This window comes from Triticum dicoccoides, chromosome 1A (assembly GCF_002162155.2).
Source record: "Triticum dicoccoides isolate Atlit2015 ecotype Zavitan chromosome 1A, WEW_v2.0, whole genome shotgun sequence".
NCBI classification, from domain to species: Eukaryota; Viridiplantae; Streptophyta; class Magnoliopsida; order Poales; family Poaceae; genus Triticum; species Triticum dicoccoides.
Genome location: NC_041380.1, coordinates 233,286,564 through 233,358,652, shown reverse-complemented (window position 1 = coordinate 233,358,652; position 72,089 = coordinate 233,286,564). Strand labels below are relative to the sequence as shown.

The 72,089-nt window shown below is 46.6% G+C and overlaps 1 protein-coding gene and 1 long non-coding RNA gene across 2 annotated transcripts; both read left to right on the top strand.

The window, feature by feature from the left end:
* Positions 1-1,075: 1,075 nt before the first annotated feature.
* On the top strand, positions 1,076-4,143 carry LOC119267296. The gene is made up of 2 exons (XR_005132361.1): positions 1,076-3,583; positions 3,696-4,143. It is a non-coding gene; the product is annotated as an uncharacterized LOC119267296 (long non-coding RNA).
* Positions 4,144-15,713: 11,570 nt separating this feature from the next.
* Positions 15,714-38,357, top strand: LOC119267287 (RING finger and transmembrane domain-containing protein 2-like). Its single transcript, XM_037548658.1, has 8 exons — positions 15,714-16,390; positions 18,284-18,360; positions 19,024-19,192; positions 34,463-34,551; positions 36,308-36,472; positions 36,594-36,671; positions 37,232-37,335; positions 37,728-38,357. The coding sequence occupies exons 1-8, from the start codon at positions 15,817-15,819 to the stop codon at positions 37,831-37,833; spliced, it is 1,362 nt and encodes a 453-aa protein (XP_037404555.1). The 5' UTR covers positions 15,714-15,816; the 3' UTR covers positions 37,834-38,357.
* Positions 38,358-72,089: the final 33,732 nt, after the last annotated feature.

Genomic DNA, 72,089 nt, shown 5'->3' with positions numbered 1-72,089 from the left:
AGTTAAAACGAATCATTATTTTCGTATTTTACAGAAAAGTCCCTGTCTTTTTTTGAAATCAACCCGCCGTCCGGATTTAAGTCACACCCGAAGCGTTATTTTACATTTTTTGAAAATCTCCCTGATGTTTTAGGTAATTCATCCAGGATCATATTTAAGTCAAACAAATGTTTTTTAAAATCATCCATATCTTTTAAACCGTAACTTCGATTTGAACATGTTATATATAAAATTTGATTAGAAAAATATGTAGAATATGAATATTAGATTATTTTTACCTTTTAAGTATCTTTAAATATTATTTTGGAATATATTTGAGTCAAATCAAATGATTTTCTAAATTATCTGTATCTTTTAAACCGTAACTTTGGTTTTAACATATTATATATGAAATTTTATTAGAAAAATGTGTGGAATCTAAATATGATGTTAATTTTACCTGTTAAATATTTTTAAAATATTGTTATGGAAGCAAACTTATAATTTATAGCGCAAGATCCGTTTTTTCATACCGGCGGCGATCCCGATTGCAAATAAACACTCCACTATAACCATATACGGAAAAGAAAACATCGATAACTACACGTGCATACCTCTGAAAAATGTCGCAAGGGAAAACAACAGATTTCTCATCGCCAGAGAGAGAGAGAGAGAGAGGGAGACGGAGAGAGAGAGGGAGAGGGAGGAGAGAGGGAGAGAGAGACGCCTTAGGATTAACCATATTCAACACACGTTGTTTGTTGTTTTGTGCGAACACCGAGGCCATCGCCGGCGAGGGTGAGAAAGAGGATAAGCGGCAACACAAATATGATGCCTCATAAAAATAAAGAAGATGGACCTATTGTGGTCTTGAGTGATGGTTGTTGAGTTAAGAGTGTGTGTTATGTTTTCTCTCCCGTTGCAACGCACGGGCTCTTTTGCTAGTGCTACAATAAAACCACGGATTGCTGCTGGTCGTACGTCACGGCAGTTTTGCAGAAAAGCCTTTGTGTTTTTAGATATTCAAGCCGCAGTCCTGACGAGAAGTCCCGAACCGGTACGAGCGAGAGAGAAAAAAAACGTACCCGCACAACCCACAACCCAACCTCCCAATCCCATCTCCACCTCCAGCGCTCCTCCACCCCCGCCGCCGCCACCGGCCCCTGCCGCGCGCCGCCGACCCCCTCCTTGCGGCCTATTCCGCCGGGGCGCTACCCCTACCCCAAGTGCCCCACCCCGCGGCCTTCCACCGCCGACGACACACGACGCCGCGCCGTTGCCGGCTCCCCCTCCCCTGCTACCACGGTGCTCCGGGACTCCTCCCCGTTGCTTCGACCTCGGCGTTGGTTCCCCCAAACCCGCCGGTTTCGCCACCGGCCACAACTTCCCGGCGCACTCCACCAACCGACGGACCAGTTCGCCCGCCTCCCATGGCTAACATCGCTGCTACCCCAGTGTCGCTTCCCACCCCAGGGGCTCATCTCCTCCACCTGCGCGCCACTCCCCGACCTTCCCTTTTCGCGCCGTATGCTCCCTCCCGCTTCACTGCCTGGCATGTGCCAGGTCCAATCTGGACGAGCAGGACAACGTAGCCAGCCATATGCGCCCCTCCAATCTGAACGGCTTGCTCTGCATGATGCCGCTTGCTTGCTGTGTGTGGGGTATATTTTTGTTGTACTCTTAATTTGCTGTTGATGTCATATGCTACAGATTCACGTTTTTTATGAGATACTTGGAATACGTGAGAGTACTGATATAGTAGAAACAAAGCATGTACAGTTAGCAACACAGAAGCCCCAGAATGTTTAAGGGGAGTTGAATGTCAAAAACCACAACCCTGCTACTCTGATAGTTTTCAGGCTCACATTTTATGGGAAATTATTCAGTTTGTCACTCTGTTATGGGATATAATGTCTAACATATCATAATGTTTTGGTGGAAACGGTGGTAGTTTCTGACCTTCAGAGTTTAAACTATTTTCCTGATGACTGAATGAAGTTGAAACTTTGACAACGGATGTAGCAGGGTTAGCAGAAAACATGATGCACGATTGAATTAAACATGCAGGGTTCAATACGCATCTCTGATTATTCTTATGTTTATTATTTTTAATAATCTACCACTTCTGGCATCCTGTCGGTGAGTCTTCTTTTGGTCTGCAAACCATAGTCATTGTAGCTTTGCTCCAGTTTGCCAATGTATAGCTGAATATGAGCCATCTACTTGCTGGAAGTGGTCACATATGGGGTAACTTTTAGTGGCAGGGTGAAGTAATGGTACTGGCATTTGTATTACTGAAAGTACAGTATATACTTTGTGTTATTTTGCATGCTCTCTATGTGTTCTCGTCTTGGCAGGGGATGCTTGGTGATAACTCCTTAAATGCTCTGAGTAATAATTGAGAATACATAGACAATGTCAAATTGAAGTGTGATATTTGTATGTCATATTTACTCCACAATAACTTTTTATGTGTTTTTCTCATTCTTTTTACATAGACGTAATGATTTCTTTATGCCGCAATGTTACTTATGCCATTTGGATTTGGACAACATGCCGCAGTGTTACTTCGATCTCTGGATGGTTGGTGGCCACCTTAATTAGAATCGTTAGGGGTAATGTAGTTGCAATGCAGTATCTATGCGTGGGCTACCGGATGGAGTTGCAACAGCTGTTGTCAAAAGCCGGATGTTTTGGAGATGCCATGTTTAATTAATTAATTAATCATCTTTTGTGGTGCCATTAGTTCTGATCCTGGGCTAGGAGGATTTAATATTCTTAATCATGTTTTCATGCAAATTGACCCAGTTCGTCCGTTGATTGATTACTGGACTCCGAGTTGCATTGCTTATTTTGGTAAGTGAGAACGTATGACTGTAATTCTGCATACATCATCATGCTATTTCCTCCTAATTTATATATGAAGATTAAGTGTCCTTTTTTACCTAAAATTTACTTGAATATTTAACTGAGAATTACTTCATTGTGTGTCATGCCTATCTTATTCCATCCACATGATCTATGGACCACAGATATAGTTCTCAATCCAAGGAGAGTCCGAAAACTAATAATTTGTGTCTTGAATAACGAATGTACTTTTTTTGTTCTAATCTTGAAACCTTGGCTAATGTAATAATATTGGTGTCACGGTGGTCTTCATAGCTGTAGTGAGTACAATCTAACAGAAGCAAAAGTCTCTATTGATTGTTGTAGGAGATCCAGAAAGCGGAGCATTGGGGCACTCTGATTTTTAAGAAGCTCCATGCACGTATTAAGGCCAGTAAATTCAATTTGTTTTTCATCTGCTTCTCTATGGTCTGTTGTCCTTATTCGATGTGTTATTCAGGTATGTGTTGTTAACGCTCCTAATTTTGGGAGAATCAGAAAAAAATAAGTTTTGCAAGTTACGTCATATTTCCATGTTTTAGTATGAGATTTAGATATATTGTTTCTCCGGTTCCATATTCATTATATGTTTTTCTCCTATAATTGGCCTACTTGTTTACACAAGTCTGAATTCCTAAAGGTTCAGGAGTATTTCAATGTTGCTAAAGAAAGATACAAGGATCAGTGCCGTAACATTGTTGAAAGACAATCAGACACAGTATGCTTTTAACTTGCCATTTCCTTACTGACTAAACCTGAGTACATGACTATTTTCAGTTTTCTAATTCGTTGGAGCTGTGCTAATCTCCTCACTCCTCGCCCTGATGTAGGACACCATGCAGCAGCACTGCACCCTGCAGTTCATGCTCTGCTCACCATGACCTGTCTCCTCATCATCAGACATACTCATGTGTACTAGGATCTCCTCACCATCGAAGTTCATGTGTCCTCTAGATCAAGCCTATGCATGTGAGCTGAAGAATTGTTTGCCTGTTCACAATTGGTGATTGAAGGGTGGCCGGTGACTTCCATAATTTTCTTGTAGTTGTTTGTTGGATAATCTTTAAAATTAGGATTGTAGAGAACTTTACATTACTGTAAAACTTCATCTTCTTGGTGTTGCTGCTTACATATTCCATTATGCTAACTCAGCAACACTTTTAGCAGAAATTGGTTGTTTATGCAGACACGCGGTGTAGTAAAATTGAAGATTTAGCTCCCGCATTGCATACTTATGCTATGTTGTAGTAATGTTCTATCCATGAATTATACTCCCTCCGTCCCAAAATTCTTGTCTTAAATTTGTCTAGATACGGATGTATCTAATACTAAAACGTGACTTGATGCATCCATATCTAGACAATTCTAAGACAAGAATTTTAGGGCAGAGGGAGTATATAGCAGACTGTATGTTCAGCCTCCATGTTCATTTCTTTGATCTCCTCAGGTTTCGCAGAGGCTTTAGTTGTACATATGTGCCAATATACCTATGTGAGCCTCCCTGAATTATGTCGATATCTATGAAACTTTGTTGTTCTTCCTCGCCAAGATGTCTATTATAATTTTGGTATATAGTTCATATATACGGTGTGATCTATGCTTGGAAATAAGGGTAAACGGTCAACAGATCAAAGCCTGAGTCCAAATTATGCTACTTTCTCTAATCTATATTACTTGTGTTCTCTAATAAAGGAATTCTGCAATGCATTGCGCTGGAGTTAATAAGCTAATAAAAGGCAATCAACCCCATTTAGTACTGATATTTTTCATGTCGCATAAACTTTTTAGCTTCTCATTATTTTTGTTCAATTTTTCCTTCAAAAAATGTTTGCGATTTTGTACAAATATTTGCTTACTCAAAAAATGTTCACATTTTTTAAACCAAATGTTCGGGAAATAAAAAAATGTTCATGATTCTTTAAAAAGTTTGTGTATTCAAAAATGTTCATGAAATTGAACAAAAATTTGCCAACTAAAAAAATGTTCATGAATGTAAAAATATCCTACAAATGAAAAAACTGTTCATGACTTACAAAATAGTTTATTCATTCGTAAAATGTTCGCGGATTCAAAAAATAATCATGCATTTAAAAAATGTTCATTAAATCAAAAAAATGTTCGTAAATTTAAAAAATTCGTCCACCAATTGGGCCAAAAATGTTCGTCGGTTCTAGAAATGTGCGCCGATTCAAGTAAAATCTTTAAAAAGATGTTCACAATTTTTAAAAAATGTTTGCAAATAGTATAAACTGTTCATGAATTCAAAAAATGTTCAAAAATTTGAAAAAAACTCATGAATTTAAAAAATGTCCACGATTTCAAATATATGCACAAGTTTTAAAAAAGGTTCATGATTTTGAAAATTGTTCATAATTTCATGAAATTGAGAGTGATAGTATATCACGGTGATGCCGCAAAATGTGGTCACAGCCGTTGAATATTATGATTTTTTTCTTCCCGTTGCAACGCATGGGCCCTTTTGCTAGTCATAGATAACATTTTTTATTTACAAAAAATTTGTAAGTGATCACACATAAGCCAACTGTATCACATACGTCATGACAACTTACTCTCTATGAACAACATTGATAACCATACATGTAAAAAGAACACATCACTATTATGATATGATCATTTTATTACCAGGAATTGTCGGGGCCAGAGTGCCGAAGAGGGGCAATCTTGGATCTCTCTGCTCAACTTAATCAATCTTCTACTTCATCCGCCTTCCCTGTTTAATTAAAACCCTATTAGAAGATCGACGGATAATGGCACAAAGAGATCGACCAATGGACTGCTCCTGGAAGTATAGATCGAAATTTCTCTAAAGAGAATCAATGCACAAATTATGAATGGAATGCGGCAGAGCAGATGATTCAATCGTAATACGGGATGGTTAATTGATTATTAATTCAAGGTTAAGTGGAATACATAATAACGCTCACCTTCAGACTCGACAATGTAAAAGCGATTAAGAAAACAGTCACGCATTTATACCTTACAACATCAATATCCTAACAAAGTTCAGTTTGAATATTGCAATAAAATCCCACAAAAACATCAGGTGGCGGTGGCGTAATTGATGTTGAGAGGACAAACTTAAGATATAGAAAAGTAAGTTTGATAGAGGACAAACTGGAAAGACCGTTGGATCTTGGGTCGCTCGGTCAGTGATAGAGGCTAAGGTGTCCCGATGTTTCGATGAGATGGTGGCTATCATTTTCTGTGGGAGTCGACCTTGACGATCCAACTACGAACGTGCGAGACGTCGCGCCTTAGCAAACGCTAAACCAACTTCCGAGGGTTATTGACCACGCCGGAGCACGATCAACCTGACCACGAGGGTCTGTTTCCTGCGAGCAAACGAAGAACAAGCAAGAAACTGAGATTGCAATCGGGATATTGCGAATATAAGATGAAAGCTTTATTGATCAAGGTGGGGTTCTGTGACGTCTTGGTCTGATCGTTGGACACAAACGAAGTACGCGAAGTTGCAGCTATGGCGAACTTTTAATCTAAACAAAACCCAAAGTCTAAACGATGCCCTAAGGGCTGTATATATGGAGGAAGAGGGGGGAATTTCGTGGCCCTTGAGGGTGGGGTCCGAAACCAACCCTAACTCTTGTTTCCCCACACATACGGACTCTAAAAATAGCCTATACTTAAGTATTTCGAAATTACATGGGCCTGGCCCATTAATAAGGTGACGCCCCACCTAGAATAGCCTATGGACGAATATTATGAAGTGACATCTTGTATATTTCGTCCAAGGCTTCATGCACTCCTTATGGCGGCTTCAAAGTCCTGAAATCATCACTTGTAACTCCGTTCTTGATCCCCTTGCGCATGTCATCAACTCCATGCGTGTTCTTGCTCCAATGTTCATCCTTCTCCAAGCTAGGCCCTTCATTTGTAAGCAAAACAAATGTATCCAATTTAGGCAGCATCATAATCTCATGAACATTAGAATCATTACCAAGAAACGAAAGTACCTGGTAATTTAATTGGCGTGCGCGAGCTCTAGTAATTGGTCCAGTATATGTAACAGTAGGGATTGTGGGTGTAACAATGGTATTGATGTCCTCATCATCCTCCCCTTCTTGAAATGAAGTCGTCCTCGACGGAAGCGCATCTTCCTCACCCAAATAAGGCTTCAAATCTGCAATGTTAAAAGTGGGACTAACCCCAAAATCTACAAGTAGCTCAAGTTTATATGCATTATCATTTATTTTCTCTAACACCTTAAAAGGACCATCAGCACATGGCATTAGCTTTGATTTGCGCAGATTAGGAAATCTATCTTTACGCAAATGTAACCAAACAAGATCTCCAGGCGCAAACACAACATGTTTTCTACCCTTATCTCCAGCAAGTTTATATTTAGCATTCGTACGCTTAATGTTTTCCTTAGTTAACTCATGCATTTTTAAAATCAATTCAGGACGTTCTTTAGCATCAAAATTAACCTTCTCTGAAGATGGAAGAGGCAACAAATCAATAGGTGCACGAGGTAGGAAACCATACACAATTTCAAAAGGGCACATCTTAGTAGTAGAATGCGATGAACGATTATAAGCAAATTCAATATGAGGCAAGCATTCTTCCCATATTTTCTTGTTATTCTTCAAAACAGCCCTAAGCATAGTAGACAATGTTCTATTGACTACTTCAGTTTGTCCATCAGTTTGGGGTGACAAGTAGTACTAAAAAGCAGCTTAGTCCCCAACTTAGCCCATAAACATCTCCAAAAGTGGCTAAGAAATTTAGTATCACGATCTGAAACAATAGTATTTGGCACACCATGTAAGCGAATAATTTCACGAAAGAACAAATCAGCAACATTAACAGCATCATCGCTTTTATGACGTGGTATGAAGTGTGCCATTTTCGAGAACCTATCCACGACAACAAATATGCTATCCCTCCCCTTCTTTGTTCGAGGTAAACCTAAAACAAAGTCTATAGATATATCCTCCCAAGGAACACTAGGTACAGGCAAAGGCATATATAAACCATGAGGATTGAGTCGTGACTTAGCTCTTTGACATGTAGTGCAGCGAGCAACAAAACGCTCAACATCCCGTCTCATCTTTGGCCAAAAGAAATGTGTAGCAAGTATATCCTCCGTCTTCTTGACGCCAAAGTGTCCCATTAATCCTCCTCCATGCGCCTCCTGCAACAACAAAAGACGAACGGAGCTAGCTGGAATGCATAGCTTGTTAGCACGAAACACAAATCCATCGTTAAGAACGAACTTTTTCCAAGTTCTCCCTTCCTTACAATTCTGCAATACATCTTTAAATTCAGCATCATGAACATATTGATCTTTGATGGTCTCCAAACCAAATATTTTAAAGTCAAGTTATGAAAGCATAGTATAACGATGAGACAAGGCATCAGCAATAACATTTTCTTTATCCTTCTTGTGTTTAATGACATAAGGGAAAGTCTCAATGAATTCAATCCATTTAGCATGTATACGGTTCAGTTTTGCTTGACTTTTAATGTGTTTCAAATATTCATGATCAGAATATATAACAAATTCCTTGGGCCATAAATAATGTTGCCATGTTTCTAAGGTCCGAACAAGAGCATATAATTCTTTATCATAAGTAGAATAGTTCAGACTAGGCCCACTCAATTTTTCAGAAAAGTATGCAAACAGGTTTTCCATCTTGTAATAACACACCTCCTAATCCAATTCCACTAGCATCACATTCAAGCTCAAAAGTCTTATTGAAATCAAGAAGTTGGAGTAAAGGAGCATGTGTCAACTTATCTTTCAATACCGTGAAGGCTTCTTCCTGTGCGGTACCCTAAACAAAAGGCACATCCTTCTTTGTAAGCTCGTTGAGAGGTGCAACAATGATGCTGAAATCTCTCACAAAACGCCTATAGAAACCAGCGAGGCCAAGGAAACTCCTCACTTGTGTGACCGTTTTGGGCTGCGGCCAACTCTCAATAGCTTCAATCTTGGCTTTATCAACTTCAATTCCCTGTGGAGTAACAACATAGCCAAGAAAAGATACTCGGTCGGTGCAAAAGATGCACTTTCCAAGGTTTCCAAACAAACGTGCATCACGTAGAGCAATAAAAACAGCACGTAAATGTTCCAAATGTTCCTCCAAAGATTTGCTATAAATCAATATGTCATCAAAGTAAACTACCACAAATCGTCCAATGAAAGCACGTAAAACTTCGTTCATTAACCTCATGAAAGTACTAGGTGCATTAATTAACCCAAAAGGCATGACTAACCACTCATATAATCCAAACTTAGTTTTAAATATTGTTTTCCATTCATCACCCAATTTCATACGAATTTGATGGTATCCACTACGCAAATCAACTTTGGAGAATATTGTAGAGCCACTCAATTCATCAAGCATATCATCTAGCCTAGGAATAGGATGACGATAACGAATAGTAATATTATTAATGCCTCTACAATCAACGCACATACGCGACGTACCATCCTTTTTCGGCACTAAAATGATAGGAACAGCACAAGGACTAAGGGATTCGCGTATATAACCTTTTCGAGCAGTTCTTGTACTTGACGCATAATCTCCTTCGTCTCCTCTGGATTGGTACGGTATGGTGCACGGTTGGGTAGCGAAGCACCGGGAATTAAGTCAATTTGATGCTCAATCCCTCGAATAGGTGGTAATCCCGGTGGCACGTCTTGTGGAAAGACGTCAGCGAACTCCTGCAAAATGTTAGTGACAGCAGGGGGCAAAGAGGAAGGCACGTCCTCGAATGAAAATAATGCCTCTTTGCACACAAAAGCATAGCAAACAGATTTGCTAAAATCTAGCTCATCAATATCAGATTTGGTGGCAAGTAAACATGCACTTTTCAATTTAATTTCAGAAACAACAGTAGATGGTTTATTATTAGGCTTCATTTGGTGCTCAAATTCTTTTGCCACAATCTGATTTTCACTCTTATTTGACTCCTGTTTTGCTTTATTAGCTCTCTTAATATCATCTTTCAAAATGGAATCAGGAGTCATAGGAAGCAAAGTAATATTTTTATCGTTATGAACAAGAGTATACTGATTGTTTCTACCATGGTGTACAGAATTTTTATCAAATTGACATGGTATACCAAGTAATAAGGAACATGCTTGCATAGGTACCACATCACAATCAACATAATCAGCATATGTAGAGATACTAAAATGCACACGAACAGTACGTGTTACCTTAACCTTGCCGCTGTTGTTGAACTATTGGATGTAGTAAGGATGTGGATGTGGTCTTGTGGTGAGAGATAGCTTCTCCACCATCTCCATGCTAGCCAAGTTATTGCAGCTCTCTCCATCTATGATCACGCGAACAGAACGTTCCTTCACAACTCCCTTTGTATGGAACAAATTATGCCTCTGATTTTGCTCAGCTTGTGTAACCTGCACACTCAAAACACGTTGAGCAACTAAACATTCATACCTGTCAGCATCTTCAGGAGCCATGTATTGCGTCTCATGATCAGAATCGTCTCCACCGTGTTCTTCACGTGTAATAAGAGCCAAGGTCTCCTCATCATAGTCACTAGCGGACTCATACCCACCATCCTCAGTAACAATCATCACACGCTTAGATGGGCATTCTCTCGCATAATGACCTCCACCCTTGCAACGTCGACAAATAATATCATGTGTTTGCCCCGTTGATGCCATGGATGAAGAATAGCTCTTTACAGGCCCAGAAGGTGTGCTCTTGGAGATAGTGGTGATTGTGCCTGCTTTATTGTATCACGGTTGGAGGTGGCAGCCGACGGAGGCGCCGGTGTAGCAGAACGTGTGGAAGTAGATGATGCACGTGGTGTCCATGATGAAGGTCGACCTGCAGAAAAGTTAGTCCGCGCCAATGCCTGTCGATCCTGCACTTCACGTTCAGCTTTACAAGCAAGATGGAATAAACGAGTGATATTAGTATACTCCTTATACTCTAGAATCGTCTGAATCTCTCTATTTAATCCACCCATAAAACGTGCAAGCATAGCTTCATTCTCCTCAACAATACCACATCTAATCATGCCAGTTTGTAATTCCTGATAATATTCTTCTACAGAATTTTTTCCCTGTCTTAAGCGCTGCAATTTTTGAAGTAATTCACGTTGATAATATGGTGGAACCCAACGAGTATGCATAATAGTTTTCAAAGCAGCCCAAGTAGCCGGAATAGGATATAATCTACAATGCTCAGACCACCAAACACATGCAAAACTAGTGAATGCACAAACAGCAGCAGGAACACGTCTCTCCTCGGGATATTGTAAACATGTAAATCGTTGTTCAGTTTCTAACTCCCAAGTAAGATATATATCAGGAACATATCTACCCTCAAATGGTGGAATATTCAATTTTAGTTTAGGGAGATGGTCATGATCTCGTACCTGAGGGTGAGCCCTACCATTGCCATTATTTGCATGTGGACAACCTGGTGGTTGCTGTGCTGGTGGTGGCATGTAGTTCTGATTTTGATCAACCTCATCCTTATAACCTCCCACATAATCATCCTCCTCCACATCAGCAGTAGGAGCCACAGAAGTATCAACAGCAGCACCAGCAGTTTGGCCCGACTGAAGAGGGACACGGCTCGCTCGGCGGAGGGCTGTTTCCCGACGTGGAGGTAGTCGATGTTGTTGCTGTTGTTGCAGAGGTGCGGCAGGAGCAGACGGTGGTGATGGTGGAAAACGCGAAAGCAATTCAGCAAACTTGTTATCGAGCTTTGTTTCAAACGTCTTCTCCATGCCATCTATCTTCTCCATGGCCTCTTCAAATCTGTTTATCACATCGTGCACCTGTCCACTCATCATTTGCTGAAACGTATCATGAAGCTCCTTGTTCGTCAAGTTCTCCCAGTCAGTCTCGTCGGCTTGTGATCCTGGCATGGTTAGCAGCAATAGAAACACACAAGAATATGATCCTACAGACTACTAACAAGTGGTGGTGGTGGCGGGTGTCACAAATCCGTCAAGCAAATCTCAAATTCTTACCAGTTCTTACCCAGCAGCAGGCGGTGATCGACAATCGTTGTAGTCAAAACTCTCAAAAGCTTGGATAGAGCGATTGCTAGGGAGAGTCAAACGCACGACGTAGATGTATGTGGAGCTGGAAAGGCTTATAGTATGGTAGCAAAAAGGGTCAGCAATAATCAATTCAGAGATGCAAAGTTGAATAAACGCTCAACGACGGTACTGCGCTGGTCCTAGGCTAGACCGTGCTAGAGACGCGAGCCTAGAACACTAACAAAATCACGGCGCTGCACGTAAATAAGGGAAAAGCACACTCTGGAACTCTTTTTTTTCGCTCTTTTTTTTGCGCTCCTTTTTTTGTGCTCCTTTTTTTTGCGAAAAATCACTATAATGGCGAGTGTCTCAAAACTCTTCCCTCGTCAAACTGATAGGATGGGCACGGAATTTTTTTTCACTTTTTTTTCGGAAATCAGGGCAGCGACGACGAAAAAGTGCGACAAAAAATCACTATGATGGCACGTGGCTCAAAAGACTCAGAAAAGCCTAAAAATAGGATAGGGAAAAAAAATTTGCCCGTGAAAAATTTGGCCTAAAAACTGCCCGGGGGTCTTCAGACTCTTTTTTCTTTTCTTTTTTTTCCGAGACCTACGCAGGCAAGGAAACACGAATCAGAATTTAGATTGATCTCAAGAACAAACCTAATATGAGAAGAACTCGGATTGATGGTGGATATATGGTTGTGGTATATGGCAGCGGTGGTGGTATATGGTAGCGGTGGTGGTATATGGATACAGATTGGTGGTGGTATATGGATACGGATTGGTGGTGGTATATGGATATGGATTTAGAGCGGCGGCGGATAAGCAAAAGTGGTAGATGGGCGATGACGATGGTGCGGCGGCGGCGTGACAACTTATGACCAGAACTCGAAACTCTAAAAGACTAGACTCTAAGACCAGCAACTTGACACGACGATGCAACCGCAAATTCAACAAAGCAAAAACCCTAAAAATATTATGCAAAGGCTCAGATTGGTTCGGATATGATGAACTAACCCTAATTTTTTTTCTGGCTTTTTCGTGGACTGTAGGTATGAAGAACATACTCGATCTAATCTACGAAAAACTATAAAATCTCACCGAGTAACCTGGAAATCTGATACCACTTGATAGAGGCTAAGGTGTCCCGATGTTTCGATGAGATGGTGGCTATCGTTTTCTGTGGGAGTCGACCTTAACGGTCCGACTACGAATGTGCGAGACGTCGCGCCTTAGCAATCGCTAAACCAACTTCCGAGGGTTATTGACCACGCCGGAGCACGATCAACCTGACCACGAGGGTTTGTTTCCTGCGAGCAAACGAAGAACAAGCAAGAAACTGAGATTGCAATCGGGATATTGCGAATATAAGATGAAAGCTTTATTGATCAAGGTGGGGTTCTGTGACGTCTTGGTCTGGTCGTTGGACACAAACGAATTACGCGAAGTTGCAGCTATGGCGAACTTTTAATCTAAACAAAACCCAAAGTCTAAACGATGCCCTAAGGGCTGTATATATGGAGGAAGAGGGGGGAATTTCGTGGCCCTTGAGGGTGGGGTCCGAAACCAACCCTAACTCTTGTTTCCCCACACATACGGACTCTAAAAATAGCCTATACTTAAGTATTTCGAAATTACATGGGCCTGGCCCATTAATAAGGTGACGCGGCACCTAGAATAGCCTATGGACGAATATTATGAAGTGGCATCTTGTATATTTCGTCCAAGGCTTCATGCACTCCTTATGGCGGCTTCAAAGTCCTGAAATCATCACTTGTAACTCCGTTCTTGATCCCCTTGCGCATGCCATCAACTCCATGCGTGTTCTTGCTCCAATGTTCATCCTTCTCCAAGCTAGGCCCTTCATTTGTAAGCAAAACAAATGTATCCAATTTAGGTAGCATCATAATCTCATGAACATTAGAATCATTACCAAGAAACGAAAGTACCTGGTAATTTAATTGGCGTGCGCGAGCTCTAGTAATTGGTCCAGTATATGTAACAGTAGGGGCTGTGGGTGTAACAATGGTATTGATGTCCTCATCAGTCAGCGAGCTTGCGCCGGCCGTCCTCGCCTTGGTCCCCAAGCGCCGGAGGCGTACGACGATCGTTGCGCAGGGCATCCATAACAGGGCCTGGGTGGGAGACATCCAGGGTGCCTTGGGGCCGGCTGCGATGGTTCAATACATCGAGCTTTGGCGCGCCCTGCAGACCGTAACCCTAACTCTCGACCCCGACGTGTTACGCTGGAAGTGGACCGACTTGGGCATCTACACTGCGAATTCCTGCTACCGAGCCATGTTCGCTGGCTCCACCATCGCGCCCAGCTGGAAACTCATCTGGCGCACGTGGGCCCTGCTGCGGATCCGTGTCTTTGCCTGGCTCGCAAGCCAGGATCGTTGCTGGTCCGCCGCCCGCCTCGCGCGCCATGGCTTGCCGCATGACGACCGCTGCATCTTCTATGACCAAGTGCTGGAAACCCTCGATCACCTTCTCATACAATGCCCATTCTCCCGGATCATCTGGCATGAGATCTTCGCCTGGTGCCGGCTGCCAATCCCCCCTCCAGGCACCGAATGATTGCTTCCTCGAGTGGTGGGCTGACTCTACCAGGCGGGTTCCAGCAGCCTTGCGGAAAGGTCTCGCCTCCCTCGCTCTTCTCACTGTGCGGTCCATCTGGCGCCACCGGAATGCATGCATCTTCGACCACATGCACCCCTCCTCCACGCTACTTCTACAGATCATCAAGGACGACGCTCGGACATGGGCTTCTGCCGGGGCCAAGGACATCGCAAACTTTATGCCTCCCTGATGTGTAGATAGCTAGGTTGGGGCCGAGCACCCCCATCTATTCTGCTCATGTACCACTTTTCCATGCCAACTCTGCGTACTTGGTAAAGTGATACCCGTGTAATCCTGACACTCTTGCTTTCTACCTATTAATGGAATGATACGCATCTTGCATATTCGCGAAAAAAAGTTTGGTATAGGCGATCAGAAACATGGTGCAAATAGCCCAACTTGTTCATCTACATCCGCACGCCATACCGACCGGCTTGCTGCATTCCAAACCAGAGTGAAGGGAGGAGGGGCTGAAGGATGTACAATGGGCGGTGGCAAGGTTGTTGGTGGCACCACGCCGGGTCCCGGTGGGGGTATGGCGTGCAGCGGCCACCCGGTGAAGCCCATGAGGAAGGAGGACGTGGATGGCCGAGCGAAGCTGATGCCGGGTGCTCGTGATGCGGTGGCATGCGATGTTTTCGCCCAAGCGTGCAGCTGGCGGAGCAGCTAGCCGATCTTGGCCTGAGGTCGCACATGGTGAAGCCAAGATTCTCTGGCTGCAGCTCCATTAGATCGCCTCGTGATGAGGTGGGAAGATGAGATGTGCGGGGAGGTAAAATAAGATGCGTCTGGGGGCTCGTTTAGAACGCATCGTCTGTTACAGAAGGCGAAAGAGCCGAAGTGAAAACGACGGGTCTTGAGTCCTTTCGATGACCAGATTTATCTTGGTGCGTAGTACTACAGATTTGTGGTCAGTTGACCCTGATGAGGTTGTCCGGTCTTGCATCTCACATGGGCTGCATTGTTGATGTGGATACTTTGCATATTAAGATATTTAGTTAGTGGGGATGAATTAACAGTGATATGGCATAAAGCTAATGTGAACAATGTGCATGACGAGAGAATAGGTAGAAGTAAGGAGCAACTTCTTAAAAATGTCAGATCCACAGGTTCGATTTCTAAAAACAAATTAAAGCACACAAGGAAAATGAGGGGAGAGGCGCCTCGACGAAAGGCCAAAAAGGAAAATAAAAGCAATGTAAACAACCCAAGCAAAGTGGGGATCTCCCGAACTTCCCATTTCAGGGGTCTCTGCCTCCGCCTCCGCGTGCGCCGTCGGCTTCGCCTTTCTAGGTTTCCGCCGCCGGTTATGGAGACACCGGCGGGAGGTTCCGCCGATCGCCGGGTAACCGGGTCTGGCGCCTCTGCCGGTGCTGCGGCTTCTAGCCTCAGCCGCTACGGTCTCAATTTCTCCGCCTCCAGCCTTCTCCAGGCTCCGCTCGCCGCGCTCCTCGAGTACTCAGGCGTTGTCCCCTCCGGGCCCGTCCCGCAGACGGTGCAGCAGGCGGTACCCTCCTCCTCATCGTCGTCTGAGGCTGACGGGCTACTTTCTGCCGCCGCTGCTGGGGATGGAGAGGTCTCGATTCGGATCCAGGGTGACCCCGGCGACCCTGACACGGCGAGCACGACGGCTACAGGGGCCTCGCCGCAGGACTCAATTGAGGTGGCCGCCTCCTCCAACTTTGACCCGGTCTCCGTGGCGGGAAGGGGAGGCGGTGCTGATGCGGAGGCAAGCGGCGGTGGCAGTGGCGGTGCTACGGGAAATGGGGCTGGGGACCGCCCATATCAGCGTTACGACGTGCACCACGTTGCTCGGTGGATCGAGCAGATACTACCATTCTCGCTGCTGTTGCTCGTTGTCTTCATTCGGCAGCATCTCCAAGGTTTGATACTCATTTCCCTCCCGGTTTAAAAGATGTTGTCTCTGCGGAAATGGCATGCCCTCCGTCTTAATGTGGTTGCGATCATGAGCTGTGTAACCTCCCAAGAATATGTTGTCAAACAAAATGGATGCCTTTTTAGGGCACAAGTCCACAAGAACATATTTGGGCTGTATTAATGGTTGAGATAGCTTTGGTACATTCTAATGTGGATGCTAAACAAAATACAACGTGTTTTAGGTGTACAAGTACTTATTTCTCATGATTAATGCTTGATTTAAGTTGTGATATGTTGCGTTCTGTTTTGTCATAGCGTCCATTTGACTTTTTGTTGTTATGGGGGATCATTTAGTTACTTTTTTGTTAGAAGTACAAGATCTTAGTTCTGATCTTAGTATGATGTAACATGTTAAAGTTTGATTTTTCATAGCAGCTATTCAACTTTCTAATGTTGCGGCGTATTATTTTGGTTAATTTTAGGTCATCATGGTAAAAGAGATATTATGGTTTTTATTTACCGTTTAGTGACGTAGATGCAATGCTGAATATACTCATAGCCAGGTCTTGGGAGTTAGCTTTCATTACTTAACATAACTATAGCTATTTCCCATGTGTTGCAACATGGGCATAAATATTCTAGTGGTTCAACATCAATCATGTCTGACGTATACCTTACACTCACCGTATTATAGATTTTGATAAGATTCAATTTGATTTGAGTAAGGGTAGGGGAAGGCAAGGAAAGTTTTGGTTAGTTGAGGTTTTGGTAAGCTTTGATTTGATTTGGGTATTGGTAGGGGAAGGCAAAGAAAGTTTTTATTGAGTTGAGATTTGGTAAGAATTGATTTTATTTGATTTGATTGAGTTGATGCATGACGTGGTTTTGGAAAGTACCGATTTTATTTTGATTATTTCAAGTTACTCCCTCTGTAAACTAATATAAAAGCGTTTAGATCACTACTTTAGTATTGTAAACGCTCTTATATTAGTTTACGGAGGGAGTACTATATTTATGTTGGTTTTTTATTTTGTGCGGCATTTGTTGAGATTAACAAAACCTAAAAGGAAACCAAAGTGGAGGGAGAGGCGTGGGGAGAAAAAAACCCGGGGGAGGAGGTGGAAGTGACGCTACCGATTCCCCTTTAATAGTAAAGATTGTTCTGGCTCGTCCCGTCAAAAAAAAAGAAGATTGTTCTGGCTCGCCCCTCTATTAGCTGAGAGCCATCCTTCTCTTTCCTTGTCTGGAGGAGCTTTTTTCCCCAATCTGGTGGAGCTTGAGATTAGTTGATGAAGTATTCCAATCAGTCTTCTATGCTTCCAAATAAGTGCATTTTCTTCCTGCCTTAAGTGATGACTGAAAAGAAATATATCAACACCTATGAATAACTAGAACTTTCTTGTATGGTGTGTTTATGTTTTCATGGTTTTGTAGTTATACTTAAGATCGGTATATTTAGCATAGTCTCTTAGCATTTAATTTGTCTGGCAGGGGAGCCTAGGCCAACCTTATTTTTTCCATACAATAAGAGATCTGCATCTGGAGGCCTACAGCTAGCATTTTATTTATGCCAATATGTTAAAATTAAGGTCTTCCAAAATAGTCTGCCTTTATGCATTACTTCAATTAGATGCAAATGTAACAAAGCTATCCGTGTATCATTAATGGTGGTGTAGCTATCATTTTCCTATATAAAGTTCATTTGTTGGTCCTTTTCATTTCTATCTTATCCATTCATATTAATCCTTGTAAGGACAACAAATTTATTTTTTCTACTAGGAAAGTTGTAAGAATCATACTGAGTTGGATGTAAATTTCCTGCTTCAGTTGTATATTCCTGTTGCCTTTTTGGCAATGGTGCAATTTGCATCCACAATAATGGAAGGATTGATCTGCAGGTTTCTTCGTCACAATTTGGATTGCTGCTGTAATGTTCAAGTCAAATGATATATTGAAGAAGCAAACTGCATTGAAGGTATGATATTATATATACCAAATTTAGCATATCATAAGAAACTCAGTTCTAGTATGAAATATGTGGAAGTCTACTAAGACAGCCCTTCCTTTCTGTCATCCTCATGAATTTGAACGGACCATGATGACTGTGTGAAATAAAGCGAGGTTCCACTGATGGTCTGTATTACTAGCTTCATGAACATAAAAGCATTTTCAAATAATGAATTTCCTGAGGCCATCATTCATAAACTCTTGTAGTTAAAAAAAGTCTAGGCTTAATTGTGTGTTTTGCAACTGCTTTGCGCTTTTCTGATCAAAGCACACGCTTACACGCAGATTAAGCGCTAGGCGTTTTGCTATTGCCTAGAGCCTTAGGTGCACTTAAACGCCCGCCTAGGCGTGCCTTCTTTTTTAAATATGTAGACTCTCGAGAGCTTTTAGTCATAATGGCCTCCCTTTTATCCTCTGTTTAGCATGGAAATTTTTATAAGAAATGAAGATTTCAATGCAGTTGATGTTGATTTATATTTTGGCCATTACATTAGGTCATCAAATAGCATGTGGCTCAGATTGCTATACCTTTTGTGGTCAAACATGTTGGAAGCCCATTAGCTAGATCATGAAAACATTTGCTAGTGTCAGCATCTTGATATACCTAACTCTTATTTTAACTCTTTTACAGGGTGAGAGAAAAGTTGCTATGCTTGTTGGAATCACCATAATCTTCATGGTCCATGTGTTTGGCGTCTATTGGTGGTACAGGAACGATTATCTTCTTAGACCTCTGTTCATGGTTCCTCCAAAAGATATACCACCATTCTGGCATGCAATTTTTATCATCATGGTTAACGGTATTGATACTGCCTGAAACACTTGTAAAATTTGTTCTCACATATTCACAATGCTATCTAGTGTACAATAGCTGAATCTTGTCCAAGCTGCATAGAATTGTCTTCCTTTGAGTTGTTGGCTCTTCTGTCCTATTTGAACCATTTTTATAGTTCTTATTTATTCTAGGTAATTTCATTTTGGAACTGCCAATTGACTTATTCAGCTTGTTACTTCGACTGGCTAGATTGACGAACAGGAACAATAGCATTTTGAGGGGATGACTCCATTCCGCTCTCCTCCCCTCTCCCGCTCCTAGCCTAGCCCCTCCACTAGCCTCGCCGCCGTCGAGCCCTCGCCGGTAGCCCTCCTCTCCTCCAGTCGTCCTCCCCACCCGTGTCGGCCCCCGCGACCATGCCTTTCGTTGGAACCTACTCCGGGGACTCCAGCCCCGACAGACACATCTCCAGCCCCGACGGCCGCATCCGCTGGTGTGGTTATGCGGGTGAGTCCTCCGGCTCGCGGTCCTTCCGCGACGTCGTGAGAACCCCGCCGATCCCGCGTAGCCCCACGACGGCCGCGCCAAGCCCTGCCCCCACACCCGCGGCCCTGGTGCGACACCGCTTGACCGTGCCGGCCGCTCGCGTCCCCGCCTCTGCTCGCTTGGGCCCCCGCTCGGAGGTCCACCACGTCAATGGAGGACCCGTGCTGGATGCCGAAGGCTTTTAGCAGCCGCGGCGTAGGAACCGCCGCCAGCACGAGCGGTGCCCGGCCGCCCCAACCCCCCATGCCGCCGTCGCAGTCCCTCCCCCTAAGAAGTCGCTGGCCTCTGCTTTTGATGTCTCGATACGCGGCACTGGGTGCGGGACTGCACCAACCCCGTGCGCTGCCACCGCCGCCTCATCTCCGGCCACGAGTCCAGCGGCTGCGAAATGCTGTTGCCCGGCGCCCGCCGCGCGCTGCCTCTGGCAACCTAGGCCTCCGACCCTGCCGTCGCCCTTCACCGCCCGCGCGTGACTCCGCCGCGCAACACCCCGCCTTCGCCCCCACTGCCCCCATCGAGCCGGCGCGGGTCACCATTCCCCATTCCATCGAGATGGAGGAGGCGGAAGAGGTGCTGACGCATGGCATGGTGGCCACCATCACTTACACTAGGCCTTCTGTCTTCCCGGTCAAGGTGGAGACAACCCTGCACACCATGTTTGACCTGCAGCCCGGCGACTTCACCGTACACCTACATGCCCCAAAAGATTTCCTCATCTTCTCCTCACGGCAGATTATGGACAGTATGGCCGGCGATCATCTCATCAATGCCGACAACTTCACCCCGCTCCACCGTCTGGTGCAAGCTCGCCCACGCCATCGCCGGAAGCTTCGCGTATTCTGTGCAGCTCGAGCTTAGCGGCATCCCAACGTAGACATGTCATCTGTCCATCGTCGAGCACATTCTGGGGGCTGGCTGCTAGATTGAGCGGCTGCATCCGGATACACGCTCCCGCGCTGACCTCGCCATGTTCTGGCTCGCTGGGCGCGTGCGAGACCCGACCACCATTCGCCGGGCGGCCATCTTGGAGATTGTGGAGCAAGTCCTCGCTGCCCGCCCTGGTCTGCCCCCTGTCGTCCGCACCCTCGAGTACCCCATCTCCGTCCGGCTCACTAGGTCTGAACCCCTCCCCTGCACGGCTGATGGAGCTGCCAACAGCGACGGCAACACTAACAGCAACGACAATGACGCCGCGGGCCATGGCCCCGGGTGCTGTCATCAACGACGACGTGGTCGGAAGCACCGTCGCACGGCCACCGCACCCGATGGACGCGCGGACGGATTGGTGGTTGACTCGCCCGATTGGACGCGCTCCAACGGTCGCCAGCGCGCTGACGGTGTGGCGGTTGACCGCGGCTGACCTGCGTCCCGCGCCGCCACTACCGCGCTTGCGCCATCGCCCGTACAGGGGTTTGTGAGATGCATGGCCCACTCAGGAGGGGGCCCACCTCCCTCGTCGCAGAGCCAAAAGAGGAAAGCGAGGGGGGAAGAAAAAGCGTGCAAGGACTCAGGCCGCGCTCGCAAAAGCTGCAGCCGCGGTGGATCCGAGGCCGATCGAGACGCCCACTCAAGCGCTGGTGCCTGCCAACTCGCCAGCTGGCCCTAGCCCATTGGTGCCAAACCACAACTCTTCTACTGCCGGGCCCGCTCAGAGCCAGTCTCGCGTGTCGCCGTGGGCGTAGGGGGGCAACCCAACCAGGGCAGGGCCACAAACGACCAGTCCACTCGCTTGGGGATCAGGACGACTTGTCGTCCACCAGTGAGGTCCTAGCTTTGCTTCCAGAGGGGCGCCCAAACCGCCCCATATGTTGATTTGCTGTCGGGACAAAGCAGTGCTTTGCCCTCGTTAGCCCGCTGTTGCGGACCCGGCTGACCTGTGATCCAGGCCCACTTGTGCGCCACGGGAAAGCGTGCTGGAAATTCAAAATGCCGCGCACTCGACCCCTGCGGCCGCCAACGATGCCCCGAAACGGGCCACCTTTCCTGATGTAGGGGCCCTATACGGCCGATCTTTTGCGAAAGGAGCGGATCCTACAATGAACATGAAGAACACATAGGGAAAACACGGAGGGAAACACAAGAGAATCACTCAAACCAACGAGATAGGGTCACACATATGCTAGATCCGAGTACACATAGAGATCACACGGTCCAAATCCAACAAGGGACGATACATAGGGTAACCGGTTCTTCTCTGTGAGGAGGCCTTGAATCCGCGAGGGATCTTCCCGTGAGGGGTCTTGAATCCAAGATGGATCTTCTCCGAAGAGGCCGTGGTCTCTCTCGGTGGAGTAGATCCGGATGGATGAGCAAAGCTCTATCTCAAATGAGCTAAACCAATGCTAACCCTAGAAAGAGGGAGGAGGTGGAGTATATATAGTCCAGGGGAGCGAAGGGATACATGGGCCTCGGCCCTACACTGTGCGTAGACAGAGGAGGCCGGATGTCCGGACGTCGGGCCGGATGTCCGGGCTTTCACGAGGGGCTGGATGTCCGGGCTGGGGTGGCCGAAAGTCTGGGCTGGCGGGGTCGGTCTTGATGCATTCGGGACGGAGGGCGCCGTTTTTTCGGGCTTGGTCTGGATTTTCGGGCTGAGGCCGGATGTCCGGGACCTGTAGGTACTTGGCGGCTGTCGTGGTGGACGCTCCAGGGGCCGGATGTCCGAGGTCATGGCCGGATGTCCGGGTCCTGGAAGCTGCTCTTGACTACTTTCGTTGGTTCTCTTCATCCGTGAACTTGGGGACTTGTCCGTCTTCACGCACATCTTCGGGAGGGTCCTCTTGGTACCTAATCATGCACAACATTCCGGACTTAGGTAGTAGCCATGTCTCGAGTGGATCATATATGATATCATTAAGGAAGGAAGTCACCTCGGTCTCGAGAGCTCTAGCTCTAGCTCGTGTCATAGGTCCTTTTGGCACTTGGTGAGACGACGATGGGTCCATGGGGATGACCGTAGGATGCTCCGCATCATCTCCCCTCCCTTGGGAAAGATTCGACCTCGGATCGAAATTTTCATCACCATGGTGTTCGAACAAGTGATGTCGACGCCGATGACTTCCCGATTAAGATAGGACTGCATCAGGGGTCAGCTTTGAGCCCTTATCTTTTTGCATTGGTGATGGATGAGGTCACAAGGGGTATACAAGGAGATATCCCATGGTGTATGCTCTTTGCGGATGATGTGGTGCTAGTTGACGATAGTCGGACGGGGGTAAATAGGAAGTTAGAGTTATGGAGACAAACCTTGGAATCGAAAGGGTTTAGGCTTAGTAGAACTAAAACCGAGTACATGATGTGCGGTTTCAGTACTACTAGCTGTGAGGAGGAGGAGGTTAGCCTTGATGGCCAGGTGGTACCTCGGAAGGACACCTTTCGGTATTTGGGGTCAATGTTGCAGGAGGATGGGGGTATTGATGAAGATGTGAACCATCGAATCAAAGCCGGATGGATGAAGTGGCGCCAAGCTTCTGGCATTCTCTGTGACAAGAGAGTGCCACAAAAGCTAAAAGGCAAGTTCTACAGGACGGCAGTTCGACCCGCAATGTTGTATGGCGCGGAGTGTTGGCCGACTAAAAGGCGACATGTTCAACAGTTAGGTGTGGCGGAGATGCGTATGTTGAGATGGATGTGTGGCCACACGAGGAAGGATCGAGTCCGGAATGATGATATACGAGATAGAGTTGGGGTAGCACCAATTGAGGAGAAGCTTGTCCAACATCGTTTGAGATGGTTTGGGCATATTCAGCGCAGGCCTCCAGAAGCTCCAGTGCATAGCGGATGGCTAAAGCGTGCGGAGAATGTCAAGAGAGGGCGGGGTCGACCGATTTTGACATGGGAGGAGTCCGTTAAGAGAGACCTGAAGGATTGGAGTATCGACAAAGAGCTAGCTATGGACAGGGGTGCGTGGAAGCTTGCTATCCATGTGCCAGAGCCATGAGTTGGTTGCGAGATCTTATGGGTTTCACCTCTAGCCTACCCCAACTTGCTTGGGACTAAAGGCTTTGTTGTTGTTGTTGTTGTTGGTAGGGAGAGAGATCTTTTACGTTGAAGATGTCGCTCACGGAGTACTTGTCTCGTGGAATGTGGATCTTGTGTAGGTGTTGTTGTTGTTGTAGCGTTCAAGCACCTTGAAGGGTCCATCCTCTCGTGGTAGAAGTTTGGACTTGCGTTCGTTGGGGAAGCGGTCCTTGCGAAGGTGTAGCCACACAAGATCTCCAATGTTGAATACCATGGGGTGCTTGTTGAGGTTGAGCTTGGTCGCGAGTCGTTGTACTTAGCGCTCAATGGTGTGCCTTGTATCTTCATGCATCTTCTTGAGATAGTTGACTCGGGCACTCGCGTCCATGTTTGTGCGTTCTTGTAGTGGTAGGGGAAGAATGTCCAATGGGTACAACGGGTTAAAACCGTAGACGACCTCGAAGGGGGACATGCCGGTAGTCGAATGTCTTGCTCGGTTGTAGGCGTACTCGGCGATGGGTAGACACTCCTCCCACTCCTTGATGTTCTTCTTGATTAAAACGCGTAGTAGAGTGGAGAGCGTACGGTTCATCACCTCCGTTTGGCCGTCGGTTTGAGGATGGTATGCCGAAGAGAACAAGAGCTTGATTCCGAGCTTGACGCATAAAGTCTTCCAAAAATAACTCAAGAACTTGACGTCGTGGTCCGAGACAATCGTCTTTGGCACTCCGTGTAGGCGCAAGATTTTCCTACAAAAAAGATTTGCAATATGTGAAGCATCGTCTATCTTGTTGCAAGGAATGAAATGAGCCATTTTTGAGAATCGGTCCACAACAACAAACACGAAATCCTTTCCATTTCGAGTTCTAGGCAAACCAAGGACAAAATCCATGCTAATATCTTCACTTGGCATACTTGAAGTCATCTTGCACTTGATGTTCCGCCTTGGTAGCTTGATGCACTAGCTCGATGAGGTTCGAGTATGGTTGGAAGTCGGTGATCTTCTTGATAGGATGATTGAGTCCATTCAAGAAACGTGTCATAGTTTGCTCATCATCTTCCGTGAAATTGGCTCGTATCATGGCAATCTCCATTTCCTTGTAGCACTCTTCAACGCTCTTGGTTCCTTGCTTGAGTAGTTGGAGTTTCTTGAAAAGGTCGCGGTTGTAGTAGGTTGGCACGAAACGTGCTCTCATGACATCCTTCATTTGCGCCCACGTTGTGATGGGTGGTTCACCTCGTGCCTCTCGGCGCTCAATGACTTGTTCCCACCAAATGAGGACGTAATCTTGGAACTCAAGGGATGCCATCGCGATCTTCTTCTCTTCCTCATAGTTGTGCAAGCGGAAGATTTTGTCAACCTTCAATGCCCATGAAAGGTACTCTTCGGGATCATTGCTTCCATTGAACTTGGGCATGGTGAACTCTAGCTTGGCGTAGCGTTGCTCTTCATTGTGTTGGGGTCGGGGATGATGACGTCCTTGACGAGGAGGATTGTCTCCCTCAACTTGCTCTTCTCTTGGAGGATTTCCGTTATCTTCTCCTTGGTGAACTTGATGTTCTTGGTGAGCTTGTGGGGCTTGACGATGCACTCAAGCTTGATAGTTCCTCTCTTGAACTTCTTCGTGAAGCGCTTCTTGTTGCTCACGAGCTTGCCGGTAGCGCGTGGCTATGGCTCGACTTGAATCTCGGAGGGCACATTGCGCCTCAAGTGATTGAGCTTCACGTAGTTGTTGTTCTTGATGTTGTGCCTTGGCATCTTGTGCATCTTGGTGTAGTCGTGCTCGTTGCCCGTTCTTCCTCTTCTTGTTGGCGTTGCCGTTCTCGTGCTTGCGCAAAAGTAGCTTGGTTTTGACGGTGTCGTTGCTCTTGAGAGGCGTTGTCATGTAGAGGGTTGCAGTTTGCTTGACGGTCTTGGCGCGCGACACGTCGAAGAGTGTTCGATGTCGGTGTACTTGGGCCGGAGATGGTGTCGTCGAAGTGTCGACTCCAGCGCCTCCGTCGTGAGGACGAAGTGAAAGAAGAGCGGTTGAGCAACAAAGCACGAATCTCGTCCATTCTTGCGTCATTCTCTTGTTTGTGGTCGTCGAGCTTGCGGTCGAAGAGTCGCAAGTCGGTGACGACGTTGTCGATGCGTTCGTTCATTGCTTGTTGCTCTTGATGCAAAGCTCGTTGTGCACCAAAGAGGTGACTCTTTGTGACGTAGGAGGACATGTTGTCGTTTTGCTCGATGAAGAGTGAGTTGGTAGAAGTACTTGGCCTATCCATCATTTCAAGAAAATATGTGAGTGGGAGAAAGAGAAGAACTTATACCAAATGTACCTTGACCGATGTTAAAGATGGATCAATGATCACTCAAATGTGGAACAAGGAAATAGCACAATTGGTACCAATTCTTGTCGGTTTCTCACACCTACACAAGTAAAAGCTTATGGTGGAGCTCGGTTAGGATGGTGGCACAAAATTTGATGCAATTGTTAGTGAGCTTCAAAAATGTTGGAAAAGATTCACAAATTTGCAAATGCAACAAGTAGACCAATAGCAAAATGTGGTACACGGAAACACACACGCAAATAGATAAGTGGGGTCGTGCAACCAAGGAATGAGCCAAAATGTGGAATCCACGAAAATGCTCTTGTTACACAACACTAGAGAGACGCTAGCACGATTGCACAATAGGCGGATACGAAGACTTGTGCACAGCCTACTAAGCAAAAATGCAACGACTTCTATCCCAAATATGCTATATGTATGGTATTCCGATGATATGATCCAAAATGATCGAGTATGACAATCTTAATGTAGTATGATGCTATGGTTCTTGCTTAAAAGCTCTTTGCTTATCTTTCCCTTTTGCTTAAAAGCTTGTTTGGCTCTTTCTCTTTTGAGGTCTTTTCTCATGCAATGCTTCACGAACCAAGATAGCAATTGTATATGCAATGACAACTTTGTGACACAAAAGATGATACCGAGATATGTACCAAAATGATATGGTAAGTATGCAATGTGAAGTATGACCACTAATGTGCACAAGTGACGTTGCCAGCAATACTCAAAGGCTAGTCTCGGTGGGTAAGATACGCAAAATTGGGCTATGGTGGTTATCAATATAATGGCAAGAATGTATAATGATGGGATATCACGATACCAAGATGAGGTTACCGTTCTTGCTTACGGTATGGTGTCAAAATGGTGGAGTGGTCGTTGTCGATGACGCGTCCGTGGCGAAGATGAGCTGCGGTGATGTTGATGTTGAACCGTACCTAAATAGCCGAAACACAATAGGACACGGAACCGTAACTCAAATTCTCAAAGCAAAACATGACCAAATTATCGAAATTGGTAGCGGTTAAGCGATGGTGGTGTTTGCGGGAAATGGTGGTGCTATGCGGAAGTGATAGTGGTATGCGGAAGTGAATTTGGGCACCAGAGCAAATTTTGGCGAAAGTTAGGCGGAAAACAGTGCGGTGGATGGAGATGTTGCTGTCGGGGGCCGGATGTCTGGGCTCTGGATCCGTGGACGAACTCGAGGAACTCCGCGTGGAAGAGGCAAATTCGGGATATTTTGTGGATGGAAATTGGGGAAAAGATGGGGGAAAGCTAGATCTACCTGCAACACATGAAATCCGCGGATCAAATCCAACAAAACTTCATCACACTAAGAAATCACAAAAAAATTTTGGGGGCTATTTTTGTGGGGAATTTCGAATTTAGGATAAAATCAACAAAATTAGGCTAGAAAACAAAGAGGGAAGGCTTTGAAATCGTGATCAACGTGCCTCATGATACCAAGATGATGTAGGGTGGAACCCTATACGGCCGATCTTTCGCGGAAGGAGCGGATCCCACGATGAACACGAAGAACACAAAGGGAAAACACGAAGGGAAACATAAGAGAATCACTCAAACCGACGAGATTAGGTCACACATATGCTAGATCCGAGTACACCTAGAGATCACACGGTCCAAATCCAACAAGGGACGATACATAGGGTAACCGGTTCTTCTCCGTGAGGAGGCCTTGAATCCGCAAGGGATCTTCTCCGAAGAGGCCGTGGTCTCTCTCGGTGGAGTAGATCCAGATGGATGAGCAAAGCTCTATCTCAAATGAGCTAAACCAATGCTAACCCTAGAAAGAGGGAGGAGGAGTAGTATATATAGTCTACTGGGGTGAAGGGGTACATGGGCCTCGGCCCTACACTGTGCGTAGATAGGGGAGGCCGGATGTCCAGACATCGGGCCGGATGTCCGTGCTTTCATGAGGGGCCGGATGTCCGGGCTAGCGGGGTCGGTCTTGATGCATTCGGGACGGAGGATGCCGGATTTCCGGGCTTGGCCGGATGTCCGGGCTGAGGCCGGATGTCCGGGGTCATGGTCGGATGTCCGGGTCCTAGAAGCTGCTCTTGACTCCTTCCGTTGGTTCTCTTCATCCGTGAACTTGGGGACTTGTCCGTCTTCACGCGCATCTTCGGAAGGGTCCTCTTTGTACCTAATCATGCACAACATTCCGGACTTAGGTAGTAGCCATGTCTCGAGTGGATCATATGTGATATCACTAAGTCACCTCGGTCTCGAGAGCTCTAGCTCTAGCTCTAGCTCGTGTCATAGGTCCTTTTGGCACTTGGTGAGACGACGATAGGTCCATGGGGATGACCATAGGATGCTCCGCATCATTTCCCCCTCGGCCCAGGAACCTAGGCGCCTTCTGCAGAGGCGCCAGCCCACAAGCTGCTATGTTGACGGGCCTGCCTCCACAGGCCCATCGTCGCCTGCTCCAACCCCAGCATCCCACGCACCGCAGCTGGGCAAGGCTGCACGTTTCGCCTTGCCGCCAGTCACCTTTCGTCGATCTCGCCAGCGCGTCAGCCCCGCCAGCTCGTGGACCTTAGGAGACTTCCTCGCCGCCGCCACAAAGCAAACCTGCTCTGCCCTCCCCAATCCAGGACGCAAACGTGGCTGGCAGCCCCTGAACTTCTCGCCGCGACGTGGACGCTCCGCCACCACCGCGAAAGCAAAGACTGGTGCCCCACCTATGCCGGGCGCCGCGCACAAGTCCAGCTTCTGCGCGCCTTGGGCATCATCGGCATCGACCAGGTGATCTCCGCCTAAGCCATGAAGGCCTATGATGGGGTTTTTGCCGCGCCCCTCCGCATGCCGTCTTGGTGGCCATCGCCACGCTCATCGGTCGCGAGCTGCCATCCGATCCATCCATGGCGCCGATTAGCACGGTGATCACTGGCAGCCAAATCGCGACATAGCCGCTCTGCTGCGTGCCCAACCGTCGACCTTTGTCCCATGGATCACGGCCTCCGAATCATTATCTGGAACGTCTGCGGCCTAAACGCTCGCGCCAGGCGTACTGCCATCCGCTCACTTGTTGTAACCTCCAGCACTACGATCGCTTGCTTCCAGGAAACAAAGATGGAGTTTATCTACTCGTCAACGGTCCTCGAGGCGTTGGGGTCAGAGTTTGACAACTACGTCTACCTCCCTGCGAGCGGCACCCGTGGCGGGATCTTGTTGGCTTGGAAGAGTCGGGACGTGTCGATCACGGAACCGATGTTCACCACCAACATTCTCTCCGCCTGGGTGGCGACTCCCGATGGCTCCAGCGCGCCCTGGTGGCTCACCATTTTCTACGGGCCCCATGATGACCATGGCAAGACCGTGTTCCTTCCGGAAATCCATGACGTGCGTGTCGCCTGCACCGGACTATGGCTCGTCTGCGGCGACTTCAACCTAATCTATCGTGATGAGGATAAGAACAACGGCAACCTCAACAGACGCATGACGGGGATTTTGGCGTGTGCTCAATGACCTCGCGCTCAAGGAGGTCTACCTCAATGGCCGGTGCTGTACTTGGTCGAACGGGTAGAACCTGCCTACCTTGGTCCATCTCGATCGGGTGATGTGCTCCGCATACTGGGAGGAGCTAGACGGCGAATGCCACCTACACTGTTTGGCCATGGTCGTCTCAGACCACTCACCTCTCATGCTTGACTGCTCGCCAATGCCTAAGGTGCATCGCCAGTTCCACTTCGAGGAGTATTGGACGCGTCTTGCCGGTTTCCAAGAGGTTGTGGCAAGCGCATGGAACTCGATGGAGGATGCTGACCCTTTTCGGTGCTTCATGCGACGCATGCAGGCCACCGCGCAAGCTCACCAGCTAGAACGCGCGGTTGGTTGGCAACGTGCGTGACCAATTCGCGATCTCCCGCGAGCTGCTCCTCCGATTCGATGCCGCGCAGGAGCATAGGACGCTATCGTTCCATGAAGACTGGCTACATCGCTAGATAAAGCTCTCCTACTTGGGCCTTGCCTCCATTGAGCGTACGATTGCCCGTCAGCGCGCGCGCATCGCGTCTCTTAAAGACGACGGCGCAAACACATCGTTCTACCATCGTCAGTGTACCTACCGCAAGCAGAAGAACTGGATCCATTCCCTCACGGTTGATGGCGCCGTGCTCACCTCCTGAACGTCTTTGAGCAAGTATACGCGCTCAGCGGACAAGGCTTCAGCTGCCTTAACCAACCGCTAATCACGCTTCTCCCTAAGCGCGCTGATGCTAGCAGCCTTGGCGACTACAGGCCCACAAGTCTCATCCATCTTGTCGCCAAGATCCTCGCCAAACTGCTGTCACTCCGCCTCGCGCCCAAGCTCAATAGCCTCGTCAGCAACGTCCAGAATGCCTTTATCCCCGGACGAAGCCTTCATGACAATTTCATCTTGGCGCGTCAGTCCGCACGACTCCTACACCAACTTGGTGCCCCACGCGTGCTACTCAAGCTCTACTTGGCGCGCGCCTTCGACTCCGTCTTGTGGCCTTTCTTGTTCGGCGTACTGCGGTGCCACGGCTTCTGCAACCGCTTCCTCGACTGGATCGCCCTTCTGTTGTCGTTGGCCAGCACCAAGATTCTCCTAAACAGCGCCCTAGGACCCGCGATCTGGCACATATGTGGGCTGTGTCAAGGCGACCCCGTGTCCCCACAGCTCTTCGTCTTGGCTGTCGACACATTGGGCAGTCTCTTCCATGAGAAAATCGGCTATTTGCCACTTTCAACATGGGGCTTCGCAAAATTGCCACTCTCAACATTGACTTCGTAAAAATGCCAAAAATGCCACCTGGCTCGTGTGCACTTTGATTAACATGCCATTTTCCTAGTTTCTATTGCTTTCTTTTTTTTCTTTTTTTGGGAACTGAGAGGACCAAAGTGCCCTTAGATATTTCAACCTGATCCGATGTGTTTGTGTACTGGTTGGATGGGGATTGCTCGACTAGCTCATCCTTGTCGTCAAGTTGCTCACCGCTGTACTTCGTTGATGCTTGCCCGAGCCAGCGATGCTCTGCCTTAGCTGAACCACGCCAGGGTGAGTAATCGCAGGTGGTCGCCGTTGCTAGCGTACACCTGCGCGCGCCACCGCGGCTCTCGCCTTAGCAGGACCACTCCCGTGTGAGCAACCGCAGGTCGCCGCCGTTGCTAGCCCACGCTGCGCGCACCACCGCGGCTCGCCGCCCTAGCTTGACCATGCCCGTGTGAGCAACCGCAGGTCGACGCCGGTGCTCGCCCTTGCCGTGCCGATGCCTGCAGCTCGCCGCTGGTGCTCGTCCATGTCTGCATGGACCGGCACAGCCTCGCGGATGCCTACGCGAGCAACCGCAGCTCGCCGCCAGTGCTCGCCCACTCCTGCGCGCGCCAGCGTAGCTCACCCTCCCCTTCGCGCATTGGCAGCAGCATCTGTTGGAGGAGACGGATGCCTGCCCAAGTTGTGAAGACGGAGAATGCAAGGAGACAGGAAATGGGCAGCGTCCAACGATTGAAGCAAGACGTCCAGGCAATCAGCGATGCGCCCAACACGATATTCTTGGCGGGCAGCATGCACTCGTCTGCTTCAAGCATTCTCATCTGATTCCAAATACGTGTAGATAGCGGTAGACAACATCAGGGGTACTTTGGCCCTTTCAGGTGCTAGAAAAAGGAAAAGAAAAACAAAAGCAATGGAAAAAGGGAAAATGGCATGTTAATCAAAGTGCACATGAGTTGGGTGGCATTTTTACGAAGCCAATGTTGAGAGTGGCAATTCTGCGAAGCCCCGTATTGAAAGTGGCAAATAGCCGATTTTCTCCTCTTTCACTGCGCCATCTAGCTTCGTGTCATGCAACAGCTCCACCCTCGCCGCACCATACCAGCCATCTCCTATATGCAGTTGATGTAATCCTCCTCTGCCACCCCTCGCCTGGCGACATCACGGCGGTGAAGGAAATCCTGCACCTTTTTGGGCGCGCATCTGGACTCCAAGTGAACTTTCGGAAGAGTGCCGTGGCTCTGATCCGATGCGACACCGAAGATGCTGCCCATGTTGTCGAGCACCTAGGGTGCCCCATCGTTGATTTCCCGATCACCTATTTGGGCATTGCACTCACGCTGCGTTGCCCTACCACCGCCCAACTCCAGCCCGTCGTCGACAAAGTGGCCGGGAAGCTGCCCTCCTGGAAGGCTTGGCTCATGAAGGCTGGCCGCCTGGCCTTCGTCAAAGCCGCCCTGAGCGCGATCTCCATCCACCAGCTCCTTATGCTCGCCACCAAAATAGACCCTCAAACTACCAGAAAAAATCGAGAGAATTCCTTTGGGCAGGCCGCGCTGAGGCCAATGGCGGCAACTGCCATGTTAACTGGCGGCGCGTCTGTCGGCCAATCCTGCTTGGCGGCCTTGGCGTGCACGACCTCGAGCACACTAGACTCGCCCTGCGCACGCGCTGGCTATGGCTCAGCCACGCCGGCGACGGGAGGGCCTAGAAGGGCCTTGACCTGCAGTTCTTGCGCGAGGAACGCGCGTTCTTCTTCGCGTCCACAACAACGACGTTCGGGAATGGCCTGCGCGCCCTCTTTTGGGAAGACCGATGGATTAACGGCCGCGCCGCCAGTGAGGTCGCGCCTCTCCTCTACGCTTGCATCCCCAAACGACGCCGCAAGTCTAGAACAGTCGCCGACGGCCTACATGAAAACCAATGGGCTACCGACATCCATGGCACGATTGGCATCCCGGAGATCGGCGAATACCTCTGCCTTTGGCACCTTGATCGCCCAAACCAACCTTAGCAATGCGCCGGACAGCCTACACTGGAAGTGGACTGCGAATGGAGTGTACTCTGCCAAGTCTGCATACCTCGCCACCTTCCACGGCTCTACCCATTGCCAGGCTTGGAGGCTAACTTGGAAGTGTTGGGCGTCGCCATGGGTGCGTTTCTTCCACTAGCTTGCAAACCTTGACTGCTCCTGGACTGCTGACCGCCTCGCGTGCCGCAACCCGCCACACCTACCATGTTGTCCGCTTTGCGAGTAGGCCCCGGAGACGCTACATCACCTTCTCCTGGGATGCCCCTTCACTAGACAGGTGTGGCACGCGATCCTCTCATGGCCGCCGCCCGACAACGACGCCAAACTCCACGATTGGTGGCAATCGGCAAGACAGAACACGCCCAAGCCTATGCACAAGGGTCTTGCTTCCACTGCCCTGCTCGTGCCATAGATGATTTGGAAGCATCGCAATGGTTGCGTCTTCGAGGGGGCTCGCCCTTCGGTCACCTCACTGATCGCTTCGATCAAGGCCGAGGCTGCACTTTAGTCCAAAGCCGGGGCCCTAGGCCTCCGCGGCATCCTACCACAAACCTGGGATGTTCACTAATGTTCATGTGCTTGCCTTGTAACTGTCATCCTAGGAGGATTGTACCAAACTCCCTCTTTTGAATACAATGAAACGCAAAGCTTTTGCGTTTTTTTGAAAAAAAAACTTTGACTGGCTACTATATAGTATAAACTAGATGATGCCCCGCGCGTTGCTGCGGGAACCTTGCTAAAAGGTAAATAAATAATCGCTACGGAAACATCTTAAACTAATGGAAAGCAAATGTAAGCTTAAAGACAATTAAAAATACAAACGTATAAAAAAAGGAAAAAATGAATTGGAGTTAAAAGAATGTCATTTCTAACAAACTGTGAAAGGTGGGTGAACTCTAATGCAACAAAATAACTTACGACTAACATGAACAAATTGATGATATGGCATCATTGCATACATAGAGTAATGCAAAAAAAAAAGAGTAATTTATGGCTTGCATGCATTAGTTGTTTATGTGGCATGATTACATAGCTAGGAAAAATAGGTAGTGGGTTGCAGCTATTTAAAAATAGAAGATTAATTATGATGTGAGGCAAATGATTTGGCAGCCATGCATAATTGGTTGATGTGAAAGGCTTACATGCATGGAAAAAAATAGTTAGTGGGACTGTAGATTAATGACATGGCGAACATGTGTGGTTCGTTGATTTGGAAGCCTTGCATGCTTAGGAAAAATAGTTAGTGGGTTGCAACTATTTAAGAATAGGAGATGTATAATTGGAGTTAGCATTGTTGTTTGTCCCGTTAGCTTGTTAGAACTTTATGTGGTACAACAGAAATAATGCTCTTGTTGTGCCTTCATTCCTTTGAGTTTGTCAACTTCTCTCCATTGATATTCAGCTTCAGAGCAATTGTAAAAAGTTTCAGTAAAATACACAAAAGAAAAATAAGTATGCTGGAAAACTTATTTCAGTATTTATCTGGACCAGAAATCTGGGAATGCTAGAAATATGGCATTAACTTGATTGTGTCCAGCAATTTCAGTGTGGAGTTTGAGACAACTACACTTATTGGCAACTCATATTTTTTCTTCAGCCAAAAGGAACTCTTCATAGCTATTAGCATTGTTGGTTCTGCCGCATCCACATTCATAAACAAGAATTACCTGCAGATACAATGGTCCGCCAAGCAGCGATGACCGTCAAGTGCATGCTACTTATGTACTACAAGAACAGCAGAGGCCGTAACTACCGTAGGCAGGTGATAAATCTCTTGTGTGTCTGTGTACTTAAACTTCTTATTTAGTGATGCTCTTTTAGTCATCATATTTATAACATCCTGTGTGTATTTTTCTCCAAAAAAATAAAAATAAAATAATCCTGTGTGTAGTGTTACACCCCATGGAGCGTGAAGCTATACTGTTGGCATGAAATTCCCTTCTGTCCCCAAACTGCACAATCTTTGTTGTAAGAGAAATTTTGTCCATGTCCATAATAGTACTGGTCTTCCCTCAGATACCACCCTCTGTACTGGTACTTTAGTCGGCTGGTCATCCCAGATATTCCTGGAGTGCAAGTCGGGCAAGAATTGCGAGTCGACGAGTCGAGCCGAGGTTGAGACTCATAGACTAATCATGACTAGTCTAGACTACTGCTGGACTAGTCGACATGGTACTGCAGTACTCAACTTACAGTACTCAACTACTAATACCTATGTACTCCCTCTGTAAACATATATAAGATGTTTTAGATCACTATTTTAGTGATCTAAAACGTCTTACATTTATTTACAGAGGAAGTATTATATACTAGTATATATTACAGTACAATATACAATAAAATTTGAGTTGATTTAGAGGAGGATCACATCAGCATAGGAGAACAGCCAGGGGAGGAGCACAACAGCAGAGGGGTGGATCCAGGGGAGGAGCAGAACCAGCGGAGGGAGAGTGTTGTAATGCTCCTGGTCACTGCTGGTGGCGGTGGTGGGTGGCAGCGGTGGCGGCGGCCTAGTCCCAGGTGCGGTGGCTTGTTGTGGAGCGAGCCTGGAAAGCTAGGGCTACAATTTTTTCCGTCCCGTGGGCTAAGCTCTCACTTATCCCTCCCAAATTGAGTCGATTGACTCAAACACCCAGATTAGTCTGGACTAGTCGATGACTAGTTGCTCCACTGTTCGACTCAACAGACTAGTCTATACGAAGAAGCTACTCGACAATCAGATTGAGAATACTAGACTAGTCTAAATAGTTGTTATACTCGTAATCATTGAAGTCGGGTGCCTAATTAACTGTAAGGGCCAAAACTGCATGCCCTCATTTCTGGCCTGTATGCCCTCCTTTCCAGCCCTTGTAGAACGTCTAGCCAATGCATGCTTCGGTTTCTACTCGATGATAGCGCTGCATGGGAAGGCCAACAAGCATGCAATAATGATGGCGATTAACCGCTAAATTCTGATTCAGTGAGGGAGGATATTTAATACGCATCTTGATCGTGGAGCCATGGTCCTGCCGACTTACAATCCCCCCGGAGGGAGTACCAAAAATCTCTACTGAATTAGTGTGCGCAGCTGCTGAATGCTTCATGTGTTCTCACAATATGAAGATTTTAGTACCAGATAGTTTTTAACATTCTCACACCTAGGAATAATTGCAAGCATCTCTCACAAGTTTCTGACGGTATGCCGCTTACTGAATAATGTTGAAAATTCATCATTTGTTATTCTGCTGTTGGCTTCATCCGCTATTTGTTCTGGAGTAAGAGTAACATGGACCGAACTGTCATGTTTAGAACAACTGGTTATGGGGGCTTCATTCACACATAAATGGGATGATGCTTCCAAATGTTTGATTTTCAATCATTGTGATTTTGGTGCTATGGACGAGCCATATCTCGAATGCTAGTTAAAGTTTTTGTGTAAATTCTCTCTGTTATTAGAAGCTTGCAACTTCCTTTGATCCTTTGTTTAAGTACTGATGGGCTTTTACCTGGTTCTGAGGATTTTCCTATTCTTATTTTAGGGACAAATGCTAACACTTGTGGAGTACCTTCTGCTTCTATATCGTGCTTTATTGCCGACTCCTGTTTGGTACCGTTTCTTTCTGAACAAGGAATATGGGAGTCTGTTCTCATCTTTAACTACTGGGCTATACCTGACTTTCAAGTTGACTTCGGTAGTTGAGAAGGTACTTTTGCTTCTTGCTTATTGCATTTTGCATGCTGATGCAGTTGGTCAAAACCATAAAAACTTGTCTTGTGCATGTGACATTTTTACCATCTTCTCATTTTTGGCCATGTGTCCTCCAGGTTCAATCATTCTTATCTGCAGTGAAAGCATTGTCACGTAAAGATGTGCACTATGGGTCTTATGCGACAGTAGAACAGGTGAAAAGATCATTTGTTCTCAAGTGCCTGAACTAAAAATGCAGTATGCTGTGAATACTCATTACATTGAGGATACTATCGTTCCGAGAATAATGTCGATAACTCCCTGCTTTCAACTGTGTAATGACGTTCCCTAATGTTGGCGCGCTTCTTACAAGTCGTCTTTTGCAATGGCATTTTTCGAATATGCAAAGTTGGCAGTGTCATATATCGAATTAACCCAACTCTTGCTTGTTGTGATTAGTTTTTTTTCTGTCTCCTTTGTGGAGTTAAAAACGATTGCTAACAGGAGTTTCAGTGTCACTTAACTCTGGTTTATTTTTAATTGCATACTAACCTGAGGAAGTTTCTAATCCTGTGTTGCTCTTCTTATATTATTTAAAGATGACTACATCACATTATTATTTTGTTATTTACCTTCTACTCCAGTATATAAGTTCTCAGTGTCCACAATCTAGTGAATATGGATAAGATTAGTTCTCTCTGTTTTGCCATTTCAGTTAGGAGCTAAGAATTTAAAGACTGCTAATGTATCTGTGTGTTGGTGGAACTCACTGCAGGCAATTGCTGCCGGTGATATGTGTGCCATCTGCCAGGAAAAGATGCACGTTCCTGTTCTCCTTCGCTGTAAACATATTTTCTGCGAGGACTGTGTCTCTGAATGGTAACTTTCTCTTTTATTGTGCTTTATTTTGTTGGTTGAATGCGTAATCCATCTAGTTTGTTGTACAATTGATTCTTGCATTTTCTTTACATTTGGCAATGTGTTCTTGCATATTCGTTGCGCTTGAATGAACTTGCAAGGGGTATGGTTTACAGGATAATGAACCACTTTGTAACTCTTAGTATGACCAGGGGTTCTAGAGCTCATATGAGCAAGACCTTTTCATGGCAGTGCAGATGTTCTATTGATTTTGTATGATTAGGAGTGCAACGGGATTTTCTTTTCTTTCTTTTCAGTACCGTGTTTCAATGTATAGGTTTATGCCTTAATTTTACCTTTATCCACATCTGGAAATTTCAACTAACGATTGTTTTTATCTGTTTCTGTTCTAGGTTTGAGCGAGAACGAACTTGCCCTTTGTGTAGAGCATTGGTAAAGCCTGCTGACATTCGGTCATTTGGTGATGGTTCTACAAGTCTCTTCTTCCAGTTGTTTTAGAGCCCAAATGGCAAACCCTAACACATAACAATCGATCACAAGCAATTGGCTATAAGAAAAGTCCAGGTGGAAGTCCTTTGTTCTTTATGATGTGGCACCATCTTCCCTGTGTGGAATGAGGATACTGAGAATGTTTGTGAAAATTATCTCATTGCAACCATTCCGTTAATGCATATGTTCAAGCAATGGTTCGGGTCAGTTGCAGCATCTGCATAAGTTTGCAACAGCAGGAAATATAGCTGGAGGAATCTGCTCCTGCGAATCCTGAAGTGCCGGACCACATCTTGCTATTGACTTGTGTAATGTAAATTTGGTAACATTTTTTTACAAAAGTGAATGCGTTTTGGTTTAATTCGAGCTTGCAAGTTTTGCATTCTAGCAGAATTCTGTTTGAGAAAGGGGTAGAAATGTAACCTGTAAAGCTGTGATATATGAAATGTTGAGAGCCGTATACATTGTACTATTTACAAACAGTAAATATTACGAGGACCACAATATTAACACATGTCTTGTTCTGATAATCAGATATGTTTCCGGTATTGCGTGTAATCCTGAAGCGTTGGTACTCCCTCCATTTTTAGCGTTGGTACTCCCTCCATTTTTATATACAAAGTTACAAACTCAAATTACAAGTACTAAGATAGAATTTAATACATGTTTTGTAAGCCAGCTTTTCTTTTCATTTACTGGGATCATCAATACATTGTGTGCATGCAATAAAACTGTAGTAAAATACATTGTTGGTCATTGAACTCATCGTGTAAGTTCACTTTGTCACTGTACTCAACAATACGGTCACTATATATGTGATGAGGTGATTATACGGTCACTGCGAGATTGTATAGCTTCATATCCATTCATTTTGACCGGTCAAAGAATCCACTTGGCACTGCCCTAGATCACTTTCTCTCTCTCTCATGCGGGGCGTACCTGCCATCGGGTGGAAGAAAGAAGTTGAACAAAAATAAAATTATGCTCAATTGCGGGCATCGAACAGGTTTGATGGTTGAGCAGGCTAACCAGCTACGATTAATGAGAGGAAAATCACCATTTATACATTCCTGCATTCGTGTGACAAGCATGCCGTGTTTTTTATTTTTACTTTTTGTGTGGAAGTTATTGGGATTTAAATCATAATCATGTCATGTGGCTTTGGTGGTAAAGTCTTTTGGGATTTAAAACAGTGTTGATAGTACAGAAATAATGCAGCCTTAGTCAACTTACCTCTCTTCACGTAGTATGTTGAATTCCACCAGTCAGAGGGTGAAACAAACAAATTAATAAAAAAAATTAAAAGCGCCAGCGGTGTATCTTCTCTCACACATCTTGATACTGCTCGTGAATACTGTCCAATTGATCCCTCTGTTCGCTCACATACTATTTTAAGTGAATCCTTATTATAACATGCACACAATACGCATGCAAGCACTCGCACACTAGCACGCAACGGGCAGACACACGGTAGTTAGCACAATGCACGAACACACCGGCGACGAAGTTGAGGCCGCAAGGTCGTACTTCAGCATCTGCACGGCAATCGTGCGCACAAGGCGAGTAGAGCGACCTAGTGTGGGTGTCATCATAATCATCATTGATGGCCATGTCATCTCACGCAGACGGAATTCGTATGCGTTGCGCCACAAGCAGCGAGAGCTCGGACTTGGCGTAGTGGTAGAGCAACGGGTCGACAACCTCGGGTGGCAGGGTCAAGAACGGGCGACGGACAACAGGCGAGGTACTACACGAACTTGGCGGCAATAGAGGCCAGCATGCGACTTGAGTCCATGCTAGTGCGTGTGCATGCACTACAAGCTGCACGCTGCATGCGTGTGCCGCTGCTAAAGGTATAAACGCCATTAGTTAATTACAACTGGAGGTTGTTATAACTGGTTAGCCTGTTTGCCCATAAAGCATGAGAGAGAGAGAGAAAACTGATCCGACAAGGCACCAGGAGGATTCTTTGACTCATTAAAATGGATGGATACGGAGCTATACGATCTTGCAGTGACCATATAATCACCTCATCACGTATATAGTAACCGTATTGATCGTATTCTTGAGTACAGTGATCAAAGTGAACTTATACGATAAGTACAGTGCACTTTACTCATAAAACTGAGTGAAGAAAGTAACTGAGTGTCATTATAACTGCATGCATGCAAGTATTAAACAAGTTGCTAGTACGAGAAAACATCATTCATTTTTGCCTCGAATACTGTTGGTGACCTTGTATAGATGTAAAATATATATTTCATAGTGGCCTTGTATAAGTAAATGGAGGAAGTATGTCCTCTAGTACTGAACATCTAATTTAATCATATACTCGCAACTGTATTCACATGTGCTACTAATGATACTACAAATATTTAGATATTTGTGAGATACTAATAATGGGGCAATGTTTCCAGCAAAATTTAAATAAGAACCACAAATATTGTATTTTCACATAATCAAACATCGTCCATCGTCCAAATTAACACCCTGTTCTTTCACTGTGTGCAAATTCAGGTGGCCGACGTACATTCCAGAACCGGAATACCTCCAACTCCGATCATCTATCCTACGCATATAGTTTCAGTAGGGATCAAACCACCCATCACGCACGATCTGGCATGCACATATGCACAAGATGATCAACCGGCAACTAAATAAAGATTCCTTGAAGCTAGGCTGGTGATGTAGGGTAGAACCTTATAGGCCGATCTTTCACAAAAGGAGCGCATCCCGCGAAGAACACGAGGAACACGAGGGGGAAGACGAGGGAAATCACGAGGGGAAACACGAGAGAATCACTCAACCAACAAGAAATAGTCACACATGTGCTAGATCCTCAAGTACAAAGGGGAAGATACACGATCCAAAGTCTTGATACACGGTAACCGGTCTTCTCCGTGAGGAGGTCTTGAATCCACGGGAGGGGGGGGGGTCTTCCCTTAGAAAGGGGGCTTGAATCCAAAGGGATCTTCTCCGAAGAGGCCGCAGTCTCTCGCACGGAGGAGATCCGATATGGATGAGCGTAGCTCTATCTCTCAAATGAGCTAAACCAACGCTAACCCTAGAAAGTAGGTGGAGGAGGTCTATTTATAGTCTAAGCCACGAAGGGGTAAGTGAGGGGGCGGAAAGGGTACATGGGCCTCGGCCCGAAATGTTGCACGCAGGCAAGGCCCGAATGATCCGGATGGGGGTCCGGATGATCCAGCCATCGTCCGGATGATCCAGATGGGGGTCCGGATGAACCGGCCATCGTCCGGATGATCCGGGAGGGGGCCCGGATGATCCGGCTTCACATGAGGCCTTCGGGTGTCTTCTGTTGCGAGTTATCCGGATGATCCGGAAGGGGACCCGGATGATCTGGCTGAGCCCGGATGATCCGGACGGAGGTCCGGACGTCCGGCCTGACTCCAGCAGCCGCTCCGTCTTCTTCTTCTCCTTTCTTCCGTCTTCTCTTCCACGCTTCCCTCGCGGATGGTGTAGACATACAATTGCGTTCGCACTCCTCCTCGACATCCGTGATGTTTTGACAATACATATGCATGCACACGGAAGGAGTGTCAAGTAGTATACCATCCTCGAGAGGGTCAAGTGAGCACGTGTAAAGGAGATGATTCACCTTTGTGTGTGTGAAGTAGATGTCGCACGTGTCACTTGCCAAATGGACTTTTGACATGGTGATATCCGTAGGATGCTCCGCATCATCCCCTCCCCCTTGGGAAAGATCCGACCTCGGATCGAAATCCAAATCACCATGGGAAAGAGATGGCGTCACCGTGTAGAATTGGTCGATCACCAAGTTCTCGTCATCTTGAAGCTCGAAATGGGCACTCTCCAAGGTCGCACCGTCTAGGGATTCCTTCAAAAGGAGCAAGGACAACAAACACTTGGAAAAACAAATGTGGTTAGCGTGAGTGCAAAACCAAGCATTCAAGCGGTGATTCACCCAACAAGTGTCGTCATCATGCAAAGCATATGGTATGACAAAGGATTGTGACATAGCATGTAAGTATATGAATTGAGCACAAGCAAAGATATCATGTGGAGAAGCATGTAAATGTGAGGTAGATATGCGAATATGTCTGACAAGAGAATAGGCATCCACCTCAAGTTCATAGCAAGCATGCATAAAGCGCTCAACAAACGGTCTATGGTAAGCATAGGAAGCATTCACAACACCAAATAAAATGAAGTGTCTAAACACATGAGTCAAGTGCAAGACAATCCAAGCATAACGTGCATAGAGTGTAGTGAAGATAGTATGGCACTCAACACAATAGAAAGAGCAATTGTTCATCATGTGTGAGGCAATCAAGTTAATCACGTAGCAATCAATGGGACATGGTATATGTGAAGAAGTGACATTGTTGCAACCAAACATATGATAGGAGCAAGTAATTCAAGAATTGGATGCAACCCACAAGGCATATATATCATGATGCATGGAACGATGAAAATGACAAGTCAAAGCAAGATCTCTAACATGTGTGCAATCAAGTGGTCCAAGATGAACAATAAGTCTCATGGTGCAAGCAACACAAGTAGTATGATCCATAATATCCATGATCATGGTTTGGGGGTTCTCAAAAGAGAAGGATATCACCTTGAAAGCATGTCCTTGTGTGTTCTTCACAATGCCGAAACGCAAGCAAAAGCGGTGTAGAAGCGAGTCGGTCGCAAGTGGTTCGCTCTCAAGATCTCGAATGGTCAACTCATGTGAGGTGGAAGTCGACACAAAGTCCAAGTATCCTACACATGCACACAATAAAACAAAGAACGTATGCGCATGGTAGAGAAACACATCACCCATCATGATGGTTCTCTTCTCTTGCACATAACCGTTAGAAGCACAAGTGCATGGATAATATGATGCAACAATGGCAGTATTCATGGCACTAGGTATATTGTGCAAAGAGGTAAGACAAGCATGCTTCATAAGGAATATGTCAAAATCTCCGAATATATGTGAGAATGCTATGGGGGCAAACTCATTATCAAGACTAAAGGCATTGTTGCACTCAATACATGTCAAATCATCTAGCATGAGGGAGGCAACATATGGAGAGATATGACAAGAAGCAATAACAATCATGTGCAAAGCATGTAGATGGTTGTCATCAACCGCATGAAATAAGCAAGTATGAATCATTTGTGATGCAACAAAGCAAGCAATCATAGGAATCAAGTCGTGCAAGCTAGTAGTGCGAAGATGCAACATACTAGAGGAAATCATGGCAATCATGTCATGTGAGCAAATAAGAGGCATAGACAAACATATGACATGTCGCAAGCACGAACACAAAGCAAGATCATAGTATCATCATAGGCATGGGTCACAAAGCAAAGATGGCAATAACAAGTGATATCTCCACCAAGCTTGCAAACACACATACAAGTACTAGAATCAATCATCATGTGTAATGCAAAGCATGGGTCACAAATGCATGTCAAAGGCATATAATGAGCATATCATGCAAAGTGAACATGGCAAGATGGGCATAGAATATGTAATGGACAATAACCCATAACCATGTGAGAGCTATATAGAAGAAATGCGCGAAGACTTCGCGTGAAGAGAGCGGTGGGAAGGACAATCCATGGTATCCCAAGGCATCGTTGCTCTCTAGAGCTCGTTTTGTTAACTCATGGTATTGTGAGGTTGACAAGTAAGCATGGGTACCTACACAACAAATACACAAGCGAAAGAAATTGTGTGTGTGGTAAATGTACACATCATCCATCATGATGTGTATGTGCACGTGAGAGTTAGCACAAGATAAGCATCACTCAAAGAAATTTGATGCATGGTATAGAAACATGTCATCCATCATGAAAGAATAGTTGTTATGTATAACACGATGGGGATGCAAATTGAGCATACAATTATATGGCACATCAATATCATGTTTATTCATGGGAAGCATATGGTGCACACAAGTATTGGGATCATGCAATGGGTGGGAGTGATCACAATCTCCTAAAATATATGAGGAAACTATGGGGGTCTCCTCATGTGCAATATTTGAAACATCATATGGAGAAAATGGGCAACACCCAAAACAATGCATATCCGAAGCAAGATGGTTATGGCATAACATATGAGATAAATGATGCAAAGGTAGCATGTCAATATCATCACAAGAGAAACAAATGCCAATAACCATAGGCTTATCATCTATGCCATAAGTGCAACTTGGGTTAATCTTAATGGCATATGCATAGTCACTATGAAGAGATTGCAAATATGACATGTGGTCGATCTCATGCATAGCATATGACAAGTCAAGCGGATTGGCAAACATGATGTGACCGAGAGAATTAGCACAAGAAATCATATGTAACATGGCATCACCACTAATAGACTCCACATGGCAATCATCATACTCATCATAAATGGGTAAATCATCGCATGGGGAAGTCACACTAGCATGAAGCATGGAAATAGGTTGATCAACATCATGCAAGCAATCAATGTCATGATAGTCCACTAGTGGGACAAGAGCATCACCTTCACCTATGTTACCTTTGTCATTCCACTCACGTGGTGTAGGTGAGGTGGGTAAGACCGAATGGTGGTCAAGATCATCATTGTGATGGAACCATGTGGGGGGTGCATCATATTCCACCATGGCCATCGTCTTGTCCAAAGGTAGGACGAAGTCGTCGAGAATCGGCGCATCATCATATAAGGGACCTAGCACCAAATGAGAAGACACAATAGAGGTAGAGGTCAAGTCGTTAGTGTTAAAAGTGGCCTCATATGACCTATCAACTATCTCACTCTCTCTATGTGGTGGTTCACTCACTCCCTCAAAATAGGTGCACTCAAACTCACATATGGTGGAGTCACTCATCTCACTCAAGTGGTGGGGGTTGTGGCTCTCCTCACATGTGAATTGTGGCAACACATATATGGGGCTAGTGGTGAAGTCACTCTCACTCTCAATATGGTGGCACAAGTCACTCAAGTCATCATACATTGCCGTGGTCGATGGGAAAATCCCATGCTCAACCATCTCGTTGTTGTCGCCGTGGATGAAGGCCGAAGATGGCACATCATCACTCTCGCCTCCTAAGATGGAAGCATCATCCTTGCTCGTCACCATGTCGCTCGCCTTCAAAGCTTGGTCCTTGATGGTGTCCGTAGTCGTAGTCGTCGCCGCACCATCTTGAAAAAGAGTCGAAGTAGACTCGGCATCGTCAATGCCACAAAGAGGGATGGCGGTGAAGTCAAACTTGGGAGCATCGTCTTGGAGCTCGTCGGGCTTGGACATCATGGTGGTACTAGCCTCATGCTCGTTCTCATGGAGTTTGGTCATCGCGAAGTGAGCTTGGGGTGGAGAACCTTTGGCCTTCATGAGTTCTTGTTCCGCCGAGAGCACCAATGTAGTTGCCGTCGAGGGACTTGTAGTTCTCGAGGAAGATCGTCTTGGAGATGTCGTTGTTCAATCCCATCATGAAGTGGAACTTCATCAAAATGGGGTCATCCACGCCGGCTCGTCGCAAGGCAATCTTCATCTCCTTGAAGTACGCGTCGATGGACTTGGATCCTTGGGTGGTGTTCTCCAATTGGCATAGAAGTTGTTCCGTGTAGGTTGGAGGCACACACTCGCGCCGCAAAGCTCTCTTAGTCTTGGGACAACTCATGTCGTAGGTCTCCGAAGGTGCGTGAAGCCACCATGTGGACGCGTAGTCGTGGAAGTTCCTTGTGGCGCACTTCACTTGATCTTGGGGAGGAACTTGATGTAACTTGAGGTAGTCATCCATTAGGTGCTCCCACTCGAGATACTCCTCGGGTTCTTGAGTCCCATAGAAAGGAATCTTGTGGTCGGTGTCGAGGTCGTAGTAGCTCATGGAAGTCGCGGACTTGAGCTTGGGGAGCTTCTCTTGAGGTGCTTGTGGGCGAAGATGCCGTATGTCCGTAGGCGAAGATGCCTTGAAGTCGCTTGGCGAAGATGCCAAGGGGGATAGTGAAGTCGTTGAGCGGTTGTTGGTGTTGATCTCTTGACCTTCACGTCCTTGTTGGTGATGGTGTCGATGCCGATGTGATCTTGCCGGAGATGGTAGCTCGGAGGCATGTGCTCTTGAGCGTCTTCTCGAAGATGAGGAAGACCGCTTGTAGGACTTGATGAGGGCCTTGATCTCCTCCATTTGAGCTTGCATCTTTGCATCAGTGGAGTTGTTCGCGGCATCGAACTCGTTGTTGTTGTTGTAGACCGAAGATGAAATGCCTTGCCTATCCATTACTCCAAGAGAAAAATGTGAGTGGTAGAAAGAGAAGAACGAATACCAAATGTACCTTGACCGAAGTTGAAAGTGGATCAATGATCACTCCAATGTGGACAAGGAAATAGCACAATTGGTACCAATTCTTGTCGGTTTCTCACACGTACACAAATAAGGCTTATGGTGGAGCTCGGTGAGGATAGTGGCACAAAAAATTGATGTAAAATGTTAGCAAGAGTCAATAATGTTGAAAAAGATTCACAAATTCGCAAGTGTAACAAGTAGACCAATAGCAATGAATGGCACACGGAAATGCACACACGGATAGATAAATGGGGTCGTGCAACCAAGGATGAGCATAAAATGTGGAATCCACGAAAAACACTCATGTTGCACAACTCAAGAGAGACACTAGCACGATTGCTCAATAGGCGGATACGACACTTGTGCACAACCTATAAGATGCAAAATGTATCAACTTTCTATCCCAAGTATGCTATATATGTATGATGTTCCGATGGTATGATCCAAGATGGTCGGATATGACAATCTTATGTGCAATGTGGGATGATGCTATGGCACTTGCTTACAAGCTCTTTGTTCACTCTTTTTCTTTGCTTAAAAGCTTTATTTTTTTTTTGTAATGCCACAATGCGAAATGCACAAACCAAGATAGCAATTGGGTATATACGGGAACAATCTTGTGGCACAAGGGATGATATGATACCAAAATGATATGGTATGTATGCAATGGGAGGTGTAGATCACTAATGTGCACAAGTAACGTTGCCGGCAATACTCAAATGACTAGTCTCGATAGGCAAGTGACGCAAAATGGGCTAGGGGTTAAAAATGCAATTGCAAGGGGAATATACAATGGTGTCGTCGAGGTTACCGTACGTGGCGATGATGAGAGGCGGTGTTGTCGATGTTGACCCGTTCCTAATTAGCCGAAACACCTTAGGAAATGGAAAAAACACAACTCAAAATCTCAAGGACAAAAGTCAAATGGTGGTAGCGAAAAGCGGTGGTGTTGCACTAGGAAATGCGGAAGTGGAGGTTATGGTGGTGGACTATACACGGTGTCGGAGTTGAAAGCACGGTCCCTAAGTAGCCGAAACACCTTAGGAGACACAACTCACAACACAAACAAAATTGGGTTAAGTTGAGGTGGCGGGAGTGTATGGTGGGCAAGGTTATGCGGAAGTGGTGGTGGTCGATGAAGAAGCAACCGTCCCTAAGTAGCCGAAACACCTTAGAAGACTCAAGTCACAACTCAAACAACAACATATACAATGGGGATCGAAATGGGTTAGGTTGCGGAAGTCGGTGGTGGTGTAGCAGATGATATGATGGAGGGCCTAGGCAAACATGCCAAATTTCAGAAAATTTGATGGAGTCAAATGATGGTGGTGTTACTTTTGTGAGAAGGGGAATGTCAAGAGCTTTAAAACGAGCTAAAGAACGTCAAAAACGGACTCCGGATAAATTAGATATGGCCAAAACAAAAATTCAGCCGAGTCAATGTCAGGGTTACCCGGACATCCGGGAGTAGGTCTGGATGATCCGAGTTCGTCAACTGGATTTCTGTCGTGTGGGGCGTCCGGACATCCAGGAGATGGTCCAGCTGATCCGGGTGGATCCGGATGATCCGGGAGCACTTCCGGATGATCCGGGCAGGTCAAATTGCTTGGGATTTTCTCTCGGGAACGAATTTTTGGGCGGAAATGGGGGATTTTCGGGGGAAAACTGAGGAGATTTCGTGGATGGAAGGTGGGGAAACTTGGGGAGATGATAGATCCAATCCACTCGAAACCAAGCAAATCCATGGATCAAAATCAACAAAACATCATCAAACCAACAAATCACAAAAAAATTTGGGACTATTTTTGGTGGGAATTTTCGAATTTAAGACGAAATCAAGCAAAAGAAGGCTAGAAAACGGTGTGGGAGGCTCCGAAATCGTGATCAACCTTGCTCATGATACCAAGATGATGTAGGGTAGAACCCTATAGGCCGATCTTTCACGAAAGGAGCGGATCCCGCGAAGAACACGAGGAACGCGAGGGGGAAATCACGAGGGGAAACACGAGAGAATCACTCAACCAACAAGAAATAGTCACACATGTGCTAGATCCTCGAGTACAAAGGGGAAGATACATGATCCAAAGTCAACAACGGACGATACACGGTAATCGGTCTTCTCCGCGAGGAGGTCTTGAATCCACGGGGGGATCTTCCCTTAGAAAGGGGGCTTGAATCCAAAGGGATCTTCTCCGAAGAGGCCGCAGTCTCTCGCACGGAGGAGATCCGATATGGATGAGCGTAGCTCTATCTCTCAAATGAGCTAAACCAACGCTAACCCTAGAAAGGAGGTGGAGGAGGTCTATTTATAGTCTAAGCCACTAAGGGGTAAGTGAGGGGGCGGAAAGGGTACATGGGCCTCGGCCCAAAACGTTGCACGCAGGCAAGGCCCGGATGATCCTGATGGGGGTCCGGATGATCCGGGAGGGGGACCAGATGATCCGGCTTCACATGAGGCCTTCGGGTGTCTTCTGTTCGAGTTATCCGGATGATCCGGACGGAGGTCCGGACATCCAGCCTGACTCCAGCAGCCGCTCCGTCTTCTTCTTCTCCTTTCTTCCGTCTTCTCTTCCACGCTTCCCTCACGGATGGCGTAGACGTACACTTGCGCTCGCACTTCTCCTCGACATTCGTGATGTTTCGACAATACCTATGCACGCACACGGAAGGAGTGTCAAGTAGTATACCATCCTCGAGAGGGTCAAGTGAGCACGTGTAAAAGAAATGATTCACCTTTGTGTGTGTGAAGTAGATGTCGCACGTGTCACTTGCCAAATGGACTTTTGACATGATAATGTCCGCAGGATGCTCCGCATCAGCTGGGATCGATAATGCACACATGCATGATGTGGTTGGATGAACGGCTATCTAAAATTGCATTTTCCCGCCAATTGTTAATAATGTAAGCACACCATATATGTGTGTGTATACAAAAGTGAAATGCCAGGATCCTATAATATGCCAAAGCGTGACGCTAATGGCGCGATGTGCCCCCTAAAGCTAACCATGCATCGCCCTGTCCTGTGGTGACGCCGATGGCGCGATGTGCCCCCTAAAGCTAACCATGCATCGCCCTGTCCTCTGGTGTCGCCGTCCTGCTGCACTACCTAGCTACTCAAACTAAAACTCAAACTCACGGCTGATTACAGATCGAGAAGGACGCAGAGCACAATGCAAGTGGCCGGTAGACCACACAGCCTGTCTAGGTACTCGGTTGCCTCTGGCGCCAATTCCATCGTCCACGACGCAAGAGTACGTGAAGGTATATTTAGGGCGTGTTTGGTTACCCGCATCATTTTTTTCCATTTTGCATACTTGTCCCAGTTGAGCCTGGTTGAGCATATGTAGACAAAAAACCAACATCTGCATGTTAATTGGTTGCCTGCATGTCCTCTTCCTGCATCGTAACAATGCCTCTACGCACCATGTTTGGTTGCTCGCATTGTACGTGGTTAGATGAGTGCATGTTGTTTGGTTGCTTGCACGGAATATGATTAAGACTTAACAACTAACCATAACACACAGTGTTACACTAGAGTGCCTTTGCGACAGCGGTGGGCAGTGGTCACGGCACCGTGTCTGATACGACGAGCACGGAGTCACGGGCGAGCGATCTCATCGGCGGCATGGTAAGCTGTTTGCTAGCGCCGTCGCTGCAAAGGAAGTCCTATGGAGTAACGATTAGGAAAGCGTTGAGGCAGAGCATGACGGTGAAAATATGCAGTGTGTCTATCATGGCGTCGTCAGTGTAGTAGGACGTGGAGGAGGAGTGATGCGGAGCATCCCAAGGTCATCCCCATGGACCTACCTACGTCTCCTATGACACCACTTGGACCAATGACAAGAGCCCGAGCGAAGGCTATCGAAGATAAGGTGAACTCGCTCCTCTCCGAACTACCACTTTCTATACATGAGACATGGCTACTACCTCAAGCGGAAACACTATGTGTGATCATGTACTTGGAGGGAAGCCACAGAGCAGCTACATCCAACGGACAAGACGACGAGGACACCAAGTGTGAAGGACAAGAAGAAGAGCTGCCACTGAAGCTACAACCACCGGACGACTGGTCGGGACCGGACGTCCGACACCTGAAGCCCCAGCCTGCCCAGGTCCCAGCCAACACAAGCTACAGCGAGCGGACGTCCGGCCAGGACCGAACGACTGGCGTCACCACACCCGAGCCAAAACAGCGGATGTCCGACGCGACCGGACGACCGGCCATCTCCAGAAATCCGGTGCCACCTCAACCGAGCCAAAACAAGCGAAAGTCCGGCGACTACCGGACGACCGGACGCCCACGAGCCACCGGACGACCGTAACCCGCCGGACGTCCGGTACCTGTCTGCGCACAGTTTCAGGCCCGAGGCCCATGTACCCCTTCACTTCGCTTCCATTTGCACAAAGACTATAAATAGACCCCCTCCTCCTAGTTAGGGTTAGCAATGTGATAGCTCATATTAGAGATAGAGCTTTGCTCACCCCCTTGGTTACTTCTCCTTTGGAGCTCACGACCTCCTCGGAGAAGATTCCCCAAGCAGATTCAAGACCCCTTTATGGGAAGAACCCCCTCAAGACCTTCTCACGGAGAAGAACCGGTTACCTTTGTATCGTCCCTTGTTGATCATGGATCTTGTTTCTCCTTTTGTGTTTCGGGAATCTAGCACATGTGTCAACGGATCTAGTTGTTTGAGTGTTTCCTCTTGTGTTTTCCCTCGTTCCCCTCTCGTGTTCTTCATAGGATCTGCTCCAATCGTGAAAGATCGGCCTGAGGGTTTTCACCCTACATCATCTTGGTATCATGAGCAAGGTTGATCACGGATTTGGAGCCCCTACACCTTGTTTTCTAGCTTGATTTTGTTGTGTTCTTACCCAATTTTCGAAAATCCCCACCAAAAATAGCCCCAATTTTTTTGTGATTTGTTGGTGTGATGAAGTTTTGTTGGATTTGATCCATGAATTTACTTTGCCACGAGTGGATCTAGTTTTTCCCCTTCGTCTCCACCATTTCTATCCACAAAATTGCTCGGATTTGACCAATTTTGCCACCTCCCCCACGAACCCTAGCTGTTCATCCCGTGCCCGAAATCGCCCAGGCACCAGACGTCCGCCCGCTACCGGACGTCCGACCACCGATCGTCCGACATCCACCGGACGTCTGACGTTTCCTGATGAAACTGAAAAAGTTCAGTTCGGCCTCCGCCACCTCTCCACCTCCACCCCCGCATACACACTCCATTAACACTTCCACTTCCGCATACGCACCCCAATACCACAATCGCTTTTCCGCAACCACCATTGCTTACTTGCTTCGCACTCCGACACAATTTTGCCACATTTTTCTTTGAGAATTTGAGTTGCAGTTCCCGTTTCCTAACGTGTTTCGGCTACTTAGGGACGGTTCGACATCAACATCACTGCCGCTCATCTATGCCATAGATTCGTCATCGACAACAACCACTCCACCATTTTGACATCCTCAACCGTAAGCAAGGACGGTAATCTCGATGACATATTTGTCTACTCCTTGCCATTACATTGATAACCACCATAGCCCAATTTTGCGTATCTTTGCCTATCGAGACTAGCCTTTGAGTATTGCCGACAATGTGACTTGTGCACATTAGTGATCATACTTCCCATTGCATACTTACCATATCATCTTGGTACATATCTTGGTATCATCTTTTGTGTCACAAAGTTGTCATCGCATACACAATTGCTATCTTGGTTCGTGAAGCATTGCATTAGAAAAGAGCCCAAAAGAGAAAGAACCATACAAGTTTTTAAGCAAAAGGGAAAGATAAGCAAAGAGCTTTTAAGCAAGAACCATAGCATCATACTACATTAAGATTGTCATACTCGATCATCTTGGATCATATCATTGGAATACTGTGATACCCTCGATTTGGCCGTACATTAATCATACACACAAATGTGTACGATCAAGATCAAGGACTCACGAGAAGATATCACAACACAACTCTAGACACAAATAAAATAATACAAGCTTTATATTACAATCCAGGGGCCTCGAAGGCTCGAATACAAATGCTCGAAGACACAAGAGTCAACGGAAGCAATAATATCTGAGTACAGACATAAGTTAAACAAGATTGCCTTAAGAAGGCTAGCACAAATTAGCAACGATCGGAAAGGCAAGGCCTCCTGCCTGGGACCTCCTAACTACTCCTCTAAGCCAAACTCCACGTAGAAACATCCTCGGGATCCTCTGGCTCCTGGAATCCATCATCTGGTTGCGACATCTGAGAAGAAAGGAAAAGGGGGGAAAAGAGGGAGCAAATCAACCGTGAGTACTCATCCAAAGTACTCGCAAGCAAGGATCTACACTACATATGCATTGGTATCAATGAAATGGGTAGATCTATGGACTGAACTACAGAATGCCAGAATAAGAGGGGGATAGCTAGTCCTATCGAAGACTACGCTTCTGGCAGCCTCCATCTTGAAGCGTACAGAAGAGAGTAGATGGTAAGTTCACCAAGTATCATCGCATAGCATAATCCTACCCGACGATCCTCTCCTCATCGCCCTGTTAGAGAGCGATCACCGGGTTGTATCTGGAACTTGGAAGAGTGTGTTTTATTAAGTATCCGGTTCTAGTTGTCATAAGGTCAAGGTACAACTCCGGGTCGTCCTTTTACCGAGGGACACGGCTATTCGAATAGATAAACTTCCCTGCAAGGGTGCACCACATTTCTCAACACGCTCAATCCCTCTGGCTGGACACACTTTCCTGGGTCATGCCCGGCCTCGGAAGATCAACATGTCGCAGCCCTACCTAGGCACAACAGAGAGGTCAGCATGCCGATCTAACTCCTATGCACACAGGGGTCTGGGCCCATCGCCCATTGCACACCTGCACGTTGCGTACGCGGCCGGTGAGAAGACCTAGCAACCTCCATTACAAAGGAAGTTGCGTTGCGCGGTCCAACCCGGCACGCGCCACTGAGTCGCAGACGTCAAGAAGGCTTCGACTGATACGACGACATCGACTGCCCATAACTGTTCCCGCGTAGTTGGTTAGTGCGTATAGGCCAGTGGCCAGACTCAGATCAAATACCAAGATATTGTTAAGTGTGTTATTTTGAAGTAACCGTGGACGCCGACCAGAGCCAGGCCCACCTCTCTCCTAGGTGGTGTCAACCTGCCCTGTCGCTCCGCCACAAAGTAGCCATCAGGGTGAAGGAAATATGCCCTAGAGGCAACAATAAAGTTGTTATTTATATTTCCTTATATCATGATAAATGTTTATTATTCATGCTAGAATTATATTAACCAGAAACTTAGTATATGTGTGAATACATAGACAAATAGAGTGTCACTAGTTTGCCTCTGCTTGACTAGCTCGTTGAATCAATGATGGTTATTTTTCCTAACCATAGACATGAGTTGTCATTTGATTAACGGGATCACATCATTAGAGAATGATGTGATTGACTTGACCCATCCATTAGTTTAGTTTGTTGCTATTGCTTTCTTCACGATTTATACATGTTCCTATGACTATGAGATTATGCAACTCCCGAGTACCGGAGGAACACTTTGTGTGCTACCAAACGTCACAACGTAACTGGGTGATTATAAAGGTGCTCTACAGGTGTCTACGATGGTACTTGTTGAGTTGGCATAGATCGAGATTAGGATTTGTCACTCTGATTGTCGGAGAGGTATCTCTGGGCCCTCTCAGTAATGCACATCACTATAAGCCTTGCAAGCATTGTGACTAATGAGTTAGTTGCGAGATGATGCATTACGGAATGAGTAAAGAGACTTGCCAGTAACGAGATTGAACTAGGTATGAGATACCGACGATCGAATCTCGGGCAAGTAACATACCGATGACAAAGGGAACAGCGTATACCGTTATGCGGTTTGATCGATAAAGATCTTCGTAGAATATGTAGGAGCCAATATGAGCATGTAGGTTCCGCTATTGGTTATTGACCGGAGACTAGTCTCGGTCATGTCTACATAGTTCTCGAACCCGTAGGGTCCGCACGCTTAAAGTTTGGTGACGATCGGTAATATGAGTTTATGTGTTTTGATGTACCGAAGGTAGTTCAGAGTCCTGGATATGATCACATACATGACGAGGAGTCTCGAAATGGTCGGGACATAAAGATCGATATACTGGAAGCCTATATTTGGACATCGGAATAGTTTCGGGTGAAATCGGGATTTTACCGGAGTACCGGGAGGTTACTGGAACCCCCCGGTAAATGTATGGGCCTTACTGGGCCATAGTGGAGAGAGAGAGAGAGAGGAGACCAGGGCAGGCCGCACGCCCCCTCCCCCTCTGGTCCGAATTGGACTAGGAGGGGGGGGGGCGCCCCCTTTCCTTCCTCCGTCTCTCCCCCTTCCTTCTCTCCTAGTCCAACTAGGAAAGGGGGGGGGATCCTACTCCCGGTGGGAGCAGGACTCCTCCTGGCATGCCCTGCTAGGGCCGGCCGGCCTCCCCCCTTGCTCCTTTATATATGGGGGCAGGGGCACCCCAAGACACACAAGTTGATCGATTGATCTTTTAGCCGTGTGCGGTGCCCCCCTCCACCATAATCCACCTCAGTCATATCGTAGCGGTGCTTAGGCAAAGCCCTACGTCAGTAGAATCATCATCACCGTCATCACGCCGTTGTGCTGACGGAACTCTCTCTTGAAGCTCTGCTGGATCGGAGTTCGTGGGACGTCACCGAGCTGAACATGTGCTGAACTCGGAGGTGCTGTACGTTCGGTACTTGGATCGATCGGATCGTGAAGACGTACGACTACATCAACCGCGTTCTCATAATGCTTCCACTTATGGTCTACAGGGGTACGTGGAAGACACTCTCCCCTCGTTGCTATACATCAACATGATCTTGCGTGTGCGTAGGAAATTTGTGAAATTACTGCGTTCCCCAACACAGGGGGCTGTCGGGAACCCAGACCCATCACTACCTGGATAGAACCACCTGCCCCTTCAGCCCCCATCTCCGAATAGTAACATAAGTAATATAATAGTATAGTATAGTGTATATCTGATGAGGACATCAATACCATTGTTACACCCACAGCCCCTACTGTTACATATACTGGACCAATTACTAGAGCTCGCGCATGCCAATTAAATTACCAGGTACTTTCGTTTCTTGGTAATGATTCTAATGTTCATGAGATTATGATGCTGCCTAAATTGGATACATTTGTTTTGCTTACAAATGAAGGGCCTAGCTTGGAGAAGGATGAACATTGGAGCAAGAACACGCATGGAGTTGATGGCATGCGCAAGGGGATCAAGAACGGAGTTACAAGTGATGATTTCAGGACTTTGAAGCCGCCATAAGGAGTGCATGAAGCCTTGGACGAAATATACAAGATGCCACTTCATAATATTCGTCCATAGGCTATTCTAGGTGCCGCGTCACCTTATTAATGGGCCAGACCCATGTAATTTCGAAATACTTAAGTATAGGCTATTTTTAGAGTCCGTATGTGTGGGGAAACAAGAGTTAGGGTTGGTTTCGGACCCCACCCTCAAGGGCCACGAAATTCCCCCCTCTTCCTCCATATATACAGCCCTTAGGGCGTCGTTTAGACTTTGGGTTTTATTTAGATTAAAAGTTCGCCATAGCTGCAACTTCGCGTACTTCGTTTGTGTCCAACGACCAGACCAAGACGTCATAGAACCCCTCCTTGATCAATAAAGCTTTCATCTTATATTCGCAATATCCCGATTGCAATCTCAGTTTCTTGCTTGTTCTTCGTTTGCTCGTAGGAAACAGACCCTCGTGGTCAGGCTGATCGTGCTCCGGTGTGGTCAATAACCCTCGGAAGTTGGTTTAGCGATTGCTAAGGCGCGACGTCTCGCACGTTCGTAGTTGGATCGTCAAGGTCGACTCCCACAGAAAACGATAGCCACCATCTCATCGAAACATCGGGACACCTTAGCCTCTATCAAGTGGTATCAAATTTCCAGGTTGCTCGGTGAGATTTTACAGTTTTTCGTAGATTAGATTGAGTCTGTTCTTCATACCTACAGTCCACGAAAAAGCCAGAAAAAAAATTAGGGTTAGTTCATCATATCCGAACCAATCTGAGCCTTTGCATAATATTTTTAGGGTTTTTGCTTTGTTGAATTTGCGGTTGCATCGTCGTGTCAAGTTGCTGGTCTTAGAGTCTAGTCTTTTAGAGTTTCGAGTTCTGGTCATAAGTTGTCACGCCGCCGCCGCACCATCATCATCGCCCATCTACCACTTTTGCTTATCCGCCACCGCTCTGAACCCATATCCATATACCTCCACCAATCCGTATCCATATACCACCACCAATCTGTATCCATATACCACCACCGCTACCATATACCACCACCGCTGCCATATACCACAACCATATATCCACCACGAATCCGAGTTCTTCTCATATTAGGTTTGTTCTTGAGATCAATCTAAATTCTGATTCGTGTTTCCTTTCCTGCGTAGGTCTCGGAAAAAAAAGAGTCTGGAGACCCCCGGGCAGTTTTTAGGCCAAAATTTTCACGGGCAATTTTTTTCCCTATCCTATTTTAGGCTTTTCCGAGTCTTTTGAGCCACGTGCCATCATAGTGATTTTTTGTCGCACTTTTTCGTCGTCGCTGCCCTGATTTCCGAAAAAAAGTGGAATTTTTTTTCGTGCCCATCCCTTCAGTTTGACGAGGGAAGAGTTTTGAGACACTCGCCATTATAGTGATTTTTCGCAAAAAAAAGAGGAGCGCAAAAAAAAAGGAGCGCAAAAAAAAGAGCGAAAAAAAAGAGTTCCAGAGTGTGCTTTTCCCTTATTTACGTGCAGTGCCGTGATTTTGTTAGTGTTCTAGGCTCGCGTCTCTAGCATGGTGTAGCTTAGGACCAGCACAGTACCGTCGTTGAGCGTTTATTCAACTTTGCATCTCTGAATTGATTATTGCTGACCCTTTTTGCTACCATACTATAAGCCTTCCCAGCTCCACATACATCTATGTCGTGCGTTTGACTCTCCCTGGCAATCGCTCTATCCAAGCTTTTGAGAAGTTTTGACTACAATGGTTGCCGATCACCGCCTGCTGCTGGGTAAGAACTGGTAAGAATTTGAGATTTCCTTGACGGATTTGTGACACCCGCCACCACCACCACTTGTTAGTAGTCTATAGGATCATATTCTTGTGTGTTTCTATTGCTGCTAACCATGCCAGGATCACAAGCCGACGAGACTGACTGGGAGAACTTGACGAACAAGGAGCTTCATGATACGTTTCAGCAAATGATGAGTGGACAGGTGCAAGATGTGATAAACATATTTGAAGAGGCCATGGAGAAGATAGATGGCATGGAGAAGACGTTTGAAACAAAGCTCGATAACAAGTTTGCTGAATTGCTTTCGCGTTTTCCACCACCACCACCGGCTGCTCTTGCCGCACCTCTGCAACAACAACAACAACATCGACTACCTCCACGTCGGGAAACAGCCCTCCGCCGAGCGAGCCGTGTCCCTCTTCAGTCGGGCCAAACTGCTGGTGCTGCTGTTGATACTTCTGTGGCTCCTACTGCTGATGTGGAGGAGGATGATTATGTGGGAGATTATGAGGATGAGGTTGATCAAAATCAGAACTACGTGCCACGACCAGCATAGCAACCACCAGGTCGTCCACATGCAAATAATGGCAATGGTAGGGCTCACCCTCAGGTACGAGATCATGACCATCTCCCTAAACTAAAATTGAATATTCCACCATTTGAGGGTAGATATGTTCCTGATATATATCTTACTTGGGAGTTAGAAACTGAACAACGATTTACATGTTTACAATATCCCGAGGAGAGACGTGTTCCTGCTGCTGTTTGTGCATTCACTAGTTTTGCATGTGTTTGGTGGTCTGAGCATTGTAGATTATATCCTATTCCGGCTACTTGGGCTGCTTTGAAAACTGCTATGCGTACTCGTTGGGTTCCACCATATTATCAACGTGAATTACTTCAAAAATTGCAGCGCTTAAGACAGGGAAAAATTCTGTAGAAGAATATTATCAGGAATTACAAACTGGCATGATTAGATGTGGTATTGTTGAGGAGAATGAAGCTATGCTTGCACGTTTTATGGGTGGATTAAATAGAGAGATTCAAATGATTCTAGAGTATAAGGAGTATACTAATATCACTCGTTTATTCCATCTTGCTTGTAAAGCTGAACGTGAAGTGCAGGATCGACAGGCATTGGCGCGGACTAACTTTTCTGCAGGTCGATCTTCATCATGGACACCACGTGCATCATCTACTTCCACACGTTCTGCTACACCGGCACCTCCGTCGGCTACCACCTCCAACCGTGATACAATAAAGCAGGCACAATCACCACTATCTGCCAAGAGCACACCTTCTAGGCCTGCAAAGAGCTCTTCTTCATCCATGGCATCAACAGGGCAAACACATGATATTATTTGTCGATGTTGCAATGGTGGAGGTCATTATGCGAGAGAATGCCCATCTAAGCGTGTGATGATTGTTACTGAGGATGGTGGGTATGAGTCCGCTAGTGACTATGATGAGGAGACTTTGCCCCCTGCTGTCACTAACATTTTGCAGGAGTTCGCTGACGTTTTTCCACAAGACGTGCCACCGGGATTACCACCTATTCGAGGGATTGAGCATCAAATTGACTTAATTCCCGGTGCTTCGCTACCCAACCGTGCACCATACCGTACCAATCCATAGGAGATGAAGGAGATTATGCGTCAAGTACAAGAACTGCTCGACAAAGGTTATATACGCGAATCCCTTAGTCCTTGTGCTGTTCCTATCATTTTAGTGCCGAAAAAGGATGGTACGTCGCGTATGTGCGTTGATTGTAGAGGCATTAATAATATTACTATTCGTTATCGTCATCCTATTCCTAGGCTAGATGATATGCTTGATGAATTGAGTGGCTCTACAGTATTCTCCAAAGTTGATTTGCGTAGTGGATACCATCAAATTCGTATGAAATTGGGTGATGAATGGAAAACAACATTTAAAACTAAGTTTGGATTATATGAGTGGTTAGTCATGCCTTTTGGGTTAACTAATGCACCTAGTACTTTCATGAGGTTAATGAACGAAGTTTTACGTGCTTTCATGGATGATTTGTGGTAGTTTACTTTGATGACATATTGATTTATAGCAAATCTTTGGAGGAACATTTGGAACATTTACGTGCTGTTTTTATTGCTCTACGTGATGCACGTTTGTTTGGAAACCTTGGAAAGTGCACCTTTTGCACCGACCGAGTATCTTTTCTTGGCTATGTTGTTACTCCACAGGGAATTGAAGTTGATAAAGCCAAGATTGAAGCTATTGAGAGTTGGCCGCAGCCCAAAACGGTCACACAAGTGAGGAGTTTCCTTGGCCTCGCTGGTTTCTATAGGCGTTTTGTGAGAGATTTCAGCACCATTGCTGCACCTCTCAACGAGCTTACAAAGAAGGATGTGCCTTTTGTTTGGGGTACCGCACAGGAAGAAGCCTTCACGGTATTGAAAGATAAGTTGACACATGCTCCTTTACTCCAACTTCCTAATTTCAATAAGACTTTTGAGCTTGAATGTGATGCTAGTGGAATTGGATTAGGAGGTGTGTTATTACATGATGGAAAACCTGTTGCATACTTTTCTGAAAAATTGAGTGGGCCTAGTCTGAACTATTCTACTTATGATAAAGAATTATATGCTCTTGTTCGGACCTTAGAAACATGGCAACATTATTTATGGCCCAAGGAATCTGTTATACATTCTGATCATGAATCTTTGAAACACATTAAAAGTCAAGCAAAACTGAACCGTAGACATGCTAAATGGGTTGAATTCATTGAGAGTTTCCCTTATGTCATTAAACACAAGAAGGGTAAAGAAAATGTTATTGCTGATGCCTTGTCTCGTCGTTATACTATGCTTTCACAACTTGACCTTAAAATATTTGGTTTGGAGACCATCAAAGCTCAATATGTTCATGATGCTGAATTTAAAGATGTATTGCAGAATTGTAAGGAAGGGAGAACTTGGAACAAGTTCGTTCTTAACGACGGATTTGTGTTTCGTGCTAACAAGCTATGCATTCCAGCTAGCTCCGTTCGTCTTTTGTTGTTGCAGGAGGCGCATGGAGGAGGATTAATGGGACACTTTGGCGTCAAGAAGACGGAGGATATACTTGCTACACATTTCTTTTGGCCAAAGATGAGACGGGATGTTGAGCGTTTTGTTGCTCGCTGCACTACATGTCAAAGAGCTAAGTCACGACTCAATCCTCACGGTTTATATATGCCTTTGCCTATACCTAGTGTTCCTTGGGAGGATATATCTATGGACTTTGTTTTAGGTTTACCTCGAACAAAGAAGGGGAGGGATAGCATATTTGTTGTCGTGGATAGGTTCTCGAAAATGGCACACTTCATACCATGTCATAAAAGCGATGATGCTGTTAATGTTGCTGATTTGTTCTTTCGTGAAATTATTCGCTTACATGGTGTGCCAAATACTATTGTTTCAGATTGTGATACTAAATTTCTTAGCCACTTTTGGAGATGTTTATGGGCTAAGTTGGGGACTAAGCTGCTTTTTAGTACTACTTGTCACCCCCAAACTGATGGACAAACTGAAGTAGTCAATAGAACATTGTCTACTATGCTTAGGGCTGTTTTGAAGAATAACAAGAAAATGTGGGAAGAATGCTTGCCTCATATTGAGGGGTAGCACTAAAAGGGGATTAGCCCCTTAATCCACAAGGGGCCGACCTCCATTACAGAAGGCCAAGCGGCCTCGCCAGGCACGCACGCCTGCGTGCGCACTGGCGCTTGGCGGCTGCGGCCAAGAGCAGTAGGACGGGGCCTTGGGGAGGCGCGAAGGCAGGGCTCCCGCGGAGAGCGGCGCGTGGGGAGGCACCGGCGGCCACGGCTGTTGCAGCAGGCATCGGCGGCAGGAAAAATCGGCAGTAGTGGGCAAGAGCGGGGGCGGGCGCGGCCGGCCGGAGGAGGGGCACCGGCGAGCAGGAAGCAGCGGGGCGGCTGAGGGCATGCGAAGCCAGGGCGCGAGCGGCCTGTGGGTAGCGCCCCGGCCGGCGGGGAGCGGCGCTAGGCGGCGGGGATTGGTAACAGCGCAGCTGGGGCGCGGGTCGGGCGAGCGAATGGGCGTCGTGAGCACGAGAGGGGAGGCGAACGCGGGCAGAGGAGGCGTGTGGGTACGGCGGCCGCCGGCGGTTGAGGCGTGCTAGCGGACGGCGGCGGGGCCAGCGAAGCGTGTCGTGAGCGCGAGAGGGGGAACACGGTTACACGGGACGCGGGCAGCAGCAACAACAATGGAGCAGCGGCAACAACAGCAAAAAGCAGCAACGGCAAAGCATCAGTAGAAAACTGCGACTAGGCATTAGCAGGTGCAAGTAGTAGTGCAGAGCAGCAGCAGTACAAGGTGCAGCGGGAACGAGTGGTAGTAGTAGCAAACGGACATGGCTGCGACGCGCGTACATGGACTCAAAGCTACGGTGGCAACTACGGTGAAGGCTGTGGTTACAGATCGAAGGGGATAAGTAGGGGAATCGGTCGAGGGCCTCACCGCGAAGCTCGTGGGCGTGTTCGGGGAGGCCGGGGCGGTTCGATGGTGGAGGACTCGATGGCGACGACCGGCGGCAAAAGTTTAAGAAGGCGGTCGATTTGGTCGAGGTGGGTGCTCTGAGCTCGAGTTGATCCGCGTAGGGGAAGTAGGGGAGGCTGGTGGAGCTCCTGGTGCAAGCTCGGCCGGAGGGGACGACAGCGGCCGCGGAGACGATGAGGGAGCGACAACGGCAGCACCTTGGACGCAGTGAATCAGGAGAGGGAATGGACGAGGGGAAGAATAGAGCTAGGGTTTCGGGAGGGTGCGCTGGCAACGTCTTAACCAAGGGGGGCGAACCACGGGATGGACGACGCGTGTGCATCGACGACTTGAACAAGCGCTCTGCCTCCAGCGCGATGGGGATGAACAGGAGGTTGAAGGAGACTAGAGGTGGGCTGGGTTAGCTACTGGCCCTTTGGGCTTTAGGTGTACAGTAGTTAGGTATCCCCCATTTGTTTATTTTTCTATTTCTATTTACTCTTTGATTTCTTTTATTTACCATAGTTCTGCACTTCCTTAAAATACCAATTGAATTTTATTCATCATGAAACTTGTCACTTAAATACTTCACAATATTTTGGGATGACATCCAAAGTTTGAGGTCAATTGGAATTGTATAAATATTTTCTTATTTTGAAAAGGCTATTTTATTTGTCGTTGGACCACTTTATAAATTCAAAGGGGTTAATTGGTGGGTCAAATAAGGTTGGGTTCAACATGACAAATGATCAGGGGAATTATTGAACAATGCAAACATTTTAGTTTTAAGGTTTGAAAACTTTTACCGTTTGACTTTATTTTAAATTTGAATTTGATTCGTTTTGAACCATCGCGAGACTGACAATAGTAATCCTGGTGACATGGCCTCATCAGTAGATGGTTACTGTAGCTTAAGTATCCGGACGTCACAATTCTCCTCCACTACAAGAAATCTCGTCCCGAGATTTAAGAGGTAGTGTAAGGGGAAAGGTTTGGTAACGAATCTAGCGGGTCTTCTTGGTCTTGCTTGCTCTTCTGAAAGAAGTTGATCCCTATGGTTGATGCCTTTAGCCCTCTGCTTCAGAGTATCGTGACAAAGTTGCCATTCTTCCTTCAGGATCTTCATCATACTTACTGAAAAGATAAGAGGGAAAAACTCGGAAAGGACGAAGCTCAACACATGTTAGGTACCTGGGGGCTATCTCAGTGAACAAGGCATAGGGGCATCTCTCGAGTTGAAATTCAAGAAAGACATCGAGAGAAAAGTAAGAAAGCCCAATAAAAAGTTGCAAGCAGATAGACAATCGTTTGATGCCTGAGCCGATCATCTCTAGGAAGACGGCTCGTGATTTACATATGGAGCCCAGCGTGAGGAATAACATTGGGGACATGGATGTAAAAGAGAGTCAGGTTTTGATCCTGTGTAACTGTGGGTTATGGGCCCACCATGTGGGTTAAAAGTAGGAAGGGCGGTGACGTCTTGCATGATCATGTAAGCAAGGCATGTCAGAGGATAGCCGGTCAGTTATGATGGAAACAAGGTTGGTACCAAGGGCGAGGGACGAAGAGAACCATTTTCCTGCTTGTTGAACAAGGTGGACCAATAGGCAAAGTTCTCGTCCATCGGTGGTTACCGAAATGTCATCAACAATAGAAGCAGGGTCTTGCTGACAGAATTATACACCGAGGTGTTTACACAATCACAAGAATATTACTGCTTATATCATATAGATCACAAGAAAAGTTAAATAAAACAATGGAAAGGAAAATGCGATTATCAAATTAAACAGAACAATGAAAAGGAAAAATGTGTTTAAACACATAATTCAGGGGTATATCCTTCGCAAGGACAAGCAAAGCATGATATCCATGATAGGATATAATGTAGTAAACTCTTTAGGTAGGGGTGAGGGAGTCCTGGATTAGGGGGTCTCCGGACAGCTGGACTATATCCTTTGGCCGGACTGTTGGACTATGAAGATACAAGATTGAAGACTTCGTCCCGTGTCCGGATGGGAGTCTCCTTGGCGTGGAAGGCAAGCTAGGCAATACGGATATGTAGATCTCCTCCCTTGTAACCGACTCTGTGTAACCTAGCCCCCTCCGATGTCTATATAAACCGGAGGGTTTAGTCCGTAGGACGAGATACAATCATACCATAGGCTAGCTTCTAGGGTTTAGCCTCTACGATCTCGTGGTAGATCAACTCTTGTAATACTCATATCATCAAGAATAATCAAGCATGACGTAGGGTATTACCTCCATCAAGAGGGCCCGAACCTGGGTAAACATCATGTCCCCTACCTCCTGTTACCATTCGCCTTAGACGCACAGTTCAGGACCCCCTACCCTAGATCCGCTGGTTTTGACACCAACATTGGTGCTTTCATTGAGAGTTCCACTGTGTTGTCACCATAAGGCTTGATGGCTCCTTCGATCATCGGTAGGGATGCGGTCCAGGGTGAGGTTTCCCTCCCCGGACAGATCTTTGTATTCGGCGGCTTCGCACTGCGGGCCAATTTGCTTGGCCATCTGGAGCAGATCGAGAGCTACGCCCCTGGCCATCAGGTCAGATTCGGAAACTTAAACTACACTGCCGACGTCCGCAGAGACTTGATGTAACACCCTCGATGCGGCTATAGCTCCCACGTGTCAAGGCACGACTTAGAGACATAACCGCATTGAAAGCAATGTCGCAAGTCAGACAATCATTACAACATCCCATGTATAATATAATAAAAGGGGGAGATACATAGTTGGCTTACACTCGCCACGTCACATCAAAGTACATAAATAACATCCATCATACAAACACTCATGGCCCGACTACGACGCCAAAATAGAAGGAAACCCAACATGCGACAAGGCCCTGAATCGAACCCCAACTAGGCTCCACTACTAATCGTCAGGAAAAGAGACATAATAACACTGAGAGTCCTCGTCGAACTCCCACTTGAGCTCGTACTCGTCACCTGGAGCGGAATCACCTGGACCTGCATCTGGAGTTATAGTATCTGTGAGCCACAGGGACTCAGCAATCTCGCACCCTCGCGATCAAAACTATTTAAGCTTATAGGAAGGATAAGGCAATTATATGTGGAGCTGCAGCAAGCGACTAGCATATGTGGTGGCTAACTTATTCGCAAAAGAGAGCGAGAAGAGGGGGGCAAAGCACGAGCGAGAAGCTAGAGGAACAACCTACGCAAGCATTACTCCAACACCGTGTCCACTTCCCGGACTCCGCCGAGAAGGGGCCATCACGGTAACACACACAGTTGATTCATTTTAATTAATTAAGGTTCAAGTTATCTACAACCGGACATTAACAAATTCCCATCTGCCCATAACCGCGGGCACGGCTTTCGAAAGTTCAATCCCTGCAGGGGAGTTCCAACTTAGCCCATGACAAGCTCTCACGGTCAACGAAGGAATAGACCTCCACCCGAGACACACCGATCAGACTCGGCAACCCGGTACAACAAGACAATTCGACAGGTTAAAACAAGACTAGCAACACCGCCCGAATGTGCCGACAAATCCCGATAGGAGCTGCACATATCTCTTTCTCAGGGCACACTCAGATGAGCCAGACGTCGGGTAAGCCAGCCCAGAGTTGCCCCTGGTAGCCTCGGACATCGCTCAGTGGGACCAACACTCAGAGGAGCACTGGCCCGGGGGGGGGGGTTAAAATAAGATGACCCTTGAGTCTGCAGAACCCAAGGGAAAGAAAAAGGCTAGGTGGCAAATGGTAAGACCAATGTTGGGCATTGCTGGAAAAGCTTTAATCAAGGCGAACTATCAAGGGGTTCCCATTATAACCCAACCGCGTAAGGAACGCAAAATCCGGGAACATAACACCGATATGACGTAAACTAGGGCGGCAAGAGTGGAACAAAACACTAGGCGAGAGGCCCAGCCTTCCACCCTTTACCAAGTATATAGATGCATTAAGATAACATAGCAATATAATGATATCCCAACAAGTAAATAAAAGATGTTCCAACTAGGAACGGCCTCCAATCTTCACCTACAACTAGCAACGCTATAAGAGGGGCTGAGCAAAGCGGTAACATAGCCAATCAACGGTTTGCTAGGACAAGGTGGGTTAGAGGTTTGACATGGCAATTGGGAGGCTGACAAGCAAAAGGTAGGCATCGTAGCATTGGCATAGCAAGAGCGAGCAAACTAGCATAGCAAAGATAGTAGTGATTTCGAGGGTATGATCATCTTGCCTGCACAGTTGTCAGAGTGTGACTGGATCCTCACAAGCAAACTCAACGGGCTCCTCGGTAGCGAACTCGTCTCCCGGCTCTACCCAACAAGACAAACAAGCCACAAGGATAAAATCAACCACGTGCAAGACCAAGCAATATGATGAAATGATGATATGCTATGCGGGATGCGATGCGGGATGCAAAATGCAAGATATGACAGAAAATGCATGAACCTGGCCTCAACTTGGAATTCCAAGGGTGCCACTGGAAAGATGAGATGAAAAAGCTGGAAAACGATATAAAGATCATCGGAATCGGAGCTACGGTTTGGAAATGGCAAGCGTTTCAAAAATGACATGAGTCTGCGATTTACAGCAAGTAGGCATCTAAACGCAACGAAATGAACATGCTACAGCCACCAAACATGACAACAAAAGACATGGCAGGGATGCACACAAGATGCTTAACAAAAGACTAGCACTGAGCCACAGCCAATTCATCCATTAAGAGGTCCAAACAAGCATGACAAAAACGCAAATGCAAGACAGATTCCAGACTTAGTGAAATTAACACTTGTCTGAAATTTCAGATCACGAAGCCCTCTTCGGAGCAGCAAAACAACATGATACATGACCTGAACATGACAAGTAAGAATATGGCATGGAGCTACTCAACAAGCTTAACAAAAGACCCAAAGTGACCTGGGGCCAAAAGGGGTTCACAAAATATATAAATGAGCACACGAACGTAGCAAAAACATAATCAGTTTTCAGACTTAGTGAAAACTGAGACATGCTGAAATATAACTCACGAAGGCATGTAAACAAGCTCGATGCACTCACCATGGTGAAATTCATGGCAAGGCAAGCATACATCCACTAAGAAGGCACAGAATACTAGCTAGACATGGCAAGAACAATGGCATAGCATGCACGGATCAACTACGACAACGCCGACAAAATCGCAAACGAGTTGACGATCTGCCCAGATTCACCACGAAGCAAAAGTAGAGCTCGATTGACTCAAGCTAGGGTGCTCCATAATTTCAAACAAAGACATGGATGGATATAGCATAACATGATTAACAAAACTCCTTTACTGATCATCCTCAAAAGAGGCACGGATCACTAGGAAACAAGCTGAACATATGGCATCATGAACTAAAATATCCCAGACTTAGTGAAAACAACTAAGTCCCTGAAAACAGATTTACCGGGTGCCTCACTTTGCAAGCTTGCACAAGTCACCACACACATCCTAAAAATGCATGGGTTGCACCTCTGGAAAGAAGACAAAATGCTTAACAAAACATATGAAGGACTCACGGGCATATCATGCACACAATAATCATGGCAAAAATGACAAAAGTCTAAGATGAACTAGCAGATCTGACAATTAACTCACGAAGCCTCCTTCTGATAGCATTTCGGGCATCAAGATGGGCTCAAATGAAAATGATGCAATGGAATGAAATGATGTACACGTCGAGGCGAACATTTTGATATGCTATATGACTAAAACGGAGCTACGAACGCGGAGATATCATCGGTCAAAGTATGCATAAAAGATTAAGGGGGAGAGGGAAAAATCAACCATAGGGTTTTTTTAGATCTCAGATCTGGACCGGTTACTGTTCACGGGCACTGTTCATGGCGCGGAAAACGATGATGGCCGGCCGGAGTTCGTCGGAGGAGAGGCCGGCCGGTGAGGGGCGGCGGATCCGGCGACGAGGGGCGGCGGCGGAGCGGCGTGGGACGGCGAGGTCGCCGGTGGGGTCCGGCCGCGGTCGCCGTGGCGGCGAGGGCGCGCGGTGGTGCGCGGCGCCGGCGGGGAGGCGGTGAGTAGCGGGGCGGCGGCCGGCGAGCTTCGGCCCCCGGGGCCGGGGAAGACAAGCAGTGCGCGGGCGTGGCTCCTCGGGCCCGGCGAGGTGGAGAGGAGGGCCCGCCTCGGGCCTGCGGGCCGGCGACGATGTGGGCACCGCCCGGGGACAGATGGCAGGACGGGAGTGGCCGGGCGCGACGGGGCGGACGTTGTCCGGTCCGCACCGGACACGTCCGTCGGCGGCAGATCTGAAACTAGGGTTTCGGGGAGAGGGAGAGATCCGAAAAAAAGGAGGGGGCTATTTATAGGCATAAGTGGAGCTAGGAGAGTCCAAATGAGGTGCGGTTTTCGGCCACGCAATCGTGATCGAACGCTCTAGGACATGGGGCAGAGTTTGGTGGGTTTTGGGCCAAATTTGAGGGGTGTTGGGCTGCGACAGACACGAGGCCTTTTCGGTCCCTCGGTTAACCGTTGGGGTATCAAACGAAGTCCAAATGATACGAAACTTGACAGACGGTCTACCGGTAGTAAACCAAGGCTGCTTGGCAAGTCTCGGTCCAATCCGGAATTGTTTAGTCCCCACACATGAAGGAAAGCTAGAAATGACCACCGGAGGAGAACGAAGCGCCGGAATGCAAAACGGACAACGAGGAAAAGCTCGAATGCATGAGATGAACACGTATGCGAATGCAATGCACATGATGAGATGCATGTAAACAAAAACAACACACGGAGACAAAGACCCGAACCCGAGAAATAAATATAACTTAACGCCAAGCACGGCAAGAGTTGGAGTACAAATTAGGAAAGTAATATCTGGGGCGTTACAACACTCCACCACTACGAAAAGATCTCGTCCCGAGATCTAGGACTGAAAGAACTCCGGGTACTCAGAACGGAGGTGATCCTCGCGTTCCCAGGTAGCTTCACGGTCGGAATGGTGTGACCACTTGACTTTGAGAAATTTGATTGACTTGTTGCGAGTCTTGCGTTCAGTCTCTTCAAGAATAGCAACTGGGTGCTCACGATAGGAGAGATATTCTTGGAGCTCAATGTCCTCGAAGTTGACGGTGCGGTCAGGAGTCTTGAAGCACTTTCGGAGCTGAGAGACATGGAACACATCATGATCATTTGCAAAGTTTGAAGGAAGCTCGAGTTGATAGGCGAGGTCGCCTCTCTTGCTGACAATCTTGAAAGGTCCCACGTATCTGGGGGCAAGCTTCCCTTTGATACCGAAGCGACGAGTACCTTTCATAGGAGAGACGCGGAGGTAAACATGATCTCCGATCTCGAAAGCCAAATCACGGTGCTTACTATCATAGTAGCTCTTCTGGCGGGATTGGGCTACTTTGAGGTTATCTCGAATGACTTTACACATTTCCTCTGCCTCTGTGATTAAGTCTTTTCCCAAAAGCTGACGTTCACCGGTTTCAGACCAGTTGAGAGGGGTATGGCACTTCCTGCCATACAGAATTTCAAATGGGGCCTTGCCCGAACTTGCTTGAAAACTGTTGTTGTACGAGAATTCAGCATAAGGAAGACAATCCTCCCACTTCATGCCGAAGGTGATCACACAAGCCCTGAGCATATCTTCAAGAATCTGGTTGACACGCTCGACTTGACCGCTTGTTTGAGGATGGAAAGCAGTGCCGAAGCGGATGTTAGTGCCCATGGCCTTCTCAAAAGAATCCCAAAACTTCGGGTTAAAGATGCTGCCACGGTCTAAAGAGATCACTTGAGGAATACCGTGCAGAGAGACAATGCGAGAGGTATAGAGTTCCGCCAATTGAGCTGCAGTGATCGACTCTTTGATAGGAAGAAAGTGAGCCACTTTGGTGAGCTTGTCGATGACAACAAATATAGCATCATTGCCACGCTTGGACTTTGGAAACCCAGTCATGAACTCCATTTCAATGTGGTCAAACTTCCATTCTGGAATGGCAAGAGGTTGGAGGAGACCAGCTGGCCTTTGGTGTTCTGCCTTCACTCTTCTGCAGACATCACATTCATTCACGAATTGAGCGATCTCGCGCTTCATTCGAGTCCACCAATAAGCTTGCTTGAGGTCCTGATACATCTTCGTACTCCCAGGGTGGATGGAGAGGAGAGAATTGTGAGCCTCGTTCATGATCACTTGACGGAGGTCACCTTTGGGTACAACAATACGATCCTCGAAGAAAAGAGTGTCCTTGTCATCAAGGCGGTAGCACTTGTACTTGGACTGACTCTTGGCAATCCCAATCTTCACCTTTTTCACCATAGCATCAAGAAGCTGGGCTTGGCGAATCTGGTCTTCTAAGGTAGGAGAGACTTGAAGGTTGGCGAGGAAACCTTGAGGAACAACTTGCAGATTAAGTTTGCGTAAAGCTTCACAAAGCTCGGGTTGATAAGGCTTGAGATGACTGTTGCAGTAGGCCTTTCTGCTCAAAGCGTCAGCAATCACATTGGCCTTGCCTGGAGTGTACTCGATACTCGGATTATACTCTTGAATCATTTCGACCCAACGAGTTTGCCTGAGGTTGAGATTAGGCTGAGTGAAGATGTACTTGAGGCTCTTGTGATCAGTGAAAATGTCCACTTTTCTTCCCAAAAGAAGATGTCTCCAAGTCAAAAGAGCATGCACAACTGCCGCCAACTCGAGATCATGAGTGGGGTAGTTCTTCTCATTAGGCTTCAACTGGCGAGAGGTATAAGCAACAACTTTCTTCTCTTGCATCAATACTGCGCTAAGACCATGGAGAGAGGCATCACAAAAGACCTTGTACGGCTTGGAATCATCAGGTGGAGTCAGAACTGGAGTAGTGATCAACTTCTCTTTCAAAGTGTTGAAAGCAATATCACACTCCGGAGACCAAACGTACTTGACGTGCTTCTGAAGAAGATTTGGGAGAGGCTTCGCGATCTTGGAAAAGTTTTCAATGAATCTTCGGCAATAGCTTGCGAGACCGAGAAAACTGCGGAGTTGTTTCACGTTCTGAGGAGGTTCCCAATTCACAATTGCGGATACCTTCTCGGGATTCACGGAAATGCCCTTGGCAGAGATGATATGACCAAGATAAAGAACCTCATCGAGCCAAAATTCACACTTGGAGAACTTGGCGTAGAACTGATGTTCCCTGAGCTTATCAAGAACCAAACGCAAGTGCTTGGCATGATCTTCCTTGTTCTTCGAGAAAACCAGAATGTCATCGAGATAGACCAAAACGAAGTCATTGGTGTAGGCGTTGAAGATGAAATTCATCATGCGAGAGAACGTCGGAGGAGCGTTGGCGAGGCCAAAAGACATGACAGTGTATTCATATGAACCAAAGCTTGTTCTGAATGCTGTCTTGGGAATATCTTCTTCACGAATGCGAATCTGGTGATAACCCATACGGAGATCAAGCTTGGAGAATACTTGGGCACCTTTGAGTTGTTCGAACAGCTCATTGATATTGGGAAGTGGGTATTTGTTCTTGATGGTCTTCTTGTTCACCGGACGGTAATCAACACAAAGTCAGTCCGTTCCATCCTTCTTCTTCACAAAAAGAACACCACAACCCCACGGAGAAGTACTAGGCCGGATGAGACCCATTCTTTCTTGCTCATCGAGTTGCTTCTTCAGCTCCTTCAACTCTTCAGGTCCGAGCTTGCAAGGACGTTTGCACACAGGTTCCGTGCCAGGCTCAAGTTCAATAACGAATTCAACTGGCCGGTGCGGAGGCATTCCTGGGAGCTCTTCTGGAAAGACGTCTTGATATTCGCAAACGACAGGAATTTGAGAGATGGCATCCAATTCACCCTTCCCATTGAGAGAAAACAGAAGGATAGTATTATCCCGAGCGGCAAAGACAATTACATCCTCAGACGAATGAGTCAATTGAATCTGCCTGGCAGCACAATCAAGATGTGCCTTGTGCTTAGAAAGCCAATCCATTCCGAGAATAAGATCAATATCCAAGTTACCAAGAACCACCGGAGAAGAGAGAAACTTGCAATCGCCCAATGTGATAGAAACATCTGGGGCAAACGCGCTTGCATTCATAAATTTACCCGGAGAAACCACAGATAACTGTCTAGGCAAATCTTGCAAAGGCAACTCATGCTTAGCAACAAATGGCCTCGAGATGAAACAATGCGATGCAACTGTGTCAAAAAGAACTTTAACAGGAATATCATTAACAGGAAGGTTACCCATGATCACATCTGACGAGTCCTCTGCCTGAGCTGCATTCATCAAATTGACCTTGGCGGACTTGGGGTTATGCTTGACCACAGCTGTACTTGCCGATCTCACAGGGGGAGGAGGAGGAAGACGCCTCTGGTTGAAACACTTGTTGGC

Bases quoted from the DNA above. Each gene is read 5' to 3' on its own strand.
- LOC119267287 (XM_037548658.1), top strand. From the start codon at position 15,817: ATGGAGACACCGGCGGGAGGTTCCGCCGATCGCCGGGTAACCGGGTCT. The intron at 16,391-18,283 runs GTTTGATACTCA...ATTGATCTGCAG, and splicing joins CATTCGGCAGCATCTCCAAG to GTTTCTTCGTCACAATTTGG. The intron at 37,336-37,727 runs GTAACTTTCTCT...TTTCTGTTCTAG, and splicing joins GAGGACTGTGTCTCTGAATG to GTTTGAGCGAGAACGAACTT.